The sequence below is a fragment of the Anomaloglossus baeobatrachus genome, chromosome 3 (assembly GCF_048569485.1).
Source record: "Anomaloglossus baeobatrachus isolate aAnoBae1 chromosome 3, aAnoBae1.hap1, whole genome shotgun sequence".
Classification (NCBI taxonomy): Eukaryota; Metazoa; Chordata; class Amphibia; order Anura; family Aromobatidae; genus Anomaloglossus; species Anomaloglossus baeobatrachus.
This window is the reverse complement of record NC_134355.1, coordinates 180,952,535-181,024,292: the sequence shown is the minus strand read 5'-3', so window position 1 is coordinate 181,024,292 and position 71,758 is coordinate 180,952,535. Positions and strand designations below refer to the sequence as shown.

Below are 71,758 nucleotides of genomic sequence, written 5' to 3'. Positions count from 1 at the left end.
GGGGAGGCTGGGAGGAGGGAGGCTGGTGCTGGGGGAGGCTGGGAGGAGGGAGGCTGATACTGGGGGAGGCTGGGAGGGGGGAGGCTGATGCTGGGGGAGGCTAGGAGGGGGGAGGCTGATGCTGGGGGAGGCTGGGAGGCTGATGCTGGGGGAGGCTGGGAGGAGGGAGGCTGATGCTTGGGGAGGCTAGGAGGGGGGAGGCTGATGCTGGGGGAGGCTGGGAGGGGGGAGGCTGATGCTGGAGGAGGCTGATGCTGAGGGAGGCTGATGCTGGGGGAGGCTGGGAGGAGGGAGGCAGATGCTGGGGGAGGCTGGGAGGAGGGAGGCTGATGCTGGGGGAGGCTGGGAGGAGGGAGGCTGATGCTGGGGGAGGCTGGGAGGAGGGAGGCTGATGCTGGGGGAGGCTGGGGGAGGGAGGCTGATGCTGGGGGAGGCTGGGGGGAGGGAGGCTGATGCTGGGGGAGGCTGATGCTGGGGGAGGCTGATGCTGGGGGAGGCTGGGAGGAGGGGAGGCTGGGGGGAGAGAGGCTGATGCTGGGGGAGGCTGGGAGGAGGGAGGCTGATGCTGAGGGAGGCTGGGAGGAGGGAGGCTGATGCTGAGGGAGGCTGATGCTGGGGGAGGCTGGGAGGAGAGAAGCTGATGCTGGGAGAGGCTGGGAGGAGAGAGGCTGATGCTGGGGGAGGCTGGGAGGAAAGAGGCTGATGCTGAGGGAGGCTGATGCTGGGAGAGGCTGATGCTGTGGGAGGCTCGGAGGAGTTAAGCTGATGCTGAGGTAGGCTGATGCTGGGGGAGGCTGGGAGGAGAGAGGCTGATGCTGGGGGGAGAGAGGTTGATGCTGGGGGGGCTGGGGAGAGAGAGGCTGATGCTGGGGGAGAGGCTGCTGGTGAAGGCGGGGGAGAGCGGCTGCTGCTGGGGGAATGGGAGAGAGGGGCCAATCCTAGAGACAGAGGACAAGGGTTGAGGGATAGTGCAATAATAAAATCGATGGGGGGGGAGTGTAAGGACTCAGAATGAGAGGGGGGCAGCATTGGGAGCTCATTATAAAGAAGGGGCAGCATGTGTGGGCTCAGTATGGAGTGGAGCAATGTAGGGGAGTCAATATCAACAGTGGGGTAGTGTGTGTGTGTGTGTGTGGGAGGGGTGTCTCAGCATAAGCGTTAGTGTGGTGGTCTTAGTATGATGAATGGGGCAGCATGGAGGTGTCATTATGGAAAAGAGGAAGGCAGCATTAGGAGCTCATGGAGAGGGGCAGCATGCATGGGACATTGTGAGGAGGGAACAGCATGCATGGGAAACTGTGAGGAGGGAGCAGCATGCATGGGACATTGTGAAGAGGGGCAGCATGCATGGGACATTGTGAGGGGGGACAGCATGCATGGGACATTGTGAGGAGGGAGCAGCATGCATGGGACACTGTGAGGAGGGGGCAGCATGCATGGGACATTGTGAGGAGGGGGCAGCATGCATGGGACATTGCGAGGAGGGAGCAGCATGCATGGGACACTGTGAGGAGGAGGAAGCATGCATGGGACATTGTGAGGAGGGGGAAGCATGCATGGGACATTGTGAGGAGGGGGCAGCATGCATGGGACATTGTGAGGAGGGGGCAGCATGCATGGGACATTGTGAGGAGGGGGCAGCATGCATGGGACATTGTGAGGAGGGGGCAGCATGCATGGGACATTGTGAGGACGGGGAAGCATGCATGGGACATTGTGAGGAGGGGGAAGCATGCATGGGACATTGTGAGGAGGGAGCAGCATGCATGGGACATTGTGAGGAGGGAGCAGCATGCATGGGACATTGTGAGGAGGGGACAGCATGCATAGGACATTGTGAGGAGGGAGCAGCATGCATGGGACACTGTGAGGAGGGGGCAGCATGTATGAGGCATTGTGAGGAGGGAGCAGCATGCATGGGACATTGGGAGGAGGGGGCAGCATGCATGGGACATTGGGAGGAGGGGGCAGAATGCATGGGACATTGTGAGGAGGGGGCAGCATGCATGGGACACTGTGAGGAGGGGGCAGCATGCATGGGACATTGGGAGGAGGGGGCAGAATGCATGGAACATTGTGAGGAGGGGGCAGCATGCATGGGACACTGTGAGGAGGGGGCAGCATGCATGGGACACTGTGAGGAGGGGGCAGCATGCATGAGACACTGTGAGGAGGGGGCAGCATGCATGGGACACTGTGAGGAGGGGCAGCATGCATGAGACATTGGGAGGAGGGGGCAGAATGCATGGGACATTGTGAGGAGGGGGCAGAATGCATGGGACATTGTGAGGAGGGGGCAGCATGCATGGGACACTGTGAGGAGGGGGCAGCATGCATGGGACACTGTGAGGAAGGGGCAGCATGCATGGGACATTGTGAGGAGGGGGCAGCATGCATGGGACATTGTGAGGAGGGGGCAGCATGCATGGGACATTGTGAGGAGGGGGCAGCATGCATGGGACATTGTGAGGAGGGGGCAGCATGATGTGAGGTCAATGTGCAGATCATATTTCATAATTGAGGAAGGTGTGGTGGGTATAATTTATAAGGGAGGGCAGTGTGACAGTCACAGTACATAAGTGGGCACGGTGTGGTGGGAATATTTTATACTCATGCTATGTTTTGATGTGCCTGTGGTGATCCCCATTGGGGGGGTAGTGCCCTTCGTTTCTCATTGATACTTTTTCAAGTGTTTTACAGAGTAGATCTGCCTTAAACAGATGTTGTGTGCGAAAACTCAGTGTTACGGTGTCACTAAGGGGCGCGACCACTTAAAGTGCCTAGGGCAGCACGAAGGCAAAATACAGCCCTGTGCTTACCACACATTGAAGCTGAGCCCCTGCCCTTTCCAGACACAGCAGTTAGATTAATCTTTATGGAAAAAAATGCAGCATATTAGACAGAGATTTTAGCATGGAATGCAATCAATGTCACCCTGTTATCCACATCTGCATTTCAAAGTCTGAACATCCTGAAATCCCATAAAGATGTACGAGTTGCTCCCCTCCCCCTTCATTATGTAGTTATGTCCTCCTTCCTGGGCCACTTCCTTGTAAACATGTCCCCCATCCTGATATACTGTATATTTCCTACATTCTGGTATATTTGTTCCCATCATGGCCCCATCCTGGTAAATGTTCCCCCATCTTGGTAAATGTTCCCCCATCCTGGCATGTTCCTCATCCTGGTAAATGTACCCCATCCTGGCATGCCTCCCCATCCTCGTATGTACCTTATCCTGGCATGTTCCCCCATCCTAGTAAATGTACCTCATCCTGGCATGTCCCCTCATCCTGGTAAATGTACCCCATCCTGGCATGTTCCCTCACCTTGGTAAATGTACCTCATTCTGAAATGTTCCCCCATCCTAGTAAATGTACCCCATTCTGCTATATCCCCCCATCTTGGAATGTACCTCATTCTGGTAAATGTACCCCATCCTGGCATGTACCTCATCCTGGTAAATGTACACCATCCTGGCATGTACCTCATCCTGGTAAATGTACCCCCACCGTGGTAAATGTGCCCCCATCCTGTCATGTTCCTCCATCCTGATATCTTCCCCATCCTGATATCTTCCCCATCCTGATATCTTCCCCATCCTGATATCTAACTCCATCCTGGTAGGTACTTCCTCCTGGCATGTACCTCATTCTGGCATGTACCTCATCCTGGTATTTCCCCAGCTTGGCATATACCTCATCCTGGCAGTTTCCCCATCCTGGTATGTACCTCATCCTGGCAGTATCTCCATCCCGGCATGCACCACATCCTGGCACGTATCTCATCCTGGCATGCACCAAATCCTGGCAGTTTCCCCATTCTGGTATGTTTTCCCCATGCTGGCACTTCCCCCTCCCCGGCATGTTTTCCCCATGCTGGCACTTACCCCCCTGGCATGTTTTCCCCATGCTGGCACTTACCCCCCTGGCATGTTTTCCCCATGCTGGCACTTCCCCCCCCCCCCCCTGGCATGTTTTCCCAATGTGGGCATTCTCTCCCCCCTGGTATGTTTTCCCCATGTGGGCCTTCTCTCCCCCCTGGCATGTTTTCCCCATGCTGGCACTCCCCCCCCCGGCATGTTTTCCCCATGTGGGCATTCTCCCCCCCCCCTGGCATGTTTTCCCCATGCTGGGACTTCCCCCCCTGGCATGTTTTCCCCATGTGGGCATTCTCTCCCCCCTGGCATTCTTTCCCCCCTGGCATGTTATCCCCATGCTGGCACTTCCCCCCCTGGCATGTTTTCCCCATGTGGGCATTCTCTCCCCCTGGCATGTTTTCCCCATGTGGGCATTCTCTCCCCCCTGGCATGTTTTACCAATGCTGGCACTTCCCCCCCTGGCATGTTTTCCCCATGCTGGCACTTCCCTCCCTGGCATGTTTTCCCCATGCTGGCATTTACCCCCATGACATGTTTTCCCCATGCTGGCACTTCACCCCCTGGCATGTTTTCCCCATGCTGGCACTTCCCCCCCCTGGCATGTTTTCCCCATGCTGGCACATCACCCCCCCCGGCATGTTTTCCCCATGTGGGCATTCTCTCCCCCCTGGCATGTTTTCCCCATGCGGGCATTCTCTCCCCCCTGGCATGTTTTCCCCATGCTGGCACTCCCCCTCCCCCCGGCATGTTTTCCCCATGCTGGCACCCCCCCGGCATGTTTTCCCCATGTGGGCATTCTGTCCCCCCTGGCATGTTTTCCCCATGTGGGCATTCTCTCCCCCTTGGCATGTTTTCCCCATACTAGCACTTCCTCCCTGGTATGTTTTCCCCATGTGGGCATTCCCTTCCCCCTGGCATGTTTTCCCCATCCTGGCACTCCCCCCCCCTGGCATGTTTTCCCCATGTACAAAGCAAGAAGGCCTGCGGAGACACCATCACATGTTTCTCAACACTGGCAAGAAACTAGCCAGGTCTTTCACCGGGAAGGAACAACCACGGGAAGGGCAGTCTCCAGTCAAGGAGACCGCCTATGCCAAACATGGTATCCATCCACAGACAGCCGTTTCAGGGTATTTGCCCCTCATCAGTGTGGAGTAGGAATCTGGCTAGTGGGACATTGCCTAGTAAAAGACTAGAAGGGGTATACATAGTACATACAAGTACAATAATCATAAACAAAACAGGGCACAGACTGGTACAGGAGGAAGGAAGTCCTTGCCTGCGAGGGCTCACAGTCTACAAGGGATGGGTGATGCTACAGTAGGTGAGGATGGAGATGGTCGTGCGGCGCTATAGCGGACTTGGGTCAGGGCTGGTTGTAGGCTTGTCGGAAGAGGTGGGTCTTCAGGTTCATTTTGAAGCTTGTCAAGGTAGGCGAAGGGCGAAAATCTGATATGCTGTGGCAGAGCATTCCAGAGTATGGGGGATGCACAGGAGAAATCTTGGATGAAATGGTGGGAAGAGGAAATGAGAGGGGAGTAGAAAAGGAGATCTTGTGAGGATTGAAGGTTACGTGCGGGTAAATATCGGGAGACTAGGTCACAGATGTAACGAGGAGAGAGGTTGTAGATGGCTTTGTAGGTCATGGTTAGGATTGGAACTGGAGGATTGTATATCATACATAGTATGAGCGCCACTTAGCCCCATATATACAGTTTGAGCCCCCACATAGCCCTCCTATATACAGTATGAGTCCTCACATAGCCTACTACATACATTTCTGAACCCCCACATAGCCTCCTAGATACATTTCTGAACACCAACATATCCTATATACATTTCTGAGCTCCCACACAGCCTCCTACATTCATGCAAACTTCCCATACACTTACAAAAAAAATCACCACATACTCCACTCGCTCTCGGAACCCCTTGCTCCAGAATGCGGTGTACTGACACTGCAGAGCACACGCGTTGATGTGATGTCATCATGTCTACTGTGCCTCCCATTAACTGTCAGAAGATGAAGCCAGTGGCACCATCCTACCCTAATGTATAAACCACTATCTGCATCCTGTGGATACAAGGAGCAGTGACATCGGGAAGCTGGTGGCATCTGGCATGGTGCGGCGCGCGGTCCACTATTTTTAGCCCTTTGGCTGTCTTAGTTCGCAGGCCGGATGTGGCCTATGGGCCGCACTTTGCCCAGCGCTGCTGCACATGAAGGTCTGAAGATGCTTCTGTTGGCATGACACACGGACTCATGGTAGCTCTCACGTTTTCTTCTCTGGACAGTTATTCCTCTAAATCTTCTAAGCAGTCTGAAGGAGGTTACACCAGAGAAAATAACTGTCTCTCCGGCTCACGTGAACTTATTCTCAAAATACTAACATTACATATACTATATATTATACATTAAAAATATCACCAGTTTGCTGTGGATTTCACATTTTCTCTTAAAACATATTATATATACTACGATGGGCGGTATATAAAAATCCTTAAAGTAACCATTCACATTATATATGCAGACCGATAAGTGGACAGTGTGGTATAGAGGAGTAGAATCTGAGCAGAATAGCGATATTTGGACAGTGTGGTATAGAGGAGTAGAATCTGAGCAGAATAGCCATATGTGGACAGTGTGGTATAGAGGAGTAGAATCTGAGCAGAATAACGATAAGTGGACAGTGTGGTATAGAGGAGTAGAATCTGAGCAGAATAACGATATGTGGACAGTGTGGTATAGAGGAGTAGAATCTGAGCAGAATAACGATAAGTGGACAGTGTAGTATAGAGGAGTAGAATCTGAGCAGAATAACGATATGTGGACAGTGTGGTACAGAGGAGTAGAATCTGAGCAGAATAACGATATGTGGACAGTGTGGTACAGAGGAGTAGAATCTGAGCAGAATAACGATATGTGGACAGTGTGGTATAGAGGAGTAGAATCTGAGCAGAATAACGATATGTGGACAGTGTGGTATAGAGGAGTAGAATCTGAGCAGAATAACGATATGTGGACAGTGTGGTACAGAGGAGTAGAATCTGAGCAGAATAACGATATGTGGACAGTGTGGTATAGAGGGGTAGAATCTGAGCAGAATAACGATATGTGGACACTGTGGTATAGAGGGGTAGAATCTGAGCAGAATAACGATATGTGGACACTGTGGTATAGAGGGGTAGAATCTGAGCAGAATAACGATATGTGGACAGTGTGGTATAGAGGAGTAGAATCTGAGCAGAATAACATATAGGTTTGTTGGAAAAGATTGCGTATAGCTTGTATTTTAGTCATTGAAATAATTGGTGTTAGTAGGCTAGCATATGCGTCTAGTGGACGGTCCTACTATGTGCATGACGGCTATCTGCACATTCCAGAAGTATACAATAGAAAGGTATGGATGCAGCTGGAGCAGTAATCTTGTTGGAATAACCTTACAAATAAGCGAGGGGGAGGGTTGGTTATAAGTAAATTGTCCCCAAAACTCATCCTACGTGATAATATAAGTGAAGTCGATGAAAATGTAGAGTTCCTATGGTTGGACGTAAGGGGGGAAGAAAGAATAATAAAATACTGGTACTGGTAGGGGTTTGTTATTAAAGAGAACCTGTCACCAAATGTGTCCCCTATAAGCTGCGACCACCACCAGTAAGCCCTTATATACAGCATTCTAGAATGTTGGGGAGTGTTTTGTTAGGAAGTTAGAAGGGTTCAAAGTTTATCAGCAATTTCCCATTTTCCAAACAATATTTCCAAAACCATTTTTTAGGGACCATATCACATTTCAAGTGACTTTGAGGGGCCTAGGTGACAGAAAATACCCAAAAGTGACAACGTTGTAAAAATTGCACTCCTCCCACTGCTCAAAACCACATCCAAGAAGTTTATTAACCCTTTAGGTGCTTCACAGAAACAAAAGCAAAGTGGAAGGAAAACATATAAATTTTCCTTTTTCCCACAAAAATGTTATTTTAGTCCCAAATTTGCATTTTCACAAAGGAAACAAGAGAAAATGCTCCTTATACCGATACCCCACAAGTGGCGGAAATCTACTGTTTGGGTACACAGCAGGGCTCAGAAGGCAAGAAGTGCCATTTGGATTTTAAATCGCATAATTGTCTTGAATATCTAGCGAACGCCATGTCATGTTTGGAGAGCCCCTGATGTGCCTATACAGTGAAACCCTCCACAAGTGACCCTATTGTGGAAACTAGGTCCCTTAAAAACTTTATCCAGGGGTATAGTGAGTACTTTGAGCACACAAGTACGTAACAGAATTTGATTACATTAGGTCATCACATTTAAAATGTTCATTGTTTTTTACAAAAATGTTGTTTAGCATCGAATTTATCACTTTTACAAGAGGTACCACCAAAACGTGGACTCCACATTTTGTTCCCCAGTTTCTTTTTAGCCCGCTGATACCCCACAAGTAGTCTAAAAGTTCTCTTAGGACAAATGGGAGTGTTCGGAAGTGAAAGAATTTTGGAAAGCCAATTTGGCTGAAATAGATTGTGAGCACCATGTTGCATTTGCAGGGCCCGTAAGGTACCTAAACAGCAGAAACCAACCACAAGTGACCCCATTTTGAAAACTAGACCCCTCAAGGATTTTCTACAATAGTATAGTGAGCACTTTGAACCCATAGTTATTCACAGAATTTGATCACATTAGGTCGGCATATTGAAAATTTTAATTTTTATCACAAAAATGTTGCTTTAACATCGAATATTTCTCTTTTACCTGAAGTACCACCAGAAACTGGAACCCACAAGTTGTTACCCACTTTCTTGTGAGAGCAGGGATACCATAGATGTAGTCAAAAAGTTCTGTTTGGACAAACGGGAGGGCTTGGAACGGATGGAACAATATTTGAGTTTTGCATAGCAAATTTGGTGTAATACTATTGTATGAACTGAGGATTTCGATCGCGTTAGGGCAATGACAACAGAGACGGGTTGTTGGTGCAAGAAGGTTTATAATATGCAACCAACAATATGTACACAGAAAAGAACATAAACACAGTATATACCTGCCAGATTCGGAGCAAGGGGAATTCCTGGGACCGCGCACCGGACACCCCCAGGGAGACCACCAGGAGCGAACCCCTATACAGAGGCTGTCTGGCGATCACCCCAGAAGGCCTAGATGCGCAGCAGCCGGGACACGAAAGGGCAACAGGTTATCTTCCAAAAATGTCCGTACGGGATGTGGAACGCGGGTCCTAGGGTGGACATGGACCGGACGGGACTGGGCACAAGCGCCGACCAAAGACAGCAGACGGAGTTCGGGACCAGCGACGGCACAGCTCGATGAGACCAGGTGGAGTCCAGGGCCGGTGTCAGGTGATTCACCAGGATCCAAAAAACAACCAGTAAACGAGAGCAGCGGAGCAGGAGTAGACAGGAAGCAGTATACTCAAGCAACTAGACTAAGCTTAGGGGCGGGCTTTTAAACAGATGAACAGGAAGTAGGGCAACAGAACAGAACACTCCATGGCAACAAAGGGCAAGATCCTTCAGAAGCAACCTGGAAATCCCGGAACACTGACATTTCGCTGAAATAGATTGCAAGCACCATGTTGCATTTGCAGAGTCCTTAAGGTACCTACACAGCAGAAAACCCCCACAAGTGACCCCATTTTGGAAATTAGACCCATCCAGGAATTTATGTAGGGGTGTGTTGAATATTTAGAACCCATAGATACTTCACAGAACTTTTTAAAATGTGGATGTGAAAATTATACATTAGTTATGTTTTTTTAGCCTAAAATTTGTCATTTTGACAATGGGTAATAAGAGAAAATGGACGCCATAATTTGTTATACAATTTCTCCTGAATACAGTCACACCCCCTACATGTTAAAACACTAATGGTTGATCACACGACAGGGCTTGGAAAATGAACAGTGCTATTCGATTTTTAGAACACAGCTTTGGACACATGATCCCCTATGTACTAAGGCAATGATCGGAAATGGGCTTTTCCTACCATAAAGGGTCTTTTAACGTTTTTTCCACATGAAATCCATTAATTCCAATGCCATACGTTTTTTTCCGATATTTATTACACATATTGCAGACAGACGGCACTTAAATACATATGGACCTCATACGGATGACATACGGATGATACATGGACAGCACACAGATGGCACATGGATGACACATACGTACTCACAGATGACCACATGGATTGCCAAAAGGGGATGTGCTTCATGTGCGTTTTTTGTGTGGACATGTGAAAGAGGCCTAACACAGATTTAGACAAATTTGTGAACAATATTTGAGAGAATAAGGCCTTTTGTGTAAAGAGAAAAAGTCTTAGGTCCTTGAGTTCAGCTCATGAAAACTGGGAGCAAAAACAAAAGTGTTGAGTTTATTTTTTTTTGTCAGTGTATATATATATATATATATCATACATTTTTATCTTCCGCTAAAAAAAGTATTTGTTATTAAGCTAAAAAAATAAAGGTGATATTTTATAGGGCTTGCTTTTCTCTGGTTGATGGGGGCCTACAGTATTGCTTTTTGTTTTATGTCACTGGTTTTCTCGTAAACTACATATTGGGCAACACGGTGGCTCAGTGGTTAGCACTGGCATCTGGGGTCCTGAGTACAAATCCCACCAAAGACAACTTCTACAGTTAGGTCCAGAAATATTTGGACAGTGACACAATTTTCGCGAGTTGGGCTCTGCATGCCACCACATTGGATTTGAAATGAAACCTCTACAACAGAATTCAAGTGCAGATTGTAATGTTTAATTTGAAGGTTTGAACAAAAATATCTGATAGAAATTGTAGGAATTGTACACATTTCTTTACAAACACTCCACATTTTAGGAGGTCAAAAGTAATTGGACAAATAAACCAAACCCAAACAAAATATTTTTATTTTCAATATTTTGTTGCGAATCCTTTGGAGGCAATCACTGCCTTAAGTCTGGAACCCATGGACATCACCAAACGCTGGGTTTCCTCCTTCTTAATGCTTTGCCAGGCCTTTACAGCCGCAGCCTTCAGGTCTTGCTTGTTTGTGGGTCTTTCCGTCTTAAGTCTGGATTTGAGCAAGTGAAATGCATGCTCAATTGGGTTAAGATCTGGTGATTGACTTGGCCATTGCAGAATGTTCCACTTTTTTGCACTCATGAACTCCTGGGTAGCTTTGGCTGTATGCTTGGGGTCATTGTCCATCTGTACTATGAAGCGCCGTCCGATCAACTTTGCGGCATTTGGCTGAATCTGGGCTGAAAGTATATCCCGGTACACTTCAGAATTCATCCGGCTACTCTTGTCTGCTGTTATGTCATCAATAAACACAAGTGACCCAGTGCCATTGAAAGCCATGCATGCCCATGCCATCACGTTGCCTCCACCATGTTTTACAGAGGATGTGGTGTGTCTTGGATCATGTGCCGTTCCCTTTCTTCTCCAAACCTTTTTATTCCCATCATTCTGGTACAGGTTGATCTTTGTCTCATCTGTCCATAGAATACTTTTCCAGAACTGAGATGGCTTCATGAGGTGTTTTTCAGCAAATTTAACTCTGGCCTGTCTATTTTTGCAATTGATGAATGGTTTGCATCTAGATGTGAACCCTTTGTATTTACTTTCATGGAGTCTTCTCTTTACTGTTGACTTAGAGACAGATACACCTACTTCACTGAGAGTGTTCTGGACTTCAGTTGATGTTGTGAACGGGTTCTTCTTCACCAAAGAAAGTATGCGGCGATCATCCACCACTGTTGTCATCCGTGGACGCCCAGGACTTTTTGAGTTCCCAAGCTCACCAGTCAATTCCTTTTTTCTCAGAATGTACCCGACTGTTGATTTTGCTACTCCAAGCATGTCTGCTATCTCTCTGATGGATTTTTTCTTTTTTTTCAGCCTCAGGATGTTCTGCTTCACCTCAATTGAGAGTTCCTTAGACCGCATGTTGTCTGGTCACAGCAACAGCTTCCAAATGCAAAACCACACACCTGTAATCAACCCCAGACCTTTTAACTACTTCATTGATTACAGGTTAACGAGGGAGACGCCTTCAGAGTTAATTGCAGCCCTTAGAGTCCCTTGTCCAATTACTTTTGGTCCCTTGAAAAAGAGGAGGCTATGCATTACAGAGCTATGATTCCTAAACCCTTTCTCCGATTTGGATGTGAAAACTCTCATATTGCAGCTGGGAGTGTGCACTTTCAGCCCATATTATATATATAATTGTATTTCTGAACATGTTTTTGTAAACAGCTAAAATAACAAAACTTGTGTCACTGTCCAAATATTTCTGGACCTAACTGTATATGGAGCTTGTGTGTTCTCCCAATGTTTGTGTGGATTTCCTCCAGGTACTCCGGTTTCCTTCCACACCCCAAAGACATATTAATAGTCAACTGTGAGTCCCAATGGGAACAGTGATGATCACGTCTGTAAAGGGGAATTATTGGTGCTGTAGAAAAGAGTGAAATAAATGTCAGCTAGCCATGTAATTAATGTATGACTGATTGGGACCAACTTCTGGTGCCCCCTAAATGTGTGCATGAAGTGAACTTTGCAACCATGGCACTATTCAATGTGGTGATGATGACTGATGAATGATGGGGCCATATATGCTCACGCCAATCCATTTCCAGGGGACTTGCTCCCCCTTATCTCAGCAGCAGTAATGTATTTGTCTTCTATCCTGTGCAAAGACAATGAATATTGTTTATTGGACAAACCCTTTTAGGAGAGTTGTCTCAGAATAAATTATTATATTACTCTGAAATTGTAATAATTTAAACATGATTGTATGATGCCCCATGTGTCCATTCCACTCCAATGATACAAGAGCAATGAGTACCTCCTGACAGCTGCAGATACTACTGTACACAAGTGGGGGTGCTGGTTAGGCGCCGGCGGCGAAGATTGAGGAGGGGGGTGGGGAGGATCTGTCAGCCGATGCCGAGTTTGAGGAGTGGGAGGGAGTGCTGTCGTTGCTGTCGTGCTGCCGGGAGATCCTGTCCACGGTTTACTACATACTACAAACAGTACTGTATGCTGGAGAGAGAGGCAGGGGGTGCAGAACTACAAGGCTCCGCATACTCCATCCACTAGTGTATGCAGGAGAGGCAGGGGGAGCAGAACTACAAGGCTCAGCATACTCCATCCACTAGTGTATGCAGGAGAGCAGACAGCAGCTGCCGAGCTACAAGGCTCAGCATTCTTCAGCCAAGACTATGCAGGAGTTTTTTTGCCCAAAAACGTAAAATGTAAAACAAAAAAATGACGTGGGCTTTGCCATATTTTTGTATGCTAGCCGGGTACAGCAGGCAGGTACGGGCTGCCCCCAACCCCCAGCTGCCTATTTGTACCCGGCTGAGAACCAAAAATATAGGGAAGCCCTTTTATTTAATTATTTCATGAATTTCATGAAATAATTTAAGAAAAAAAAAATGACAAGGGCTTCACACAAATTTTGTGTCCATCCAGGTACAACTAGGCAGCTGGGGATTGGAATCCGCAGCGCAGAGTGCCCAAGCTTTCTGGGCACCCCTGCTGCAAATTGCAGTCCGCAGCCTCCCCAGAAAATGGCACTTTCATAGAAGCGCCATATTCTGGTGCTGTATCCAACTGTTCCAGCTGCCCTGGTGATGGGTGGCTTGCTGGGTAATAAGGGGTTAGGGCCAGCTGTATATTATCAACTGGCCCTAAGCCTGAAATTCATGGTGTCACGCCAATATTAGACATGGCCACCATGAATTTCTTGTAAAGATAAAAAAAAACACAAGACAGAGAAAATATTTTTATTAGAAATAAAACACAACACAATAAGTGACTCCATCTTTATTGAAATAAAGAACCCCACTCTGCAGTAATCCTGGGGCAAGGGTCCCGCGCCGTCCAATCCAGATCCAATATCATCTGATCAGTTTTCTGGAAGGCAAAGCGATCAGATGATGTGTCAGGTTAAAGGACATGAATCACATGACACAGCAGCTGATTGTATAAAAGCCGGTTATACAATCAGCTGATGCATCAGTGCAAAAAAAAAACTACTCACCTGTCTGCAAAATCCCAGGACACGACTGATCGCTCCAGGAGCCGCCAGTAATCAGCTGCTGCAGTCACCTCAGAGCATCACCTGATCGCTTAAACCAGCTGGGCAGTAAAAAGCCGGCCCCACCGCTGGACTTAGACTGTCAGCTAATGCCGTAGCGTGACAGCTGATTACCGGCAGGTCCTGAATCCGATCAGACGTGTCCCGGGAGGCTGCAGACAGGTAAGTGTGAGATTTTTTTTTTTTTCTAGTGTTCCCGCTTAGCAGCTGGGAGCGGACATGGCGCCGGTGGTAGCAGGGGGAAGCGGGGGGGGTTGAGCACTGGGGGTCGGGGGGGGGGGCGAGTACTGGAGGACCCGATCACCGGCGGCAGGAGCAGCACAGTGATTACAGGGCAGGTGGGAGGGAGCGGAGGTCGGTGGGGGTGGGGGGGTTGAATCGGACGACGGGGGGAAAGGGAGGTCGGGGGGGGGGGGTGGAAGACAGCAGAGGGGAGCAAATACCTTACCAGATGGCAGCAGATCGGGGTGACCGGCCATGACATCGATCTTCAGCGTCCATAAACATCTTGAAGAGGGCGGGCACCCACCGCCCCTCCATATCTGATTGGAGGGATAGCCTCACATGGATGCTAGCTCGAATCAGATCGGAGGGGGGGTGAGACACAGAGGTCACCCTGCTACAGCCAATGGCTGATATAGCAAATTTACAAATTAGCCATGTGGACAGAGCCAGAGGTGCTTATCCTGAGCGCTTTTCAGATTTTCCGGTACGCCGTACCGGCGCGTACCACCGCAAAAAAAAAGCACTGGTTATGAACACTCATTGGCCCATGACTATTATATATGTTCAGACTGAATGTGGCTCGTCACCTTCGGTTGTACTTCAGGACGTATAGGTTGTCTTGTGATATTGACTATGGAGCATTTTTAAAAAATATATTCTAATTGATGAACTATATTCACACAATGTAATAGATCACATCACACCATGAGGCTCAAATATGTAAAGGCATTGTCCAATTTTTCTGAAATTGGAACCCGAACACTGTAAAACACTGTAAAATAACAAACACAGCAGGTAATCGCTATCCTTCGGTCTAGTGACAGCTCCTCAATTTTGCTCTGGCCTCAGGCCCGGACACACCATTAGGCCCCCTTCACACGTCCGTGAAAATCATGCACGTTTTTCACGGACGTGTCAAAGCTGCGTATTATCCTCCGTGTGCCGTGTTTATGGCACAACGTGTGTTCTCCGTGTGTTATCCGTGATAACATACGGAGAAGGTGAACTTTCTGCTCACCTGTCCCTGGCGTTGCTGTCCGTGGTGCTGATCTTCGGTCTCCGGTCCTGCCGATTCCCCGCTGCTGCTGCTGCTTCTGGCCAGCAGTGGAGTGAATATTCAATGATCATAATGAGCGGGGGTCGGAAGCAAGTGACAGCAGCGGCAGAGACTGCAGGGCTGGAGAAGGTGAGTATAGAATTTTTTTTTTACAGACACATGTGTTTTTTCCGGTGCGTGTCACATGGATCACATCCGTGCGGTCCGTGTACGGGCCGTGTGACACCTGTGATATCGGAGAAAAAAGTACATTTTTACGTGTGGAGCACACGGGCACACGTATGCTCCACACATACACTCCACACATACACACGGTCCATAGCAAAGGAAGGAGGCCTTAGGCTGGTTCAGACGTCCGTGTTTAATCAGGTACACACGTGTGACATCCGTGTTTGCATACGTGTGACAGGTACCGGAGAAAACACGGGTCTGTGAAAATAAAAAGATTTTCCAGAATTACCTGTTTTCTTCGGCTCTGCTGCCTCCCGCTCCTGACTGCCGCTCATTATATTCATTGATTATTCACCGCACTCAGGACCTGGAAACCCAATCAGCGCTGGGGACAGCGCTGGATACAGCACCGCCGAGGACAGCACCGCAGGGACAGAAAAGCACATTGACATCCAGGAGGTCATTGGAGTTCCCAATGAACTCTGATGACATCTTGATGACCCCTGCGACACCCGCGCTACAGCTTCACGGATTCATCAGAGTTAATTGGGAACTATCATGAGTTCCCGATGCTGTCCCCACAATGATCCGGCTTCCAGGTTCTCACTACACGCACACACACACACACACACAAGTAAATACTGAGCACATATACACACATATGTATAACACACATAGCAGACACACCTAGATACACCGAGCACATATACACACATAGCGCATATATACATACATACATAGTGCATGTATACACTGAACACACACACACACAAGCACGCACACACACTGCTGTATACTCACCCAGCAATGCGGTCCCCGGCACTGAAGTCCACAGCGCTGCTCCAGCTTGCAGCTCCTCATGGCACTGAATATTCAGTGAGTATATTGAGCGGCGATAAAGAACGGGAGGCAACAGAGCCGGAGACAGCATCGCTGGAGACAGGTAAATATAGAAAATCTTTTTAATAAAAAGACCCGTGTTTTCTCCGGTACGTGTCACACTGATGTCACACAGATCACATCAGTGTGCGATCTGTGTGACACCCGTGCTGCCGGGAAAAAACGGACATGGCTACGTGTGTGCGTGCAGGGTCACGAGAGATCACACGGTCCGTGTGAAAACATGGCTGTGTGAGTAACAGCAAATAATAACATGGGTACGTGTGGTATCCGTTTTAAAAACTGATGTCACACGTACCTAAAACATGGACTAGCCTTACTGGTTCTCCAGTTCTCTGGAGTAATTTGCTCCTTTCTAGTGGCTTTACTATTTGCGCCTTATTCTCTATTCGCTTTGTGCCACAATTTAAGTTGTGTTTCTTTTTTTTCTTTTCAATTTTGCACATTTTTGCAACATTTTAAAGGATTTTAGATTTTTGGTGTGCAAAAGTTGCAAAAAAAACAATTGAAGACAAAAATAAAGAGTCGTGCTGTTTTAAAAAATATAGCACAAAAATCGTCAGCTAGTCAAGAAAAGTATCTTCAATAATTCCCTAATGATGATGACCCATGTGGTTTAACTGCAGCAGTGACATTATGTCGACAACATGCATGACCATTGTCCCCAATCATTGACCTCAGCAGCTCAAGCCATCTATCTCAACCCACTGAGCTCCGTGATTATCTACAGCGCTAATGTGCTGATGTCAATGCTGAAACCAATATACTGAGACCAAAGCAGCAGCCGACGGTTATTGAGGGACCATGGGAGGACGAGTTCCTGCTGTATTTGTTATATTAGGAACTTTGCAGCTTTAATAGTCCACTTTCTTGAAAGTGGACAAGACCTTCAAAGGAAACAGCTGATCGGACTTCAAACTATAAGGCCAATATGGGGCCTATGAATCAATTGTGGTGGAGAAAGCCAACGGCTCCCTCCTCTGTCATTCAACCTGTACACCTCAGGCTTGACACAGCAGTTAAATGACTTCAATAAATTGCGCCTGTTGTGCGAAATCTCAGTTCACACACTGCACAGAGAGGCATATCAGAGGAACACGGTGAGGTGAGTAGTTTGTTATTATTATATCAGGTCTTACTTGTGGAGTTTCATAATGTATATGGGGACTGCTGGGCCATCAAATGTGTATAGGGGTTTGTGGGGCTTTCATACTGTGGATAGGGAGCCTATGGGGCCATTATACTGTGTTAGTGGGGCTATGAGGCCATCATTGTGTGTATATGGAAGACTTTGGAGCCATCTTACTGCATTTAGGGGGCTATGGGATCATCATAGGAGGGTTGTGTGGCCATCATACTGTGTACAGGGAGGCTATGAGGCCATCATACTGTGTGTTTGAGGGACTAGGGGGCATTACTTTATGTTTATAGAGGTCTTGGGGGGCCATCATAGTGCACATGAAGGAGTCCATCATACACAACATATAGAGGGCTATAGGGCCATCATGCTACAAATATGGGGGCTGACGGTCCATAGTACTGTGAATAGAGAGGCTATGGATCCATATTACTGTTCTTGGGGGGCTATGGGACCATAATAAAGCTTATAGGTGGAGCTATGGGGTTGTTATACTGCAAATAAGGGGCTATGGGACCATGAGACTGTGTATATGGGGACTGTGGGGACATCATACTGCATATAGGTAGATGTGGAGCCATCATATTGCGCATAAGGATGTGAGAGGACTGTATGTGTGTGGAGGATGACTGGGAACATCATACAGGGGGCCTCACTCTGGGGACATCATGCTGTATTGGGGTTTAATTTGCTGGGGTAACTGTGGGGTTATCGTACTGTATTTGTGGGGGATTATGGGGGGAAATTGTGAGGGTAGAATTTGCTGTGGGGGTACCATACTGTATGCGGGAGGATCATTTCTGCTGGAGTAATAATTTATGGAGACTTTGGCAGGGCATGGCAGTGGGTGAGAACACGTAGGGGACAGTATTACTACATGTACCTCTCCTGGATCTGTAAAGGGTAGGAGATATTAGGATTAGCGTTAGGGCTTTTGCTACTTATCCCATCCCATGATTTCTATGTACGCACCTGTCAGCGGGGGTGACGGACCACACCAGGAGGATATTGATGACCTATTCTAAGGGCGGCTTTGCACACTACGACTTCGCAGGTGCGATGTCGGTGGGGTCAGATCGAAAGTGACGCACATCTGGCGTCACTTGTGATGTTGTAGTGTGTAAATCCTAGATGATACGATGAACGAGCGCAAAAGCGTCGTTATCGTATCATCGGTGCAGGCTCCGACATTTCCATAATGCCGATGCCGTGACAGGTACGATGTAGTTCCTCGTTCCTGCGACAGCACACATCGCTGTGTGTGAAGCCGCAGGAGCGAGGAACATCTCCTACCTGCCGCCAGCGGCTATACGGAAGGAGGTGGGCGGGATGTTTACATCCTGCTCATCTCCGCCCCTATTGGCCGCCTGCCGTGTGACGTCGCTATGACGCCGCACGACCCTCCCCCTTAGGAAGGAGGCGGGTCGCCGGCCAGAGCGACGGTCGCAGGGCAGGTGAGTGCATGTGAAGCTGGCGTAGCGATAATTTTCGCTACGCCAGCTATCACAAGATATCATACCTGCGACGGGGGCGGGGACTATTGCGTGGAACATCGCAGCATCGGCTTGCGATGTCGCAACGTGCAAAGCACGCCTTAGGCTAGGGTATCAATATTGGAGTAGTGGAGAACCCCTTAAAACCATCGATCACAGTTGTCCATGGAAAACTCATTTAGAATTTTTTAGAGGGTTGGCAAACAATTTTTAATAACCTTTTGTTTCATTACAAAAGTTAGAGCTAATAACCAGTGGCCGAGGCCTGGGATACAGGTGCCACATGCCAGACTGCAGGAACCACTGGTAGAGCTCATGGTGCCCGTCCTCTCGCCAGGTATGCCCACTTCCATGTATTGGACAGGCCATACTCACATTCAGGGGATGGTAATGGGCATAGTGGGCAATGCTGCACCGCACAGCCACCTCCACTGCCGTTTTGTGGCCTACACACGTTTATATTGGAAAATAACATACCTTCAGACCTATGCCTTGTACGGGTGGCGGCCCGTCTATAGTAATAGCGCCACAATAGGCGCAGCTGCGACTGGGAGACCGGCATTGGGTAGTGAGACTATGGAGTAACATGCACAGAGTACAGTCTGCCTACAGAGGGCGCTCCCGAGCAACGCAGCAAGCCACGGACACGCTGACATGCGCACTGGCTGCAGGCTGCTCCCGGTCATGTGACCTGTGTCTTCGCTCTGCTCTGAGGACGGAGCTTGTTGGCGGGAGTTGTGGCAGTGAGCGCTGCAGACATGGCGGGAAGGCGCACCTTCTCAGTCACTGACTTTCAGCGCCAAGAAGAAAGTCAGACATTGTATGTCTGTAAGCAGTGCCGCGTGCCGATAGGAGACTCCTCCGACTGGGACGATACTTATATGAGGGGTAACGACGTCATGCTGAAAGGTACAAACCAAAGCTCGCCCCTCTATCTGCCCATATCATGCACACACGGGGTATTGGGGCGTCGTTACCTCGGGATTTATAAGGCAGAACCAGGAGCGGGTGAAGTTGTGCCACTTTTCCTCTGATTGTCCCACTCCTGCTTTTGTCTACAAATACTGAGGTAAAACTCACCATATACCGTGTGGGCGTGGGCTTACTATAGGTTACTTTCACACCTCAGTCTCTTTCCATCAGTCACAATCCGTTGCCTTGAGAAAATACGGTATCCTGCAAAATAATTTGCAGGATTCTGTTTTTCCCATAGACTTGTATTAACGACGGATTGCAACTGATGGCAGCGTTGCATCCGTCCCGCTACAGATCAGTCGTGGAATAATGGACCGTCGGGCGGAAGCAACGCATAATGCAATGTTTTGGTTTTTGTTTTTCCTCCCTCGCTCTTCTCTCTCTTCTCCGTCACATCAGTTCTGACACAAACTACCAGAATCTCATCAGTCACAAAACAGATTGCGCCTGATGGAACAAGACGGAAGTGTGAAAGTAGCCTAAGGAGGATGCGGTGCGCTCTTCTGTGGATGGCACCGCCTCTGCGGGCACGTTCTGTCCTTTAGAGCAGGACGGTATGACCTGTGACCACACCAAAAAGCTTCAGTGGAAGGCTCTGTTCACACATGTTTTTTTTTTGTTTTTTTTTATTGCAGACTAAGGCTAGGTTCACATTTCCATTGTTTTGCATCAGTCACATGCGTTGCTTGACCCATGTGACTGATGCGTTGTACAACAGATGACAAAGAACAGAATTCATTGTCGGACTGTTGTGTGCGGGGGGCGGAGCCGAGTGGGGCCGTGGCTCTGAGGATGTCAGTGCCGTGGGGACTGCAGGGCTGGGGACAAGCGAGTGTGTACACATGCGGAGTGCGGGAGGGGGCGGAGCCGAGCGGGGAAGTGTCGGCCTCCTAGCACACGTATCCAGGGTAGATATCGGGTAACTAAAAGCAAAGCACTTTTTGCTTGGTTACCCGATGTGTATCCTGGTTACGGGTGCAGGGAGCCAGAGAGAGCATGCGCAGCAAAATCCTACGGATTGCACTGCTCAAAAAACGTTACAGGCTGCGTTGCTCCCGCCCGGCGGTCAGTTAAAAAATGACTGACCGCGACGCAGCGGATGCAACGCAGCATCAGTCGCAATCCGTCACTAATAGAAGTCTATGGGGAAAAACTGGATTCCTGCAAAATATTTTGAAGGATACCGTAATTCCTCAAGACGACAGATTGTGACTGATGCAAAACAACGGAAGTGTGAACCTAGCCTTAACCTGCACGCGGCAATTTTTGTATTGCGTTTTTTGAGGGCTGCACGTTTGGTTTGTGATTTGTCTACAGTACATGTTTAATAAAGATATATTTGCCACCAAAGCACCAAAAACACACTGCTTGAGTTTCGCACTCTCCTGTTGCTTTCAATGGTAGCAAAAACACTGCAAGAATTGACATACTGCTTCTAAGGCTACTTTTACACTGCGTTTTTACGTATGTTAAGTGGTCCTGTCTGGGCATCTGTCCGAATCTACCCTACCCCACAAAATGTGTTTTGGACGCATGCGCCGAAAGGGCCATTGACTAGAATGGAGCAGGCTCCATTAGCGTGTGCTCTGTCTTGCACCATTTTTGCACATATACGTTTTCTGCAGACGGACACCCATATGCAGTCGACTACGTTCCTGTACTTTTGAACAACAGCATTAAATTCTGCCACATATTGTACTGGAAAATTGGAAAAAAATCGTAGAACCTTGAAGGTATCTTCAAGTGCAGTCATGAAACGCTTCAGTTGTTAAAGGGAACCTGTCAGGTGCGATATATACCCAGAACCACGAGCAGTTATGGGTGCATATTAGTAATCCCTTCCTAACCATCCCTGTATACACTAGCATAAGTAAACAGATCTTTAGAAAAGTATTTCTAAAGATTGTTTATCATATGCTAATGAGGCCAGGGACTAGTCACAAGGACGTTACGTCCCTTGGCTAATTGGCCCACATAGCATGTTAGCATGCCCCTGTGGTTTGAGGTGGTACAATTGTCTTCTGATGGCATGGAAGGTTCTGCACGCTTTTCTTTTCATAGCTTCTGAGGCTATGTGCGCACGTTGCGTATTTGCATGCAGTTACGCTGCAATCTGCACCGAAGCGTAACTGCATACGTCCTGCATCCCCAGCATAATCTATGAAGATTATGCAGGAGACGTGCGCACGTGGCGTATTAGAGCGCAGCGCTTCGGCTGCTGCCCGAAGCGCGCGTTCTAAGAAGTGACATGTCACTTGTTCCGTGCGCTCTGCATGCATCCCCTGCTCTGTCTATGGGAGGGGCTGCACTCAGAGCGCATGAAATCGGCTTTTTTTTTCATTATGGACTCTTTCTGCAGCGATTTGAAGCGCACGTGTGCTGTTCAAATCGCTGCAGAAATTTCTGCAGGGACAGAACGCTACGTGCGCACATAGCCTGATTCTGTTTGAGGCTCTCGGCATTCCTTAGCTCCAGACTGAGGTAGGTATAGTTACTGGTCTTCTCCAGCATGAAGCCATTTAATGTGAGGGAGTGGGCATTTTTTCTTGTTCTTCTGAAACACCGTGACTTTGGTCCTCTTTTGGTTGATAGGAAGCGCCCATGTGGTGCTAAATGTTTCCAGCACTGCCAGGCTATCTTGGAGGCCTCTCATTTGGGGAGAGTAGCAGGAGGTTATCTGCGTTGAGTAGGAACTTCACCTCTCGGTCATGCAGACTGAGGCATGGAGCGGGGGAGGACTTTAGAGCTGTTGCCAGTCCATTTATATAGATGTTGAATAGAGTTGGACTCAGACGGCAGCCCTGTTTGACCCCTACGGCCCTGCCAGAAGAAAGCCGTCCTCTTCCCGTTCACCTTCACAGTACAACAGTTCTCAGTGTATGAACTCATGATGACGTCATAGGTTCTGTCGCCTATTCTGCTCTCCACGAGGAGGAGGCCGGGGTGCCACACTTTGTCAAAGGCCTTCTTGAAGGTTCTGCTTTTAACTTTATCTAAGAGGCCGCATGGCACATGAAATACAGAATATAGAGTAGGACCCCCCTATTGAGATTTGCCGTGACGTTGGCAGGGGTGGCTCAAAGAATTGATCAATTATTTGCTAAAAATCTCATTTATATTACAGTACAGTTGGAATAAATCTGTGAATTTGCACTTTTTATATGATGCATGCCATTTTCAGATCGTGCTGGCTCCCCTCTCTCTCAAGTCCACAACCATGTAAATATTTTTTTTTTTTTTTTTTTTGCTGTGGACGTGGACCTTGATGAGGCTGTGCAGGGTGTAGATGTGATCGGTGGTGCAGTTGTTTGCCATGAACCCAGCTTGGCTTCTTCTGTCTATCTCTCGCTTTAGCTCGATCTCTCTCCCCCATTCTATCCCGTTGCGTCCTTTTTCGCGCGTGCTCTCACGTGGTCCATTTACACTTTTTTTTTTTTTAATCATGTTATTGATTTCCAATATATATATATATAATATATATATAGCTAGCCATGGAATAAATGGCGCAATAATAATAACTAATAAAATATATATATATATATATACACACACAGAATATAAAGAGGCTCTGTAAGTATGAAGTGCTTTCTTCATTCTTATTTTATTTTTTTTAATTTCTCAAGTGCCGGATTCTGGGCCCAACACCTGGGTACCTTTGAAACCGTACGGCTCCGGACTGTTCCGGGTCCGCCCATCACTAATAATGACCCCTTCCTGATTTGATTTCTGGCACTGGAGAAATCACACCTGCAGACTTTAAATCCTCATACATTGTGAAAGATGGGTGAAGTTTATCCTTATTGCTTTTTGGACAGATTCCAAGACCCACCGAATTTCTGAAGAAATTTGCTGCGACTGGAAAGAAATTTTGAGATACGCTCCCTCTCACTGCTTTGGCATCATTATGCATCTGGTCTCTGATTCTAACCAAGTAGGATGTTTCTTCCTCGTCCCCATTTAGGTGAACTCCGGCGACTTGACTTCCCCTTCTCTCTTTATTGAGAGGTCTGGTTCTGAGGGGGACAAAAGGATCTTCTCAAATTCTTTGGTTCGAGAAAGTATTTTTCTTATCCAATGACTTATCCTACAAATCATCCAAAGCTTGACCAACGGCATCCTCTAGGAAACTCTTTGCCATCTGGAGAAGAGAAAGGGATGCTAAAAGAACTCCTCTGGAAGTGACCATGGAAAGATGGTTCTCCAGTTAATTCAGCCACAGGAGCATGGATTTTGCCACACACAAATGGAAACCGCATTTGTCTTCAGTTGTCATGGGCGGACCCGGACTGTAAAAGTCCAGATCCGCTCGGTTTCAAAGGTACCTGGTTGCCGGACCCGGTCCTGGGATTCCAGATATTGATCTCAATCTTGCACTGGAGGAATTAAAAACAAAAAAAAAAATGAAGCAAGCCCTTCATACTTACGAAGGTTCCGGCGCGGCTGTACACTGCTCCGGCGGCCTTTCCTTCATTTCCTGGGTCGCTCATCATTTCTCATAGATATGCACTGCTTTCCCCGCCTACCAGTCGTCTTGGTGTCTGTGTGACAGCGTCTGACTGCAACCAATCACAGGTGCTGTCTGCAGGTTAGTATCGCTGTGCAAAAATAAATATTTGTGTAGGGCCCCCCGTATTATGATACCCAGCACAGATAAAGCATCCGGCTACAGGCTGCAGCTTTGAGCCCTGCACTTATCTTGGCTGTGTATTAAAATAAGAGGAATCTCATATTTAAATCATTTTAAAAATGATGCAGTCCCCTCCAAGTTTGATACACAACCATGATAAAGCCCAACAGCTGGGGGCTGGTATTCTCAGACTGGGGAGTTCTATGGTGAATGGGACCCCCAGGCTAAGAATAGTAACACCTGTATCCGCCTGGGATTGTCGCATCCATTAGAAGTGACAAGCCTAGCGCTTTACCCGGCTCTTCTGATTGCCCTGGTGTGGTTACAATCGGAGTAATAGGGGGTAATGACAGTGCACAACTGTCAACAAGTCCAGAATTAGTGACCCTCATCACTAATCCTATAAGTAAAAAGAAATAAACATAAATGCAGAGAAAAATCCTTTATTTGAAATAAAATACACTTTCCCTTCTTTATTAACCTCAAAAAGACCCTTGAAGTTCCACCCTGATCCACATGATGTCCCACGACGGTCCTGGCTCTGCTACATCTGAGCTTGGAGGGACTGAAAACATGTCCAATCTTTCCAGGCTGTGGGAGACACTGAGAAGAGGGACCCGGGTGGCAGCAGTGACGACACTCAGTTCACCTGAGGTCATATCCGAGTTCCCACGGTATGACCTCTGGTGACCTGAAGCACTCTGGCTTAAAGTGCACGACCATGTCCCACACTTTTCCAGCCCTCTAACACTGACAGTGCTGACCATGGGGGGGGGGGGGGGGGGAGTGCGGTCACAGATGGAGGACTCCAGCGCAACTAACCTGAGGGATGTCACTGCTGATCACGCAGCTCATTCATTCTCCGGAGATCACAGCGGGCAGTCATGTTCCATGATCATGCGCTGTGAGGTTCAGATGTAGCAGAGCTGAATCATCGTGGGACATCGTGTGGATTACGTTGGACCTGAAGGGTGTTTTGGGGGTTAATAATACTTAACATGGTTAATAAAGCGGTTAGAGAGGGGTTTTTTTTTCTCTTTTATTCCAAATAAAGGGTTTTATCAGTGTGTTTATTTCCTTCACTTACAGATTAATGAAGGTGGGTGTCCTAAACGCCTGCCATTACTAATCTAGAGCTTAGTGACAGCTGTGGGCTTTTATTAACCTTTTTATATTACCCTGATTTCCACCGCACCAGGGCAATCAGGAAAACCCAGGTAAAGTGCTGTGCTGTTTGTTGTTTTTTAAAAAAAGCCGCATTCAGCTAATCTTATTTTGATACACAGCCAAAAAAAAGCGCAGGGCTGGGGGCTTTATCTGTGCTGGGTATCGTAATACGGGGGACCCTATGCCAATTGTTTTATTTATTTTTATACCACGATACTGACCCGCAGACAGTAGCATTGCTTTCCCCGCCCACCGCCGTACTGACGTCTGTGATTGGTTGCAGTCAGCTGACACTCCGGTGGGGGCGTGTCTGACTGCAGTCAATCACAGGCGCCGTGAGCGGGGAAAGCAGTGCATATGAAATGAGCCTACTGCACGGCCTGAGAGCACCGTACAGCAGTGCCAGTGTCTCGGTAAGTACAGTTTGCTTGCTCCCATCCCCTATCCTTTTTACCAGCATTTCTACTCACCGGATTCTAGTCTCCATAGACTTATATGGGGATCAGAATCTGGCGCGAAACTGGATGGGCCAGTCCCGGTTATCTGCGAGTCCACTCATCACTAGTTATCAGTAATGATGCCAAACACTTCCATTATTTCCTCAGCAGGATTTTCTTATTCCTTTTCATGGGGATCCCTAAGCGGAGACAAATCTTCATATGGCAATGTTATCGTCTTTGCTACTCTGGACACCTAGATGTGGTACAATGATGTGGTCCGAGTAGTTTTCTCCTACCTCCATAGCATTTCTTACAGCTGTAATGAGTTCCTCCATGTCTTCGGACGAAAAGTAATATTTATCGTCTCTCAGAGTTAGGTCTTCCTCCAATAATTCCTCGGAGACGGAAACCCATCCTTCAAAGACGACCTCCCTTTTCTTGGCCACCAATGGAGTCAGAGACAGATTGGGAAAACGAGTCTAGGGAAGATTAAATTTCCTGGAGTACCATCCCCTTAATCTCCTTCAGTAAAGAAGGTTTCTCCTCTTTGATAATCTTTTTATACAGATTTGGCATGGTAAAAGGTATAAGTATAAAATAACCTGCTCCAAAAGGAAAACACCTATCTATGCAAGGTATGCTTACTAGAACCGGGATAGTGCTGGGCTCTACAGATGCTGAGCGGGAAAAAGCTACACCCTCTATAATCAAGATAGGTCCTACCTTAGGATGACAGTTAGGGTCACTTATATCCAATTGACCGGGAATCAGCACTGTATCCTCCCATGTATGATACCTCCCCCTAGCTTTTTTTTGTGCCCCTGAAGCACTAAGAGTCCTGTAGCAGATGCTGCTTCTTTCCAGCATGTGGATTCTCCGGACGCTGAAATCCGGAAGTGACGTCCTGCATTTAGCAACATTGTTTCTGATGTTGCTTCTGGAGTAAGTAAGGCCAGGGAGCTATGGGAGACGCCTAGCCTGGCAACCAGTCCGCTTTACCAACGGGGCGCAGGAGGAATGGGATAGTCCTAAATCCCGAAGGAGACGAACAGCATAAAAAGGGGGAAGGCAAGGTGATGGCCCTTAGCTGTGACAAGTAATTGGGAGAGGTATCTGTTGCAGGTCACAGTGCACCACAGGATGCTCCATAGTGACAGGAAAACACTGTAGATAGACGTGGGAAGGGGCTATATGACCATTTTGTTTCCTGTCTCATTAGTACAAGAGGTTACAACCCCTTCCCTATCATGGAGGGTGACTAGAGAAACAAGATTTTAGTGATAAAAATGTAATTATTCTTTCCTCACCACCCATTGGTGTCAACATGCTCACTGCTCTAGATGAATTCATTGAGGAGTGTAGTTTGTAAAGTGAGGTCATTTATGGGGGTTCTGCTTTTTCAGGCATGTCAGGGGCTCTGTCAATATGACATGTCACCTCAAACTATTCCAGCAAAATTTGCTCTCCAATATGGTGCTCCTTCCCTTTTGAGTTTTGCACTATGTCTCAAAAGTAGTATTTCAGCCATATGAGGTATTGGCGTACTCTAGAAATTGTGAAACAAATTGTAATTTTGTTTTCTCCTATTTCCATTTTTGAAAATTAAAAACTTGGAGTCAAAGAAACATTTTATTGTAAAAAAATGGGAATTTTTCATTTACGCAGCCAAATGTCATACAGTCCTGTGAATTGCGTATGGGGTACAAATGCCGACTATACGCATAGATGAATTCCTCGAAAAATGTAGTTTCCATTATGGGGTAATTTATGGGGATTTCTACTTTTTTTTTTTTTTTGCATATCTGGGGCTCTTAAATTGTGACATGGTGTCTGCCAATCCATTCCAGACAAAATTGTGCTTCAAAATTCAACTAGCGCTCCTTATCTTTCAAACTCTGTAGTGCACCCCAAAAGGTAGTTTTCCACCACATATGGGGGTATTGGCATTCTCAGAAGAAATAGCACAACAAATTGTATGGTCTATTTCCTCCTGTTACCCTTGTGAAAATGAAAAATTTGGGGCTAAAGAATATTCATTTTTTGTGATTTTGTATTTTCACAGCTCGGCTTCATAAAATTCTGTGAAGCACCTGGGTTCAAGGTGCTCACCGCTCCTCTAGATAAATTCCTTCAGGGGTCTAGTTTCCAAAATGAAGTCAGTTGTGGGGGAGCTCCACTGTTTAGGCACATCAGGGGCTCTGTAAGGCTAAGTTCACATTTCCGCTAAAATCTATCAGTCACAATCCGCTGCTCTTGTAAACAGCGGAATCCGTTTAGCGGATTCCGCTGCTCCCATAGACTTGTATGAGCAGCGGATTGTGACTGTTGATGCTGCGTTGCACCCTCCGCCCGACTGATCAGTCGTGGAACGACTGACCGCCGGGCGGGAGGAACGCAGCATGTAACGTTTTTTGAGCAGCGAGATCCGTCGGATTTCGCTGCGCATGCTCTCTGGCTCCCTGCACACGTCACCAGCTTTGGTTGGTTACCCGATATTTACCCTGGTTACGGTGCAAGGAGCCAGCGCTAAGCGGTGTAGGCCCGTAACCAAGGTAAATATCGGGTAACCAAGGTAAACATCGGGTGCTTTGCTGTTATCCGATATTTAGGCTGGTTACGTGTGCAGGGAGGCCGACACTTCCCCGCTCGGCCCCGCCCCCTCCCGCACTCCGCACATGTATGTACACACACACACACACACCTGTCCCCAGCCATGCAGACAAGCACTGACACCCTCGTCTGGCCCCGCCCCCTGCTCGGCTCCGCCCCCTCCCGCACTCCGCACATGTATGTACACACACACACACACACACACCTGTCCCCAGCCATGCAGACAAGCACTGACACCCTCGTCTGGCCCCGCCCCCTGCTCGGCTCCGCCCCCTCCCGCACTTTGCATGTGCACACACACATACATACATACATACATACATACACATACACACACTCACTCACACATACACTCACCTGTCCCCAGCCATGCAGACTGCAGCACTTCTACTGACATCCTCAGCGCCTGGCCCCGCCCCCCGCTCGGCTCTTCCCCCGAACTCCGCCCCCCGCACACAACGGAATCCGACAAAGAATTCTGTTCTTTGTCATCCGTTGTACAGCGTTGAACAGCGTATCAGTCACATGCGTCAAGCGACGCATGTGACTGATACAAATCAACGGAAATGTGAACTTAGCCTAACACAACAAGATGACCGCTAACGGGGGCGGGGCGATGTAGCCGACCAGAGAGGATGCATGGGAAGAGAGCTCCTATAATCCTGATCTTATCCTGGCCATTTACACCTGGTTACCTGATCCATTTACTCACTGACCTGCTGCTGTGACAGGAGACACCATCTGGAGGCTGCAGATTCCCACTGGAGCTATTCTCTGACTCTTGCACGGCGTTGCTGGATCTCCTGAGGCTGGAGAGTGTGGAGCAGCAGCCATCTTCCCACAGCATGCATTTCCACAGTGAGCAGCAGAGCATGACTCCGGAGAGCAGTGAGGAGTGACAGATTTATGGCCAGAGGTGAAGACCCAGGAGTGGTGAGCACAGGGAAGTTCATTCTCCCTTAGCTGTGTAACTGGCAGTCAGTGTGCAGCACATTAGGGGGCCGGCTGCAGTGTGGAAGACTTTAACCCATAGAGTGCTGGAGGGTCTGGAGTGTGTGCCTTGAAAAACGGGCCCTGCAGATTTTTCCTGACACATGAAAAAAAATAAGTGACACATATTGAAGTCCCCACGCTGCGCAGGCCTGCATCATCCTGATAAATACACCCTGAGTGCTGTGCTGCCCTGGGACTCCCTTCATTCTTATTATCCACCATATAAGTGGCTGCTCACGTGGTGAGGAAGTGGAGACAGACATATTACTAAATATACATTATAAAGGCACAGATTCAGACGCACGGGGGCACGATAAGAGAGGGGTGCAGAATCAGCAAATCCCCAGTGTATCAATATGAGTCCCCCTAAACAAAGTGGAGCTATTGACAAACTTAAGGAGTTCGCAAGGGGTGGTCAGGCAGATGCCCCTAAAGCCAAGAGAAATGCCACCCCAAAAGGTCAGGCACTATTGGATGACGGGTCAGAGGATAAAGATGATTTAACCCTGAGGCAGGTGTATGAACAGCTTCTACAAGCAATTTCTACAAGCAACAGCTCCCTCACAGGGAAAATTGAGCAGGTACATTCAGAGGTGGGCCTCCTGCGTCAGGACATGCAATCCTTGAGGGCCCGAACAGCTGAAGTCGAGACGCGAGTGTCTGAACTTGAGGATCAAACTGTAACACTCAAAACAAAAATGACCACAATGGCCGGATTGGCAAATGCATGGCGCCAGAAAGCAGACGATCTGGAGAACCGCATGCGACGAAACAATATACGAATCATAGGACTGCCAGAGCGCTCGGAAGGTCAGCATCCGAAACAATTCCTGGATGAGTGGCTGAAATGTAATCTCGGAGATGAGTTCTCCTCGACATTTGCGGTGGAGAGGGCGCACAGAGTTCCAACAAGGCCTCCTATTCCAGGCGCGCCACCACGTCCCTTTTTAGCAAAGATGCTCAACTACAGAGATAGAGACACAGCACTCAGTCTGGCCTGACAGAAGAGCCCACTCAAGTTCAATAATGCTGCCCTCTCGATCTTTCCGGACTTTTCGGTGGACCTCCAGAAACAGAGGGCCCACTTCATGGAGGTGAAGAAGAAATTAAGGGAGCGGAACATCATCTACTCTATGCTGTACCCTGCCCGGCTCCGCATAGTGCATGAAGGGTCGTCTTTGTTTTTTACTACACCTGCTGAGGCTGAGGACTGGCTACAGGTACACCCGAAACCTAAGGGGCAGAAGCCATGAGATTACTTTCCTAAGTGACATTTTCTGTGCCCCCTGGCGACCCTCTTCTTCCATGGTTGCTTGAAGCCCCCTTTGGAGACAGATGGGACTTCCCCGTGCCTCGAGCGATGGAGGAATTGGCCAGGAATTGGTTCTTGTGAAATGGGAGCCCTATCTTGTGCACCCTTATACCACCTATACCAGGACACTGTATTCAGTGGTGGTATCCCCATTGATGTTTGAAATGTTTTACAGGACTTATCGGAAAGGTCCTGAAGTTCGATATTGGTTCTATATGTTTACAGCTGCAATTGCATTAACTTTATTTATTTGCAGGGACAGGCTTATTACTGTTGGAGGGTTAACCACACTTAATTGCAGGGCAGAAAGCGTCTTATACCTGGGATCCTGGTTCTATAAAAAGATCTAATGTGATATGGGGTCAGAGCTAATATTTATGACCTGGAATGTCAGAGGCCTTAAATCGCCCAAAAAACGTATTAAGGTATTCTCCCAAATTAAGCAAGTCAAGGCCCAACTGGTGGTACTGGTAGAGACTCACCTCACACGGGACACAGCCAGACTAGTAAACAAACCGTGGGTACAATGGTCGGCACATGCGTTCCACACCAGCTACTCCAGGGGTGTCTTTCTATTGGTCCATAGACATATCCGTTGGGAAGTGAAGGTGGTGAGGCGTGACCCGGAGGGGCGATTTGTGTTTATATATGCGTCTATAAACTCTAGAGATTGTGCTGTTATGTATTTACAACCCTCCGCCAGCTCGCATCTCCATTCTTAAACAAGCAATGAGCTTTGCCCTCAATTATCCAGATGCGTATGTGTTATGTATGGGGGATTTTAATCTTGTGATGAATGAGGAGCAGGACAGGTTATGGATGGAGGGGGACAACATTCGGCCACACACTTGACTGATTTGCAGCAATGCGCGGAGGGAGGTGGGTGGATTGACCTTTGGCGACTCCGGCATCCTAACACCCGAGAATATACATGTCATTCTTCTACTAGACGCACGCTGTCCCGACTAGATTATATTTTTGGGTCGAGCAATATCGCAACCTGGGTGGATGACGTGGTACATGGGGTCAGGGGCATATCAGATCACAGCCCAGTGATTCTTACTATGAAGACTAACCAAGGTGTTGGTAAACCCTTTTGGAGGTTAAACCCCTTTTGGATGAAACTAATAAATCAAAGTGATAGAACTCTGTCCCAAATAGAGGATTTCCTGGAAGCACACCCTAAACCCTGGGATATTAACTTGGTGTGGGACACTCTTAAAGCCTACCTTAGAGGGTGTTTGTCTTCAACCATAACATATCTTAAAAGAGTGACTAAAACTGAGGATGATTTAGTAGAGGGGAGACTTAGGGACTTAGAGGCAATATATATATCGGCCCCAACCGATGGAAATAGAGCGGCCTGGATGCAATCATATAGGTTGTATGTGCAGCACTCTGAGACCAAGTCCAAACGCAAATTGTTCTTTACCCGACAATCATATTTTGAGCTTGGAAATCAATCCAGTAAATTATTGGCATATATGGTTAAGCAACACAACACTTCAAATACAATATTGGGTATACGGAGGATGGATGGCTCAATAGCTACATCCCCTGAGGATATTTTAGAGTGCTTTTGTGAATACTATAAAACCCTATACACATCTAGAAATCCTCATGGAGTTCAAAGTTGTGTGACATATTTGTCGGATTTGGAGTTTCCCACTTTGAGTGAATCACAACGGGAGTCTCTGAAGGCGGACATCACACTGGATGAAGTGATTACTGCCATCTCGGATATGGCTAGGGGGAAATCTCCGGGTCCAGATGGCCTTCCCATAGAATTCTATAGTAAATATTGTGACGTATTGGCCCCGATTCTTTTAGAGGTTTTCTCACAATTTTCAGCCAGCGACTCTCTACCTGCCTCCTTATACGAAGCACATATAGTTGTGCTGAGGAAGGAGGGTAAAGACCCACTAGACTGTGGTTCATACCGTCCTATATCCATAGTTAACGTGGATTACAAGATCTTTACCAAAATACTGGCGTCCAGGCTTAATTCAGTCATATTGAGTATCGTTCACCCAGATCAAACCGGATTTATGCCTGGGAAAAACACCTCTATAAATATAAGACGGGTCCAGTCCATAGTGCAATATAGCACACTGGTCCAAGAGAACGAGTGGGCCTTGGCCTCGCTGGACGCGGCCAAGGCATTTGACTCGGTAGAATGGCCATTTTTATTTGCCTGCCTCCAGAGATTCGCTTTTGGGCCTAAATTCAGTAATTGGATTCATATGTTGTATAGGTCCCCGACAGCCAGGATACTAGGCAATGGTGCTATGTCTACACCCTTCGCATTGAATCAGGCACAAGACAGGGATGCCCTGTCTCCAGCATTGTTTGCACTAGTTATTGAAGCTTTGGCAATTAGAATCCGCTCTCATCCACAGATCACTGGAATCACTATAGCCGACCGAACAGATCAAATAGGATTGTATGCGGATGACATGGTTGTCTTCTTAGATCGAGTGCAAGAGACTCTACTGGTGGTTATAGATACTATAGATACATTTGGGGAGTTTTCGGGACTACGCATCAACTGGGATAAGTCGGCTTTGATGCCATTAATGCATGGGTCTGGAATTTCAATGGAGGGTAGGTCACCTTTGCAAGTGGTAACTAGCTTTAAATACCTGGGAATACACATAAAGAAAGACCATACACTAGACCTGCAGACGAGTATAACACCACTTCTGGAGCACGTTAAACTTAAATATAACTTGTGGAGCAAGCTACCCCTGTCAGTGGTTGGCAGAATAAATTTAATCAAAATGATATTACTTCCAAAGCTTAGTTATACACTACAACATAGTGCAGTATCAGTACCCAAATCCTTCTTCTCAATGTTGAACTCTCTTACTACTTTTTTCATATGGGGGAAATCCAGACCCAAACTTCGGTTATCCATTTTACAGAGATCCAAAAGACTGGGAGGGATGGCTTTACCGGAGTTCTTCCTCTACTACCTCGCGGGACAGCTTAGGGCACTAGAGACTTGGATGCCTGGATGTCAGCTGCCAAACTCTGAGAGTCACTTGGCACACGCGGCTGGGACTGATTGTTTAGTGGGTTTTCTCGAATCAGAAGGACTGAGAACACCACGGCAATTACCCCTCCTCAGGTTGGCAAGATTAGTCTGGCGACAAGCCAAGAGGGTGGTACACTTCGAAGGGGTGGTGGTGGAACTCCCATTATGGGGGAATAGCTACTTCCATACTCTGAGAGATCACCCCTCGGCGCAATTCTGGGCCACTCACAGCGTCAGTGCATTAGGTGATCTTTTTGTCCCGGGAACCACAACCTTCAAGTCCTTTGAACAAGTCCAGATTGAATATAATGTTCCAAGATCACAGTTTTTTAGATACCTGCAGATTCGCACAGCGGTTGAATCCCACATACAGAAAATTGGAGTGAGGAAATTGATATCATCACTTCCTATGATAGGTATTCTAAAATCACAAGGACCTCGAGGCCTCATCTCAGCTATATATACTTACCTGTTGTCGGTGGGGGTGGAGTCGGACCCCTTGCCAGCCCAGGATATATGGAAATCTCTAATTCCCTCTCTACAGGGAGAGGAATGGGAAGAGATATTGGAATCTCCGACTGCGGTATCCCCTTCGGTTAATAATAAGTTGATTCAATGCTACATTGTCCACCAGGCATACCTTACTCCAACTCGATTATTTAGTATGGGCCGTTCTCGTACATCGGAGTGCCTGAGGTGTCATGTCTCAGGGGCAAATTTCATACATATGATCTGGAGCTGTCCCAATATATCTTCGTACTGGCGGGGAGTGACATCTCTGCTGACATCGATTGTGTCGATTCCTGTTTTGTGTGACCCTTTGATATGCCTGTTTGGGGTGGTGGAGGAAGAGTCCTGGGATCATTACATGACAATATTCCTCAGAGAGGCATTGTTTCTGGCTAGGAAATTAATAGCTCTGAGGTGGATGGGAGATTCGAATCCAACTGTGCGGTCCTGGGTTAAACTAGTCAATGCAACCATAGTCTATGAGAGGGTGGTATATTATAATAGGGGGTGCCCGGGAAAATTTAACAAAATCTGGGGTTTGTGGAATTCTTCTCCAGACACACTTGCGGAGGTTTGAGGGAGATTATGCGGATAATGGTGGTTCCCGCTAGATGTTGGGATATTAAACACTGTCCAATGGTATATTGAGGTATAATAATACAATGTGGCTGTTGTTGTTCTTTCTTTCTTCCTTTTTCTATTCCTCTTTCTATCTTTTTTTCAAAATATGGTCATGCTGATGGATAGAGCTGTTCTTATGCTCAATATAAAAGTAGATATATATGCAAATGATAAGTATGGATAATAACATTGTTCTATCTTAACTGCTAAAGATATTATGGACTTTATATGACTGTTTATTGTTATATTTAAATATTACTATCTATATACTGAGCTATCTTTATATGGCAAATGTCAGTTGTACTATGTTTGAAATTGTTAATAAAACTAAGTTAAAAAAAAAAGATGACCGCTAACGATTCCAGCCAATTTTGGCGCTCCTTCACTTCCGAGCCCTGTTGTGTCCAAACAGTAGTTTTCCCCCCACATATGGCGTATCTCTGTAGTCAGAAGAGAATGCACAAAAAAATGTACAGTCCACGTTTTCCTGTTAACCTTGTGAAAATGAAAAAATTGGGGGTTACAGCAATGTTTTTGTCAGGAAAAAGTAAAATTGACTTTTTTTTTCCCTTCCACTTTGCTTTAATTCCTGTGGTGCACCTAAGGGTTAATCAACTTACCGTATTGACTGTGGTTTTGAGCACTATGAGGGATGCCGTTTTTAAACTGGTATCTTTTGGGGGTATTTTCTGTCACCTGGGCCTCTTAAAATCACTTTAAATGTGATGTGGTACCTGAAAAAAAAAATCAAATTTTTTGTTTTGAAAAAGGAGAAATTGCTGATAATCTTTTAACCCTCTTTTAACCCTTTTCATTTCCTAACAAACAAAAAAAATTGCACTGATGTAAAGTAGATATGTAGAAAATGTTATTAACAAATGATTTTGTGTGATATAACTATCTGGTGTAAGGCCATGATGGCCAGCGATGTCTGAACAGAGCTTCTGTATTTCGCCTGTGTTGTATAAAGAGGTTATGGACTAATATGATTTCAGGGACATGCAAACAGTCATTATTGATCTGAAAATCTCAAAAACGTGAGCGCCAGGAATATTGGCCGTCCTACCAGTGCGGACATCACACATCGATGGCAAATCTTTGCAATCAGTATAGTCACCTGTGAAATATATGGAAATGAAAAAATGGCTGCAGATTCCCTTGTTATTTTAGATGACTTCAATAGTTTTTACTGGGGATTTGTTGGTAATGACCCTCGTTCAGCTCCTAGGTTTTCATATCTTGTTTCTCTACAGCTGTAACACCGTTTGTTGAAAGACGAACCCAGAAGATATCCAATAGTCGCTGTGAAGCGGGCAGGTATGTCAGTCTGCTTTTACAATTTTATTGCAGAAGGAATCTTAGAAGCCTCTTTTGAAATGATTGATCTTATATATTCTGCCTTGTATAATTTCTCTGCGGAGCTGAATTTACAGTTCAGCTCAATACCATACACAGTTAAGTTTGCTATCAAGTTTCCCTTTGCTTGCTTTTTGGGGAAAGCTACCGTAGTTCTCAATTTTTTCAGCTTCTGCTCCATTTACTGTTGTTAATACTGTTTAACATTACCAGTTTAATAGGAACTGTATAAATACTTACAGAAGCTGAAATTGGGCAAAAAACTACTGATTTTATATTTTTTTTCACAAATATCATGACTATATTATAAGGTTTTTCTTGCGTGCATTTATAGTTTTTTGGGGGGTTCTTGTATAACAAATGTGTTCCAAAATGATAAAATTAAGCTGTGTGTATGCCATGTCAGTGAAGAACACCAATAGATTATAGCTCTGCATGACAGTGAATGCATCTTTTTGCAACCTAGTACAACACAACATTTTCTCTGCTCTAGTGCTGCAGGAATGTAGAACACTTAATGCTAGATTTCTCCAGGGATCACAAATGGTCAATGGGGAGAGATCAGTATTCAGAAGTCTGTATTCAGACATCTCAGTACCGGCTGTGATGTCCAGACCGTGCATGGTTCTCCTGACTTGAACTCATCAGCAAAAAGGACATTAATTCAGAAAAAAAAAAAACTCACCCGAAAAAAAGCTACCAGCCAACACAGGTCAAAATGACAAATGCACTCACAGGATACAGCTGGCCCCCTCTGATAAAGGTGGAGGTAATACAGATGCAAAATACCAACGAGACAATCACTCACAGCCTACCAACTCATGGAGGGGGTGGTTGCTGGTATTAAACATGCACACTCATGAGGTTTTACATAGGGTGCCAGTCACACAGGTACGTGCAATGCACAGTGTCCGGCTTGCATCCTATTGAACTCATCAGCCTTATAGGCACATATGAAGCTGTTGTTTGGTTCAGGAGACCCATATTTTGATTGTGTTTCACAGATGTCTGATTTTGGCCTAGCAACAGTAATTCTTTAACTCTGCAGCGCCATTATTTTCTCTTCCCCGGCAATGGTAGCTTCTTTTAATTATTTTGTGAACTACCCAGAGTTGAAGTTTAAATCATGATATTAGAGATGAGTTGTTTTTTTTCTTTCGATTGCAGCCGGTATGAGACTCTGTCTTGCTCCAATTGCAAGACTGTCCTTGGCAGGTTCTATCTTTCGACACCAGAATGTAAGAAGTACAAACGAAATCTGTTCAGTATTAACAACTGTCAAATTACAGAGTAAGTAATAAATAGCACTGAAATATTGTAGGAGTGTTGGGTTTATTAAAGGGGTACTCTGGGGAGAAAAAAAAATATTCTAATGGCTATGACATTATAAAGTATAAAGATCCCTACTGCGGTTTCCCATCCTCAGAGTATCTACAACTTAGTGTAACACTGGAGCTGCTTCTTGGTGATCATCTATCTTCTGGGACATTACATCCCACATCAGGGGGTGTGGCGTGCACCCTGCCAGTAGATGTCAACTCTTAATGAGACCTTCCTCCCTGCAGTCCTCGATCAGTGAGCAGGCCACGCTCATTGATCTCAGACTAGATAGAAAGAGATATTATTGGGGGCTGGCGGCTTCTAACAGGGAGCAAGCCATGCCCCCTAATGTGTGATCTAACATTCCAGAATGGAGGGGGAGCACCAAAGAGCATCTCCAGCTTCACACAATTACAGATTCTGTGAGGGTGAGGAACAGTACTGTGGATCTTTTTTCTAGTTTACGAGGGCATTGTCATTAGAATATTTTTTTTATCTCCAAGGAATACTTTAAGCCTTAGAGATCACTTGTTTTATGTTGAAAGATGAAATTTATTCTAGATACACTTTTGGAGAGCATCTTCAGCACTTTGTTCCTGAATCTGAAGCCCCAATCACTGTGGAAATGTGTCAAGTTTATAAAGAAGAAATTGAAAAGGTAATTTGAAGTGTACGTATGTGTTATACTTCCACGAATGCCTGTACACTAATCACCTGATTTTATCAGGTTACCGCTCTATTGGAGAATATGGAGACAATGGGGACAGAATTTTATAAGCAATTCCATAAGCTGATCATCTTGGCTTGTTGCCTTTTCAGTCAGTTTTGGACAGGGAACTTTTCAAGTAAAGGGCTATTTACACGCTGCGACATCGTTAACGATATATCGTCGGGGGTCACGTCGTTAGTGACGCATATCCGGCGCCGTTAGCGACATCGCAGCGTGCGACACTAAGGTCGACGATCAACGATCGCAAAAACATCAAAAATCGTTTATCATTGAAACGTCGCTCCTTTACCAAATATGTTTGGTGGGGCTTACCGCAGGTTGTTCCTCGTTTCTGCGGCATTACACATCGCTGTGTGGGACACCGCAGGAGCGACGAACATCTCCTTACCTGTGTCCACCGTCAATGAGGAAGGAGGGATGTGGGCGGCATGTTCCGACCGCTTATCTCCGCCCCTCCTCTGCTATTGGACGGCTGCCGTGTGACGTCGCTGTGACGCCGCACGAACCGCCCCCTTAGAAAGGAGGCGGTTGGCCAGCCAGAGTGACGTCGCAGGGAAGGTAAGTCCGTGTGACGGGTGTAAGCGATGTTGGGCGTCATGGGCAGCGATTTGCCCGTGACGCACAACCGACGGGCGCGGGTACGCTCGCTAGCGATATTGATACCGATATTGCAGTATGTAAAGTACCCTTAACTCTTGGTTCATCGGTTTGGTTAGACGAACTGAAAATAGCTTAAAGGGATCCTGTTCGGCTGTGTGCCCCCACTGCGTTTTTTCCATGCGTTTTTTCTTGAAGATTTTAACCCCTTAACGACCGCGGGCAGTAAAATTACGTCCTAGCGGTCATAACGTTACTGCCCGCGGTCTGCCAGCAGCAGCATGCCACGATCGGCGCACATCTCAGCTGATTTTCACAGCTGAGATGTGTGCCTGCTAGGCACAAGCAGAATCGTTATCTGCTTGTGCCGTTTAACCCCTGAAATGGCGCTTTCAATATGTGACAGTGCCATTATAAACGCGATCGTGGTAAAGTTTTACTTACCGCCCGATACTGGAAGTCACGTGACATGATCACGTGACTTCCGGTGGTTGTCATGGTAGCACAGGGTCATGTGATGACTCCTGTGCTAGACATTAATAACTTTTGCTTTGTACGGAGGCCAGGGAATCGGGAAGTGCACGTATCTGCTGTTTACAGCTGTGTAGCTGTGATCAGCAGATAGTGCAGAGCGATCGGATTGCTGATCGCTATAGCCCCCTAGGGGGACTAGTAAAATAAAAAAAAAAAAATTAAAAAATTAAAAAAAAACCTAAAAGTTCAAATCACCCCCCCTTTCGCCCCATTCAAAATTAAAGGGTTCAAAAAATAAAAAATATACACACATTTGGTATCGCCACGTTCAGAAACGCCCGATCTATCAATATATAAAATCAATTAATCTGATCAGTAAACGGCGTAGCGGCGAAAAAATTCCAAACGCCAAAATGACGTTTTTTTTTGTCGCCACAACTTTTGCGCAAAATGCAATAACAGGCGATCAAAATGTAGCATCTGCGCAAAAATGGTACCGTTAAAAACGCCAGCTCGAGAAGCAAAAAATAAGCCATCACTGAGCCATAGATCCCGAAAAATGAGAACGCTACGGGTCACTGAATATGGCGTAAAACGTGCGCCACTTTTTTCATACAAACTTCCGAATTTTTTTTAACCCCTTATATAAAAGTAAACCTGTACATGTTTGGTGTCTACGAACTCGCACCGACCTCAGGCATCATACCCATACATCGGTTTTACCATACAGTGAACAACACAGTGAATAAAATATCTCAAAAACAATAGTGCTATCACACTTTTTTTGCTTTTTCTGCATTTGGAATTTTTTTGCCGTTTTCCAGTACACTATATGGTAAAACTTATGGTCTCATTTAAAAGTACAGCTCGTTCCGCAAAAAAATGAGCCCTCACATGACCATATTGACTGAAAAATAAAAAAAGTTACGTCTCTCAGAAAAAGAATGGCGAAAAAAAAACGGAATGCGAAAAATCGGCCGGTCGTGAAGGGGTTAATCAATACTGCAAGGAAAAACGCATCCCAGCAAGGTATATGAGAATCCTGACTTTTGACTGACACTTTTCTTTGTAATTGTGCAGCCAGGCTTGTACACAGACCATCACTTGCTAGTCTTCATAGGAGCTTTCAGCAGACCCCTTTTTGCCCTGCATTTAGAATATTAACGTCTTTACAACCTAGGACATAACTGTATGTACTAGGTCGAGTCTGTCCCTTTAACGCGGGCTCTTGCAGCGAGTCTGCATTTTTCTCTGCACATGTCTGACATGGACAGCTGACAGGCAAGGAAAGTCAGGTTTGGGAAAATCAAAACACCAGAATTATGGGGGGGGGGGGGGTTGGGGGGTTGCCAGAGCCTGAAAAGCAAGAACGTTACGTGTCATGGAAAATGGTGACACTTTTTTTTCTTTGCCGCCTTTTTTTTTTTTTTTTTTTTTTTTTTTTACCATTTAGATGAAAGTAAAACTATACATGTTTAGCATTTACAGACTCAAACTGACCTGGTGAATCATAAAGCTAGGTCAGTTTTACCATACAGTGAACATGGTAAATTAAATTAAAAAAAAACTAAAAAACAATTTTGCAATTACACTTTTTTTTTGCAACTTTCCAGTACAAAATGGGGGCAGAATGAATGGTGTCATTCAAACGTACAACTCGTCCCACAAAAAACAAGTCCTCATATGGCTATATGGACTAAAAAAATAAAAAGTTATAGCTCTTAAAAGAAGAAAAGGAAAAAACGAAAATGGAATATCATTTGGGGGGTGAAGGGGTTAAGCATCCACCTCACCATAGTGGGCATGTGAGTGGTTGTTTTATCAGTATTGCACCTCCTGCCCTTGTCATTGGAGCTTAGTGCATGCTGCAGTGCATTTAGTATTGTGATCTATTATTGAGATGTATGATTGATTTTTTTTTTCCTTCATGATATGTCATTATTGACAGTGGCATATGAGAAATTCAACTTCTAGGAATAGAGAGAATCCGGATCTAGCAGTTGTAGAAGGAGCTCCTGCAGCTGAGTGCATCAGTACAGAATCTGTATAAGCTGCACTATATGAACTGCATAACGTACATAGGCGTCATGGCGCACTAACTGACAGGCGCTCATGATGGATTTATACGTCAAATATTGCTAAGGGGTTAAGTATGAGATTTTTCTTTTAAAATTTTAAAAGGGTGGTCCATTTTTCATCTATATGGGCTCAGCATGATCCTGAGTTTCCTCCATTCCTAAGTTACCACTGCAGGTAACTACCTCGTCAATCTCCTGTTTGCATCTTTCGGCGCATATGACTTGACTGCTACAGCTCATTAAGGACTACAGCAATGACCAATGATTGGCTGTGGTCACATGGTAGTACGACCAATTCAGAATTCATAAAACCCATCAATGGAGTATCCTAATGTCTCTAATTTGCCTAGTTGGTGCACACAGTTCTGATTTATTTTTCTTCTGTTTTAATTTAGCAAAAGTTTCTTTTAGAGATGCTTCAGGAGAGACTCTCAAGACTGGAGAACAAACTGCCTTGTGAAGAGGAACTACAGCTCTCAGATTAATATGTGACACATCCCAGAAATCAGGCTCTCCGCTTCTACATTATGCTGCTCTGCTTCAATAGCAGAAGCCAGCTGACAGATTCCCTTTAAAGGAAAGTACAGGCAGTGCCATACTGGCGCTAGAATAGTGATTCAAATCATCTCTTCAGTTTAGAGATTGCATGTTTGATTGCAGAAAAAGTAGTTATCACAGGTCCAGAAATTAGTGCATTGGTCAGTGGCATGTGCATCAGGGCGGGACTATGTGGGTCTGGTTTTGTGTTAATATTCCTCCCCTGCGTGCTTTGCTGGGCAGGGTAGAAATATTAAAGCAAGAACCGATCCCACATAGTCCTACCCCAATGCACATGCCACTTAACCAATGCACTAGTTTCTAGACATTTGATGTTTATTTCTGCAATCAAACATCCAATCTCTAAACTGAAGGTAGGATTTTATTCTTCATCCTAGAGACAGCATGGCACTGCCCTTACTTTATATGTGAAAATCCTGCTGGTTAGGTCCCTTTAAAGCGATCTTCAAGAAACACCGTCAGCTGATATAGGGTTTATCTACAAGTAGGTGGTGTTTAAAAACTTTGTAGATTGCTTACCGGAAGAGTGGTGACAGGGAGAAAATGAAATTAAATTCTTCCTGCCACCGCTCGCTCTTAGTTATGCTCTGATACTATACTGTGATTGTGGCTATAAGCACTCCCCGACACTTTGGTTAAACAGCCTAATCTGTACACATACACTGCAGAGCATATTGTCAAAGTGCAGGGGAGTGATTACAGCATGCTGACAATATATTGTACAATGACTGTAATCGCTCCCTACACCGCTCCTGTGACAGCATGGAAAATAGAACTTAATTTTCTCCCTGTCACTACTCTTCCAGTAAACCAGCTACACAAGGTTTCGATGCTCTTTATCTGCAGATTTACCTTATATCTGCAGTTAAATCGTTCTCAAGTTAACCGGCTCCCTTTACATTTCTAAATGCTGATTGTTGATGGTTTTGTAGCTTGCGCAGCATGTACTTGTATGTTATATTTATGTCTCAATGATTGTTCCTAAATGTGCTGTTTCGTTAGTATTTGTTAAAATCCTTAAAACTTGGTTTCAAATAAAGTTTAATATTTACCTGCAATAAGAGTATAACATTGTTTTATAGGAAAGGCCAAGCACCTTGGATTTCTAACATACATGTGGAAGACCATACTAGGTGTGTGAGCAGCGGCCACAAAACTTCCAATAACTTCTGTCAAATTAAAGGAGTTGTAATTGTGTGCGCACCTGTATAGTCTATTTCAGATTTCGTATTTTCACAGTATGTTGCTGGTGTTAGTGGCCCTGCACTGCCTTTACTTTAACATCTCCATTCCTATAACAATTGAAATACAGAATTACTAGCGCAGATGTGCACTCTACTGGTCTGGTGAAACCATGTAATGTGAAAAAAGAAAGACCTACAAAATCTTGGCTATACAGTTAAACAAGAAGTTTACATACTGTACACTCTCTAAGAACAATAATAATAATAATCACTTATATAGCACCATTAATTCTACAGCGTTTTACATACATTAGCAACACTGTCCCCATTGGGGCTCACAATCTAAATTCTCTATCAGGTATGTCTTTAAAGTGTGGGATGAAACCCACGCAAACACAGAGAGAACATACAAACTCCTTGCAGATGTTGTCCTTGCTGGGATTTGAACCCAGGACCCCAGCGCTGCAAGACTGCAGTGCTAACCACTGAGCCACTGTTCCACCCCAAGAAGACACATCTGCATTTTTTTCTCACTATCTGACATGAAATCAGAATAATCCTTTCCCGTTTTAGGTCAATTAGGATTACCAAAATAATTTATATTTGCCAAATGCCAGAATAAGAGAGAGAGAAGGTTTTAAGGCATGTTTATTACTTTCTGCAAAGTCAAAAGTTTACATACACTATAAGAGTACCATACCTTTAAACAATATTGGACAGCCCATATGATGATGTCATGTCTTTGGAAGCTTCTGATAGATTTATTATACAACTGTGGATATATTTTAACACACACCTGACATAAACTGCTTCTTTGTGTAGCATCATGAGAAAGTCTAAAGAAATCAGCTAAGGTCTCAGGAAGAGAATTGTGGACTTGGCTAAGTCTGGTTCATCCTTGGGTGCAATTTCCAAATAACTGAAGGTGCCTTGTTCATCATTTTAATGCAATGTTGCGGCAACCAAAAAACTGTAATGTTGGTGTTTTAACCCCTTAACGACCACGGGCAGTAAAATTACGTCCTAGCGGTCATAATATTACTGCCCGCGGTCTGCTGGCAGCAGCATGCTGCGATCGGCACACATCTCAGCTGATTTTCACAGCTGAGATGTGTGCCTACTAGGCATGAGCAGAATCGTTATCTGCTCGTGCTCAATATGTGACAGCGCCATTATAAGCACGATCGCGGTAAACTTTTACTTACCGCCCAATACCGGAAGTGACGCGATCACGTGACTTCCGATAGTTGTCTTGGTAGCACAGGGTCATGTGATGACTCCTGTACTACACATGACTTGCTTTCATTTTCGCTATGCCCGCTGCACAGTGAAAAAGAAAGTGAGCGTATCTGCTGTTTACAGCTAGGTAGCTGTGATCAGCAGATAGTGCAGAGCGATCGGACTGCTGATCGCAATAGCCCCCTAGGGGGACTAGTAAAATAAAAAAAAAAGTTAAAAAAAAAAGTTTTAAATTTAAAAAAAAAAACCTAAAAGTTCAAATCACCCCCCCATTCGGCCCATTGAAAATTAAAGGGTTAAAAAAATAAAAAATATACACACTTGGTATCGCCGCGTTCAGAAACGCCCGATCAAAATATAAAATCAATTAATCTGATCAGTATACGGCGTAGCGGCAAAAAAATTCCAAACGCCAAAATGACGTTTTTTTGTCGCCACAACTTTTGCGCAAAATGCAATAAGAGGCGATCAAAACGTAGCATCTGCGCAACAATTGTACCGTTAAAAACGTCAGCTCGAGACGCAAAAAATAAGCCGTCACTGAGCCATAGATCCCGAAAAATGAGAACGCTATGGGTCACGGAATATGGCGTAAAACGTGCGCCACTTTTTTCTGACAAACTTCCGATTTTATTTTTAAACCCCTTATATAAAAGTAAACCTATACATGTTTGGTGTCTACAAACTCGCACTGACCTGAGGCATCACACCCACACATCTGTTTCACCATATAGTGAACACAGTGAATAAAATATCTCAAAAACCATAGTTCTATCGCACTTTTTTTGCAATTTTTCTGCATTTGGAATTTTTTTGCAGTTTTCCAGTACACTATATGGTAAAACTGATGGTTTCATTTAACACTAGAACTACTGAGGTAGTCATTTTAACTACTTTGCACTATGTATTTCTATATAGGTGTCACGAGTCCAGTAGTTCTAGTGTTAAAAGTACAGCTCGTTCCGCAAAAAATGAGCCCTCACATGACCATATTGACTGAAAAATAAAAAAGTTACGTCTCTCAGAAAAAGAATGGCGGAAAAAAAAAACGGAAAGCGAAAAATCGGCCGGTCGTGAAGGGGTTAAATTTTTTCTTACTACTCCCTTTACTGATCAGATGAATTGATTTTATATTTTGATAGATCTGAACGCAACAATACCAAATATGTGGCCTTTTTTTGGTTTTTATTATTCTCAACGGGGCAAAAGAGAAGGCGATTTGAACTTTTTTTTATTTTACTAGTCCCTTTAGGGACGTTATACCTGCAGTGTCCGATTGCTTGTACCGATCAGAGTGATGCTTCAGCTAATTTCCTATAAGGGTTGGCGCTCTGCCAGCTTACACAGAAAGTGAGTCTTGACAGCAACAGGGGTCATCAGTTAGCCGCGCACTCATGGCAACCCATTGGTGTCCCGTGATTGCGTCATGGGGCTGCTGATGGCGTGGAACGGCGTGCCCCTGACGAAGCACGTTAGATTTCCGATCCACCTGCACCTTTTAGCCACGCATGTCTGCTGATCAGATCAGTATAAATGGTAACAGGAGGGAGGTGACCTGGGACGTATATATACAGTGGGTACGGAAAGTATTCAGACCCCTTTTAAATTTTTCACTCTGTTTCATTGCAGCCATTTGGTAAATTCATTTTTTTCCTCATTCATGTACACTCTGCATCCCATCTTGACAGAAAAAAAAACAAATGTAGAAATTTTTGCAAATTTTTTAAACAAGAAAATGTGAAATATCACATGGTAATAAGTATTCAGACCCTTTGCTCAAACACTCATATTTAAGTCACATGCTGTCCATTTCCTTGTGATCCTCCTTGAGATGGTTCTACTCCTTCATTGGAGTCCAGCTGTGTTTAAACGGATAGGACTTGAATTGAAAAGGCACACACCTGTCTATATAAGGCCCGTTTCACACATCAGTGAAAAACAGTGACGTTTTTCACTGGCGTGTAAAACACGCACATGTCCCTGCGTGTTCCGTGAATCACGGCACACGTGGGTTGTCTAAGTGCAATCCGGGCTCCGTTATCTGTGGCCCGTGATTGCACTTAGAAATCAACTCGCCTGCGCCCGCTCCCGCTGTCCATGGTGCTGATCGCTCCCGCGACGCAGTAATCAGCCGGCTTAGAAGCAGCAGGGAGGACGGGCTGCAGAGGACATCGCTGGACGCCGGGTGAGTTAAAATGTTTATTATTTTAAATGCACGTTTTTTTCTGGCACGTGTTTCACGGACCACACCACTGCGTGATCCGTGGAACATCAGTGATGCCAGAAAAAAATGGACATGTCTCCGTGCAGCAATCACGCACACGCGGGTACGCTGCACGGAGACACGTGCAGTGAAAAATCACTGACGTGTGAGCAGACCCATTGATTATAATGGGTCTGCGTATGTCAGTGATTCTGGTACGTTTGTGCTTTTTTTTTAAACGTACCAGAATCACTGACGTGTGAAAGGGGCCTAAGACCTCACAGATCACAGTGCATGTTAGACCAAATGAGACTCATGAGGTCAAAGGAACTGTCCAAGGAGCTCAGAGACAGAATTGTGACAAGGCACAGATTTGGCCAAGGTTACAAAAGAAATTCTGCATTACTCAAGGTTCATAAGAGCACAGTTGCCTCCATAATCCTTAAATGGAAGACGTTTGGGACCACCAGAACTCTTCCTAGAACTGGCTGTCCAGCCAAACTGAGGAATCGTGGGAGAAAAGCCTTGTGAGAGAGATAAAGAAGAATCAACAAGGTCACTGTGGCTGAGCTCCAGACATGCAATAGGGAGATGCGAAAAAGTTGCACAAAGTCAACTATCACTGCAGCACTCCACCAGTCGGGTCTTTATGGTAGAGTGGCCTGACGAAAGCCTCTCCTCAGTGCAAGACATATGAAAGCCCGCATAATGTTTGCAAAAACACACATGAAGGACTCCCAGACTATGAGAAATAAGATTCTCTAGTCTGATGAGATGAAGGTACAACTTTTTGGTGGTAATTCTAAGCGGTAGGTGTGGAGAAAACCAGGCACTGCTCATCACCTGCCCAATATAATCCCAACAGTGAAACGTGGTGGCAGCATCATGCTATGGGGGTGTTTTTCAGCTGCAGGGACAGGACAACTGGTTGCAAATGAAGGAAAGATGAATGCAGCCAAGTACAGAAAACCTCTTCCAGAGTGTTCTGGACCTCTGACTTGGCTGAAGGTTCACCTTCCAACAAGACAATGACCCTAAGCACACAGCTAAAATAGCAAAGGAGTGGCTTCAGAACAACTCTATGACCATTATTGACTGACCCAGCCAGAGCCCTGACCTAAACCCAATTGAGCATCTCTGGAGAGACTTGAAAATGGCTGTCCACCAATGTTCATCATCCAACCTGACAGAACTGTAGAGGATCTGCAAGGAAGAATCGCAGAGGATCCTCAAATCCAGGTGTGAAAAACTTGTTGCATCATTCCCAAGAAGACTCATGGCTGTACTAGCTGAAAAAGATGCTTCTACTCAATACTGAGCAAAGGGTCTGAATACTTATGACCATGTGATATTTTAGGTTTTCTTGTTTAAAAAATTTGCAAAAATTTCTACATTTCTGTTTTTTTCTCTGTCAAGATGGAGTACAGAAAGTGTACATTAACCCCTTCACGACCCTTGACGGATCTATCCGTCATGGAGCGTGTGACGTTAGGCCCGCCCCCTGCCGCGGGCAGGTTGCTGCGATCCGTGCACATATCAGCTGTTTTCAACAGCTGACGTGTGACTGCATGTTACGAGTGGAATCGCTTCCACTCGCAACATTTAACCCCTTACATCTCGCTGCCAAAGTCTGTCAGTGAGATGTATATGCGCGCAGCCATGATTTTCACTTACCGCAGCCGCCACCGGAAGTCACGTGCGTGATCGGTGGTTGCCATGGTAGCACAGGGTCATGTGATGACTCTTGTGCTAGACATGAATAACTTTTGCTTTGTACGGAGGCCAGGGAAGCGGGAAGTGCACGTATCTGCTGTTTACAGCTGTGTAGCTGTGATCAGCATGTGATGACGCCTGTAGCTATGACGAGTCACTTTCGGTCTCACTTGGCCCGGAGTCGAATGAATCAGGAAGTGATCATATTTGCTGTTTACATGTATAGCTGTGATCAGCAGATAGGGCAGAGCGATCGGATTGCTGATCGCTATAGCCCCCTAGGGGAAATAGTAAAATAAAAAAAAAAGTGAAAAAAGAGTTTTAAAAAAAAAAAAAACAAACAAAGTTCAAATCAACCCCCTTTCACCCCCTTGAAAATTAAAGGGTTAAAAAAAATAAATATACACATATTTGGTATCGCCGTGTTCAGAAATGCTCGATCAATCAAAATATAAAATCAATTAATCTGATTGGTACACGGCGTAGTGGCAAAAAAAATTCCAAACAAGTTTTACGCAAAATACAATAACAGGCGATCAAAACGCAGCATCTGCGCAAAAATGGTACAATAGATCTCAAAAAATGAGAACGCTACGGGTTTCGGAAAATGGCGCAAACCGTACGACACTTATTGGACAAGCTCGTGAATTTTTTTTAACCCATTACATACAAGTAAACCTATACATGTTTGGTGTCTACAAACTCGCACCGACCTCAGGCATCACACCCACACATTAGTTTTACCATATAGTGAACATGGTGAGTAGGTATCTTTTCTAATACACTGACTCAGGCAACTAAATGGTTTTACATAAGTAAGTGGGCTATGCATCTTTGGTTGTTTATCATTCTAAATGCCGCGATTGATAACGATCATGGCACTTAGGGATTTGGAGAGGGTTCGTGCTCCCTCTCCCCTCCGATCGAGATTCCCGTTATGCTCTCTCCCCATCCCTTCACATTCCTTCCCTCCCTATCCATTCCCTTCCTTCCTCTCCCAATGACTCCTTATCCCTTCCCTCCCTTTTCCTTCCCTCGTGTACCTTTTCTCCCTATGCCTCCCATTCCCTATCCCTTCCCACCCCTCCCTATCCCTTTCCTCCCCTTCAATCCCTATCCTTTCCTTCCCATTCCCTCCCCTTCCCTCTTTATCCCTGCCCTCTCTATCCTTTTCCTCCCCTGCCCTCTCACTCCCTTCCCTCCCCATCTCTCTCTCTCCGTTCCTTACCTTCCCCTACCTCATCCCTCCCGCCACCCTCCCCTTTTCTCCTCCCACCCCCTCCCCTTAGCCCCCCACCCACCCACTGACCAACTCCTGCATGGAGCTGGCTTTATAGACAGAGGCAGTATTGTGAGGTCACCGGGCATTGTGGCACGACAGAATAGCATGTCTGTATTGTGACATGCCAAGATTCCATTAAAGTGCGTGGCTGTGCATTGTGATAAGCAACATTCCATTGAAGGGCGTATCCCTCAGCTCCCCTTCGCTCTCTATCCCTTCCCTCCCTATCCCATCCCTTCTCCCTCTCCTCTTCTTACCTCTTCCCTCCCTATCCTTTCCCTCCCATTACCTCCCCTCCTCTCACCTTTCCTCCTCTTACCTCTTTATCCCTTCCCTCCCTATTCCTTCCCTCCCAATCCCACTTTCTCCATCCCTTTCCCTTCCCCTCCCACATCCCTTCCAACACCCCTAGCCACTCACTCCTTTTCTCCCCCCACCCTCCTTCCCTTATCCCACCCTACCACTCACTGACCAACTTCTGCCGTGCAGCTGGCTTTTTTGGCAGATGCCCTATTGTGAGGTCAGCGGGCACTGTGGCATGACAGAGCGTGGCTGCCAACATTCCATTGAAGGGCGTGGCTGCCATTGTGCCACGCCAACAGTCTAATGAAGTTCTGGCTGGATTGTTACATGCTAGTGTTCCGTCTCTTGCTACTAACTGGCCAAAGGAAAAAAAGCAAAAAAACCAAAATCTAAACTTTTTTAACAAAACCTGAAGGGAAGTTTTGTGGTTTTTTTTTTTTGTTTTTTCTTCTTTTTTTGTTGCTTGACTCCCCTTCCCTCTCTATCCCTTCCCTACTCTTCCCTCCCTGTCCCTTCCCTCCCTATCTTCTTTTTCTCCCCAGCTATTTTTTTTCCCCTTCCTCCCCTCCCATTCCCTCCCCTCTCCTTACCTTACCATCTCTTTCTCTCTCCCAATCCTTTCATTCTTTCCCTCCCTATCCCTTCCCTCCCTATCCCTTCCCTCCCTATCCCTCCCTATCCCGCCCCTCCCTATCCCTCCCCTCTGTCTCTTCCCTCCGTTTCCCTCCCTATCCCTTCCCATTCCCTCTCCTTCCTCCTTCCCTTTTTATCCCTTTCCTCCCCCTCCATCCCTTCCCTTCTTTCATCCCTCCACCCCCCACCCATCCCTCCACCCCCCTACCGTCACTTAGCCCACCCTCTCACCCACTGACCAACTTCTGCGTGCAGTTGGCTTTATAGTCAGAGGCCCTAATGAGGTCAGCGGGTATTGTGGCAGGACAGAAGAGCGTGGCTGCATTGTGACATGCCAACATTCCATTGAAGGGCATGGCTGTGCATTGTGACATGCCAACTTTCCATTGAAGGGCATGGCTGTGCATTGTGACACACAAACATTCTACTGAAGTTCTGGCTGCATCGTGACACGCTAGTGTTCCATCTCTTGCTACTAACTGGAAAGAAAAAAAAACTAAAACACTAAACACATGACGTTCTGCCGTACTGTGTACGTCATGGATCGTGTGAGGTTAATCCCCATGGGCTGCTGTGGGCGATCCGCGCACATCTCCGCTAATTTCAACAGCTGAGATGTGTGCCTGCTAGGCACAAGTGGAATGGCTTTCCACCCGCGCCTATTAACCCCTTACATCTCGCTGCCAAAATCTGACAGCGAGATGTAAATGCGTGCCGCCATAAGGATAACTTACCCACCCCTATCGGAAGTCATGTGATGACTCCTGTAGCTATCATGAGTCACTTTCTCTCACTGCCGACAGAGGGTAGTGTGTGGGAGTAAAGCCACTTTTCTCCAAATCTCAGCTGTGTAGCTGTGATCTGGAGAAATAGAAGTGCGATCAGACTGCTGATCGATATAGTCCCCTAGGCCAGAGGTTCCCAACTCCAGTCCTCAAGGCACACCAACAGTGCATGTTTTCAGGATTTCCTTAGTATTGCACAGGTGATAATTTAATCACCTGCAAAGGTGCTGAATCCAACACCCATGCAATGCTAAAGAAATCCTGAAAACATGCACTGTTGGTGTGCCTTGAGGACTGGAGTTGGGAACCTCTGCCCTAGGCGACCTAGTAAAATAAAAAATTTTTTTAAAAAAATAAATAAAAAACCTGAGTTCAAATCACCCCCCATTAAAAAAATAAACAATATACACTTATTTGGTATCACCACGTTCAGAAACCCCCGATCTATCAAAATATAAAATCAATTAATCTGATCGGTAAACGGCGTAGCGGCAAAAAAAAATCTAAACTCCAAAGTTACGTTTTTTTGGTCGCTGGAAATTTTGTGCAAAATGCAATAACAGGCGATCAAAAAGTAGCATCTGCGCAAAACTAGTACCATTAAAAATATCAGCTCGAGACGCAAAAAATAAGCTGTCATTAAGCCAAAGATCCCAAAAAATGAAAACGCTACGGGTTTTGGAAAACGGCGCTAAAAGTGCGCCACTTTTTTGGACAAACTTGTGAATTTTTTTTACCCCTTAGATAAAAGTAAACCTATACATGTTTGGTGTCTACAAACGCGTACAGATCGGAGACATCACACCAACACATCAGTTTTATAATATAGTGAACATGGTGAATAAAATATCCCAAAAACTATTGTGCGATCACACTTATTTTTTTGCAGTTTTTCCACACTTGAAATTTTTTTTGTTGTTTTCCAGTACACTATATGGTAAAACTCATGGTTTCATTTAACACTAGAAGTCCCAGAGAGGGGTCATTTAACATTTCTACCTTTGGAACCCCGAAACGGGTCGAATGACCTGAAGGATTTGCAGTCTCTGTCGGCTCACTCGCCAACCAAGCTCTCTTTTTTGGTAGAGGAGTCTCCTCATCTGCAAGATAAAAAATTTCAAATTAACATTTTGTTTTGGTTCTAAATAAAAAAGATAGTCTAAGGGTCATTTGACCCTCTTTTGAGACTTCTGGAGGAGCTCGAAATTTCTGGGACTTCTAGTGTTAAAAGTACAGCTCATCCCGCAAAAAACAAGCCCTTATATGGCAAGATTGATGGAAAAATAAAAAAGTTATGGCTCTCGGAGAAAAGGGAGCAAAAAAACCACACAAAAATTGCCCGGGGGTGAAGGGGTTAACAAAGCTTAAAGCAAAGTTTTGGTTTTTGTTGCTTTTTAAAGTTTTGATTTTCAAAATTATCATTTTAAGTATTATTAATAATAGTAATAATTAATATCCTTTCCCTTGCCTCCCTATCTCTTCCCCCCCTTCTCTCTCTATACCTTCCCTCCATATGCCTTCTCTCCCCATCCATTCACTCCCCTTCCATCCCCATCCCTCCCTATCTCCTAGCGCCCCTTCCCTCCCTATCCCTACTTATCCCTCTCTATCCCTTCCCTCCCTATCTCTTCCCTCCCCATCCCTTCTGTCCCCTTCCTCCCCTCTATCCCTTCCATCCCTATCCCTTCGCTCCCCTTCCCTCCCGTCCTCTCTCCCCTTCACTCCCTTCCTCTCCCCATCTCTTCCCTCCTCCTTCCCTCGTTATCCTTTCCCTCCTCTTCACTCCCTATCCATTCCTATCCCTCCCCTTCTCTCCCTATACATACCCTCTTCTCTCACTATCTGTAGAGTTGGCTCCCCTAGTATGCGGGCGCATCTCTGCGACCTTGCACAGTGCCGTCAGTCTCCCTCCTTTCGCCACCCACCTGTGGTGCAGTCCACGGCTCATTCCCCCCCCCCCCCCGGATGCCCACGGTAGTAGCACCCCCTAATCCCCTAATACGCTGATGCCTTTCTGAGACCTTGCGCGCACTGTACCTGCTGCCCTCTTCTTAACGTTCATGTGTAAGTGCAGTCCCCAACTGAACACCCCCCCCCCCTGTGGATGCCTATGTGATTGTCTGCTCTGCTCCCACCTAGGCTGCAGGCTCTGCACGTGTTGTGTGGGGTGTCCTGATATCCAGCCTAGTGGGCGTGACCGCTGGGAGGCACCAGCTATTTAAGGCTCCTACCCCTGTTAGGAGGTGCCAGAACATTGCGTTGCATAGCATTTCTAATGGTTGAGCTGTGAGTTTGTATTGTGCTGTCGCTGCTGTAGGGCTGGAGTCTGCTGCTGTTGTATCCCGGTGTACTGTCTGAATCCAGTCACCTGTCTGAGCCTGCTTATCTGTCTGTAGTCTGGTTAACAGTGGATATAGCGTATTCAGGTACCAGCGTATTCAAGGACTGACATTTTATTAGTCTCCAGCCTAGTCTGTGTGTATAGTATTTGTGTTTCCTATTATCCTGCCGTGTTATGTACCTTTTGGACCTGCTGTATCTCGTGAATAAAGTCGTCTTTGTTCAACATGAAGTCTTGAAGTACCTGCTGTGCCGACATCATCCTGCTGAGGTCCACGCCTGGTGGCCAACACCACCCTGCTGCGGGCCAAGTCTGTTGAGCCTGGGCCACCCTGCTGTGGCTCGTGCCTGTGATCCTGATCCTTGGGACCTATACCTGATGTCCAGTGCAACTTGTTGATCTGTACCAGCTGACGACCCGTGCCGGATGTCCCATGTCTGATGTCCAGTGCCACCTGATGACCCGTGCCAGATGTCCTGTACCTGATAGCTTTTGCCACCTGATGACCGGTGCTAGGGGACCAGTGTCTGATGTCCATTGTCTCCTGGTATCTGTTTTGCCCGTTCCTCTTCAGGACTATGCCCTAGTGCTACTGTAATTTGCTGTTCCTCCAGTCCCGCTGGCGCCCTGTCCCGCTCAGCTGCCACAGTCCCATTTGCTGCCCTGGGAGTGGCGCCTAGGAAAGCCCGAGTTCCCCCTGTGGTGCAGAGAGTCCACTTCTACACACTTAAGGCCCCGTTACACGTAACGACGTATCTAACGATATATCGCCGGGGTCACTGATTCCGTGACGCACATCCGGCATAGTTAGCGACGTCGTTGCGTGTGACACCAACGAACGGCCGTTAACTATGGAAAATACCACAAGGAATAAATGAAGTATGGTAAACACAATGCATTTATATACTAAAGAAGAGTATTCGCTGCAAAAATTACATGACTTAATTATTTTTATAATTTGATGGTATGCCAGGTATGGGAATCATACAAGAAATTGGTAATATTAAGGTTTGTTATTAAGGACATGTCATATACATATAAGGCCTTATTTTTATTCCAACTTTTATCTTTTATTTTTATTCCGATTTTCATTTTTCCTTTTTATTCCTATTTATTTTGATTATTTTTATTCAATATTTTAATTTTTAATAAAAAATTTAATTCTACAATTTTTATTATTTCCTTCTAATTTTTAATATCTCAATTGAGAAAACACTTCAATATTTAGTTAAGTAATATCGAATATAAGAATATTACTTTATTAAATATGAATCACATTAAAAGGAAAAGTTCCAATTTTTGGAAGAAAAGAACACTTCATTTATCAATATATTCATTCATTTACTTTCTAGTAATACATTATTCTTACATTAGTATTTTAACACAATAAGGATGAAATATTGGTTATAGTTAGTTTCTTATATAGTAGGTTATTCAATAAATAACAGACAAATCAAATAAATTAAACTAGAGTAATAAAAATGGAAAGACCAAGGTACATTTGATTCTACCTTCCTACATTAAATATATTTTTAATCAATTATAATCATTTTAAAATGAATAATATTGTGTTTTAATGAATCATTCCGTCTTAAAGGTTGTTTTATTGATTGTCAATTAGCGCTTTGGTTTAGCATTTTACAAATGATCTAACTAAATAAGCCACACTGTTGCCTTTCATATTTATAATATGGTACATATTATATTATTTTATATTTAGTATTACATTTTGGTTACATTCAAACACATTGCCACCTATGGGTTAGAAAAGTAATTACACCAATGACGAAAAAAGTTATTACATGAAAATACTATCGTATATACCATTATTCAGTATTATTTCATCATTCTAAATATCAATTATATTAATACTTTTACGATAATAATGATATGGTATTATAATATCAGATTTATGATATGCCGTTACATTTATTAGTGGTAGTATTATTACCATATTTTGATATTGAGATAGGGAATGAAGTCTTCAATCAAGTTTACAGAAAGATAAAAGACTTTTACTAATTTTTTTAAAGTCAAAAGTGATTCTACAAAAAGTTGCAAAAGCTGATATCCAAAAGTTAACGTCTCAAATAAGACTATGTCAATTACAATACACTGACCGCTTCTGGACTGCAGCAGGATGGTGATCTTATGACACCAGGATGGACAATGTTATAAAAAGTATCTGTTTTACTATCATTTCCAAACCTTCAAAATGCGGTATTGTCAGGAAGCTGCAACCCTGACAGATGTTCCGTGCATTAAGACTTCACCACAATTACCAAGGAGAAAAAGAAAGTGTTAACCCCTGTCATGCTGACCAAAAACGTCTCAACACCTGTTCCAGGAATTACAACAGGCAGCGCAGAGGATAAAGGTGACTAATGTAAATTTCACTGCACAGATATCAAAGGCCTATGCTATTCTTCTACACTTATGAACTGTGTTTTACCAACATTAAATTATGGACTTTGAATAAATATATGGACTTTGCAATAAAGAATAGAGTTTATGGATCTAACAATGATAAATGCAATATTGAACTGTATCAAAATCGATAACATTCATCTTTTATCGAAGGATCTATTTCAAAAGTCTGTGTTTATGCCAGATTACATCGGATATAAGAAGACATCATCCCAGAGGACATCAGATGATGATCGGATCTGTTTTGCATCTTTTTAGGTTTAGGGAAGTAGAATTATGTATTTTATATGATTATCAGTCACGGCCTACCATAACATGAATCCACATTATTATATTGTTGAACATACAACATGAATAATGCAAATTGATTATTATTTTCATCATTATTATTGAAATTAATCCACTATCGCCAAGGAAGGAAAGAAGATCTGTTATCTTTATGATGTATTAATTTATTTGGAGGGTTTCATGTAGATTTTCCCTCCACAGGGGGAATTGTAAAAAGTTCACATTTATTAATTTATAATATAATACATCCAGCTAATAGATCTATAGATGTCAGAATTAATAGATAACAGTACTTACCTTTAATATTAATTTATCTGTATTGAATATAGATAAATGCTGACATAGTACTGTGTATATATATATATATATATATATATATATATATATATATACACATATATACACTCTATCTGAAAACATCTAGTGATTACATCATGCGTATAGTAGGATCTCCTTAACCCCTTTACGACCGCCGATACGCCTTTTAACGGCGACATATTAGGGTACTTTTTCCGATCCGCCGCTTTTTAACGGCGGTCGGAAAAAAGGGTCTAGCGCCCCCCAGAGTCGGAAAATTTCCGGGGTCTCAGCTGCCGGGGGTAGCTGAGACCCTGGAGATTACGGTTCAGGCAGGTGATCGCCGTTATTAACCGAATAACGGCAAGCATGTACCAGCAAAATGAAATGCCGGTTTTTAATGGTTTCTCCCACATTTGACGTGATCTAACAGTCAAATGTGAGAGAACGGTCCTTGTCCGGTCCCCCCCCCGGTACCTGGGTCTCGTTACCGAGTTCCCACGGCATTCCCCCGGCCCCCCTCCTTCTCGTGTCCGTGTAAAATGGCGGGCGCATGCGCAGTTCGACCGCCAAAGTCTGCCTCCTTCCACCTAGCAACGTCAGAAATTAATTTCATTGGTTCCTGACATTTGATCACTGTGTTAGACCCTATCACAGTGATCAAATACCCCAAATATTTTGGAAATGGCAGCATTTGGGTCTGCCTCCCTCTTCTCTCCCTTGTAGTTGATCTGGGAGAGAAGAGAGAGAGAGACTACATTTGCTGCCGTTTCTGTCAGAAAAAAAAAACACCAATTTTTATTATAAATCACTCATCCTCATCCCCAATATCCTCACCCAAAATATCCCCCCCCAAATATCCTCATCACCTCCGTCAGAATCCCCCCTTAGTTAGAATTTTTATTTTAGATTTTTTTTTTCTTATATCAGGGTTAGATCAGGGTTAGATCAGGGTTAGGATCAAGGTTAGGATCAGGGTTAGGGTTAAAAAAATAAAAAAAAAACATTTTCAAAAAATTTAAAAAAAATTTGTAGTATTTTTTTTCTTTTTTTTGCTAGGCAGTGAAAAATACCGTAATGGCGCGGAGAACATTTACCGCCGAGCAGGCATACATGCTTCTTGCCTCCGGCAGTTCAGGCTCGGATACGGAGTCTGCCTCTGAAATAGAGCGATTTTCGGATAGTGACGACTCGGCTTCCCGCTCGGGATCCGACAGCCCGATGGTAGCGGAGTCGGTCTACACTGCTGAAACGTCAGAGGCAGGTCCAAGTAGTGCCCTTCCCTGGCCACTATGGTATCCTGACCTGTCCTTCTCCCCTCAAATTCCTCCATTTGTAGCAACCCCCGGTATAAATGTAAATGTCACAAATTTTACCCCATTAGATTTTTTCCAAATTTATGTTACCCCAGAAGTCCTCCAATTATTTGTCCACCAAACCAATTTATATGCCCGTCAACATATATCCCAACATCCTACCTCCATCCATTCCCGCTCCTGGATCCCCACAAATGTCCCCAAACTTAAAAAATTTTTGGGCATTACTTTTAACATGGGGTTAGTGAAAAATTCTACACTCCGCTCGTACTGGGCAACAAAAACAGTGCACAGCACCCCTGTGTTTGCAGCCATCATGACCCGATCCCGATATGAGACCCTTTTGCGATTCCTGCACTTTAACGATAATTCCCAAGCCCTCCAAAGAAATGACCCAAACTATGACCGACTTTATAAATTGAGACCCCTAATATCCCTTCTAAAAACTACCTTCCTAAATTCGTATACCCCTGACAAAAATGTTTCTATAGACGAGTCCCTTATGAGCTATAAGGGCCGTCTCTCTTTCCGCCAATTTATCCCCTCCAAGCGTGCCAAATATGGTATAAAATTATACAAAATGTGCGAAAGCACAACCGGTTACACGTGTACCTTTCTCATTTACGAAGGAAGGGATCGCCAAATCAACCCCCCAAACTGCCCCCAGGCAATTGGCATCCCTGGCAAAATTGTTTGGGAGCTAATGACCCCCTTCCTTGAGAAAGGCTATCACGTGTATACCGATAATTACTATACCAGTGTCCCCCTTTCTAAATCCGTCCACGCTGCAAACACAGGGGCCTGTGGAACAATCAGAAAAAACAGAGTTGGTCTACCGTCACAGTTGGTGTCTAAACGTGTGGAGAAGGGTGCGTCCTCCTCAATGGCAAGTGACCATCTTCTTGCCATAAAATGGAGAGACCGCAAGGACGTTTTCATGCTCACCACATTGCATGCGGACACCACTGTGACGGTCAGGGACAGGGGCGCCACCAGGGACAAACAGAAGCCGCTCTGTGTCGCAGACTACAATAAGTTCATGGGAGGTGTAGATTTGTCTGACCAGGTGCTTCAGCCTTAGCTAGTGAAGCGGAAAACCAGGACCTGGTATAAAAAGGTAGCAATCTATCTCCTACAGGTTGCTACCTATAATAGCTTCATCCTCTATAAAAAAATCTCAAGGACTGCTCTCTTTCCTCCAATACCAGGAGAAAATTATTGAGAGCCTCCTCTTTGATTCGGAGGCACAGGAGGAAGCCTTCGAGTCAGAGGATATCCGGAGACTTTCCGAGCGTCATTTCATTCGCCCCATCCCTTCCACTCCCACCCAAAGGTATCCCCAAAAAAGATGCCGTGTTTGTAGAAAGCACGGCACAAGGAGTGATTCCCAGTACTACTGCCCCATGTGCCCCTCCCAACCAGGCCTTTGCATCTCCCCCTGTTTTGAAACCTACCACACATCCCTCAATTATTAATTGGCATAAATAAATTACACCAAACTGTGTGGTAGCAGCTTTTTTTTAATTTTGCAAATACTTTACTTTTATATTTCTGTTCAGTAATTTTTTTTTCTTGGACTAGTAATAAAGAGAAAATTTTCAGCAGTAAAACACATTTTACCCCATTTCACAATTAATTCCAGGACTTTATCATCACATACCAAACAATTATTAAGACAAAACCCAGTCCACATGCCCACGTCTTTAGACTCCAGAGTGTGGACTCCACTAATGTTCTTGAAAAGTCTCATCATTTGACAACTTTCCAGGACTTCATTACTCAAACATTTTTTTTTACCAATTATTTTAGTTTGACTCATATTACCACTAGCTCTTACTACACAAAACTTTTCTTTGCATTTATCTTGGTATTATGGGCATGATCATTTTATTGGAGGATCCCCTAACAATGATGCTGTGCCATATTCAAACACTATGGGCTTTACTGCAGGGTTCTTGCCGAACCACCTGCATCGAACAATACTTTCAGAATTCTGTAACGAATTGGTCATTTTGTGCACATAGCGGTTCCTACCTTGGCGGGCAGGAGCCTGTTATGATGTATCATGTCGCTTGGCACATTTGTCCCTCATATAGGGATTGATGGAGCTAAGAAGACATTGTACGACCAGTTATTTGGAAGATAAAGCTGTCCTTCCGGCCCTGCTGGTGTTCTGTCATCTTTGGCACACTCAGGTTTGCCTCATAGTGGCTGCCAACTCCTCCACATTTGAACATTTTGCCCTTCCATCCAATAAAGTTTATTCTTCCTTCTACAACTGTTTTGTTAGCAAGACCAAGTTCAGTAAATGTGTTTTTAGGGGCATGCCGCCCTTTGTGAGTAATAATTCCTTAAGGGGTCTAGTTTCCAAAATGGAGTCACTTGAGGGGGGTTTCTGCTGTTTAGGTACCTTAGGGGACCTGTAAATGCAACATGGTGCCCGCAATCTGTTTCTGCCAAATTTGCTTTCAAAAATTCAAATATTGCTCCTTTCGTTCCAAGCTCTACCATTTGCCCGTACAGAGGTTTCTCGCCACATGTGGGGTATCGGCGCGCTCATGAGAAAGTGGGTAACAAAGTGTGAGCTCCAATTTTTGGAGCTACCTCTTGCAAAAGTGAGAAAATTGATGCTAAAGCAACATTTTTGGGTAAAATGTTATTTTTTTTTTTTTTTCATTCCACATTACTTTAGTTCATGTGAGGCACCTGAAGGGTTAATAAACTTCTTTGATGTGGTTTTGAGTACCTTGAGGGGTGCAGATTTTAGAATGGGGTCACTTTTGGGTATTTTCTGTCACCTAGGACTCTCAAAGTCACTTCAAATGTGATGTGGTCCCTAAAAAAATGGTTTTGTAAATTTTCTTGAAAAAATGGGAAATTGCTGATGAACTTTGACCCCTTATAACTTCCTAACCCCAAAAAATGTTGTTTCAAAAATTGTGATGATGTAAAGTAGACATGTGGGAAATGTTGTTTATTAACTATTTTGTGTGACATAACTCTCTGGTTTATGGGCATAAAAATTAAAAGTTTGAAAATTTTAAAATTTTAATTTTTTTTGTCAAATTTCATATTTTTTCACAAAAAAAAAAAAAATATCATCCTAAATTTACCTCTAACATGAAGCCCAATATGTCACGAAAAAACAATCTCAGAATCACCGGGATCCATTGAAGCGTTCCAGAGTTATAGCCTTATAAAGGGACACTGGTCAAAATTGCAAAAAATGGCCTGGGCATTAAGTACAAAACTGGCTTCGTCCTTAAGGGGTTAAATAGCCCTTATGAGCAGCTGCATTGGACATATATACCATGACACTTCTCGGGGGGGGGGGGGGGGGGGGGGGGGGGTAGAGACCAGAGGCAGAGTGGGATTGTCCCTGCCGAAGGACACATGTTGAGGCAGCAGAGTCCTAACACCCATCCATGATGAAGCAACATATGCTGGCCAGGTCTCCAGCATGACCCCTATTCAGGATCCTGGGAGAGATGAATGAAGACTTCTATTGATTTAGTAAGAATTGGACTATTATTGAACTCTTCACGTAAGCGAACAAAGAATACTATTTTTTTCCCTTCTGTAACTGAACTGTAACCTTCTTTTTTGGCAACCATTTTACTCGATATAAAATACATCTATTTATTTTTACATTTTTGAAGTTTGTCTTTCATGCGCCTTATCACGTATTTGATGAAAAATATATTTAAGGGATGTATTTTTAACATGGACCCTACAGACAAAAGGGCGCTAATAGGAAATATACTATATCCATGGGCACAGACGTCACTCTTGTGCGAATGCTGTGCTGAGGCATGCAGAGTGCAGGACGGGAGGATGCTGATCGGAGCAGCAGGGAAACGAGGAAAGAGGTACTCACCTTCCTGCTTGTTTTTTTTATTTATTTATAAAAATCAGTGAGTACACGGTGGCCAGAGACCTGTGGGCTGCATTATACATGGAGGCCTGGGGGTACTGCATTATACATGAAGGCCTGGTGAGTTGGCTGCATTCTACATGGAGGCCTGGGGGTGCTGCATTATAAATAGAGGCTGGGGGGGCTGTATTATACATGGAGGCCTGGAGGGGCTGCATTATACATAGAGGCCTAGGGGGCTGGCTGCATTATACATGGAAGCCTGGGGGGCTGGCTGCATTATACATGGAAGTCTGAAGGTGCGGAATTATACATGGAGGCCTGGAGGTGCTGCATTATACATGGAAGCCTGAAGGTGCGGCATTATACATAGAGGCCTGCGGGTGCGGCATTATACATTGAGGCCTGGGGGGGCTCCATTATACATGGAGGACTGGGGGGGGCATTATACATGGAGGTCTAGAGGGCTGCATTATACATTGGAGACAAAACAATCACTGATCTCAGGGAGACCAGCCAAGAAAACACTGCCAGCAGCCAACAAGGGCGCTCAAGACAGTGAAATCCTAGGTGCATTGCCCCCTGGGAAATATGCAAATCAAAAAAGTCTGTGGAGCCTCTGTTAGGAGTCTCAACACAGAAACTAGCCAGATATCCATCTGGGAAGGACCTAGCCAAGGAGTGGCTCTTTTTAGGAAACCACCATAACCACCATATTAAGTGGCCCTTTTTAGTCAATATCCAACTTTTTGACCAGTTAAAGATATGACAAGGGAATTACCAAAGCCAGGTATCCATCCACAGATTTGCATATTTCCCAGGGGGCAATGCACCTAGGATTTCACTGTCTTGAGCGCCCTTGTTGGCTGCTGGCAGTGTTTTCTCTGGCTGGTCTCCCCGAGATCAGTGATTGTTTTGTCTTGTTGGTCTACTAGGCATTGCTCCCACCTGGCCAGAATCCTACTCCACACTGATGCGGGGCAATACCCCGAAACAGCTGTCTGTGGATGGATACCTGGCCTTGGTATTTCCCTTGTCATATCTTTAAACTTGTCAAAGAGTTAGATATTGACTAAAGGGGCCACTTAATATGGTGGTTTCCTAAAAAGAGCCACTCCTTGGCTAGGTCCTTCCCGGAGGAATATCTGGCTAGTTTCTGTGTTGAGACTCCTAACAGAGGCTCCACAGACTTTTTTGATTTGCATATTTCCCAGGGGGCAATGCACCAAGGATTTCACTGTCTTGAGCGCCCTTGTTTGCTGCCGGCAGTGTTTTCTCTGGCTGGTCTCCCCGAGATCAGTGATTGTTTTGTCTTGTTGGTCTACTAGGCATTGCTCCCACGTGGCCAGAATCCTACTCCACACTGATGAGGGGCAATACCCTGAAACAGCTGTCTCTGGATGGATACCTGGCCTTGGTAATTCCCTTGTCATATCTTTAAACTTGTCAAAGAGTTGGATATTGACTAAAAGGGCCACTTAATATGGTGGTTATGGTGTTTCCTAAAAAGAGCCACTCCTTGGCTAGGTCCTTCCCGGAGTGATATCTGGCTAGTTTCTGTGTTGAGACTCGTAACAGAGGCTCCACAGACTTTTTTTGATTTGCATATTTCCCAGGGGGGCAATGCACCTAGGAGTTCACTGTCTTGAGCGCCCTTGTTTGCTGCCGGCAGTGTTTTCTCTGGCTGGTCTCCCCGAGATCAATGATTGTTTTGTCTTGTTGGTCTACTAGGCATTGCTCCCACCTGGCCAAAATCCTACTCCACACTGATGAGGGGCAATACCCCGAAACAGCTGTCTGTGGATGGATACCTGGCCTTGGTAATTCCCTTGTCATATCTTTAAACTTGTCAAAGAGTTGGATATTTACTAAAAGGGCCACTTAATATGGTGGTTATGGTGGTTTCCTAAAAAGAGCCACTCCTTGGCTAGGTCCTTCTCAGAGGGATAGCTGGCTAGTTTCTGTGTTGAGACTCCTAACAGAGGCTCCACAGACTTTTTTGATTTGCAATTATACATTGGAGGCATAGGGGGGGGGGGCTGCATTATACATGGAAGCCTGGGGGGCTGTATTATACATGGAGATCTATGGGGCTACATAATAAACATGAAGGACACCTTGTACATGGACTATAGGGGTGCATTATACATGGAGGTCTATAGGGCTACTGTTACGGGGGGATCGGCAGATTAGGACCAGGGGTATATATCCCAATCGCCAGACCGTGCTCCAGATGGTAATGGAGCTACTGGCACCCTGTGGGTTAGGCGGAGACTATAGAGCTGGATGGCTCTGAGATAACTCAAGAAACCGGTCACGTGTGTAGGGACACGTCAGACCGGACGACAACCCAGTTAGCGTTTCGGTTGAGCGGACGCTACTCCGACCACGTGTGTAACAACACGTCAGGCCGGATGGTAATATTAAAAATACCATAGAAATAGTGATCCCACCACCATTAAAAACCAGAAAGAATGTTGAGGCCAATTGATTAATGTATTCATGGCGTCAACATATTTCAAAGTACAGGGGTACGAAACAAGCGTCACCCCTTACCAACAACACGGGAGAAAATCCTCGTGTGTGACCGTTAGTTGTACCACCAGCAAGCTACGTTTAATTGATAAACAGTATATAGCCTGCCGAACATGTATGTAATTATCACAAGGATAGTGTATCACTTAGACTCTGACGGTACCGACGCCAAAGGCGTGAAAGAGTGCTGTTATGTGCTCAGCTAATTGCGCTGATGTGACACATCATCCAGGTGAATTGGGAGTCACCTGGTTTTGTTCACCAAGGGTCAGCCACAACAGGGCCAGCTGTGGACTGCCCTTGTAAGGGCGGGAGTCATTGTGCACAACTAAAGGGTCAGTTCAATTCCCAAACAGGGCTGGTGACCAAGCCATGACTCCCTCCGTGCCGGTATGTGGACCAGATAACACGGGAGAACCTTGATCCATCCACGGGACGACTGAATTGGGTGAGACTGTTCCACTTTAAGTGGCCTTGTTTTTGTGCCGTTCTTTCTGCTGGTTGGTGTCTAGCATATGATGATATCCATTCGGGAGTCAATATCCTTTGGATATCATTATTAACGATACATTACTCGGCTTCATTCGTCCTTTTTTGTGTTTTTTTGTACATGTATAATCAGCTAGGTGGAAGACTGTATTTCACCCTTATCTTTCGGCATTAATACCGATTGGGATAGGGGCTGATTTATGTTTGGATTTTCCCTGGATGATGTGTCACATCAGCGCAATTAGCTGAGCACATAACAGCACTCTTTCACGCCTTTGGCGTCGGTACCGTCAGAGTCTAAGTGATACACTATCCTTGTGATAATTACATACATGTTCGGCAGGCTATATACTGTTTATCAATTAAACGTAGCTTGCTGGTGGTACAACTAACAGTTGGTCACACACGGGGATTTTCTCCCGTGTTGTTGGTAAGGGGTGACGCTTGTTCGTACCCCTGTACTTTGAAATATGTTGACGCCATGAATACATTAATCAATTGGCCTCAACATTCTTTCTGGTTTTTAATGGTGGTGGGATCACTATTTCTATGGTATTTTTAATATACCCAATTAAAGGTTAAGTTTTATTATCACATGTTGCTATATCTGTCTTAACTGTACATGTTGGAATTAATTCTCTGATACCTACTGGTTTAGAATTTGCTATTTTTGGTTCAGGCCGGATGGTAACCAGTTAGCGTTGACCGAGAAGACCGCTGCGACAGCGCCCTGTCAGCCACATGTGTAAGACACGTCAGGCCGAGCGGTCCTCCGATTAGCGTTTCTGGCCACCACTCGACTGGCCACGTGTGTAAAGGACACTTCAGACCAGGTAGTCACACCAGTAGCATTTGACTGGGAAGCCGAGGAGGATAATAGGGTTCACACACCCAATCCAGGAACACCCTGTTAACTTCACAGGGGTTCTGGGGTGCGCTGTCCGTGCGCGTAGAGGGCACAACCGGACAGGTGGCGCAGCAGGTACACTGTCCGTGTGCGTAGAGGGCACTCTCGGACAGGTGACGGAACAGGTATTCTGTCCGTGTGTGTAGGAGGCACAACTGAACAGGTGACGCAGCAGACGCAGCCCAGTTAACGCCACTGTACTGCTCTAGCACAACAGGAATGGTAGCAAGGAAGCACGGCGCCTGACCCTCATGTGCTGAGCCACAAATCTTGGCGTGACAGGCACCGTTCGCCTAGCCCTACCTACCGCTTCCAACAAGGCTTATGCCACCAAGAACTCTAAATGAAGACTGCGCACCTCCATGTTGTCTCCAGCCCCTTTTATAACCTGGGTCCACCCCAAACCCAGGGTGGAACCACCAAGGTCCAATAGCAGAGTGCCATGTCATCAGTGACGTCACATGCGACCTATCCGAAACCGCCACATCATTGATGACCTCATGGCAGCCACGCCCCAAACACTTCCCCAGTCATCGTCTGACGACCAATGGTGAGGTGCCAGATCATAGGGGCGGGCCTCTGCGAGCCAGTCCAGAGTTGCCACGTCATCAGGACATCTGACACCCTCTGCCCCATCAGGGCCTGCCACCTCACGGACATTCTCAGTGAGGCCCTTACCGGACCTAGCCTCTGATGCACTAAGTGCCTGAGCATGCTCAGTAGCCTGAGCAACAGGCTCAGAAAGCAGACTATCAGTTTGAGCATGCTCAGTAGGCACATCCCAGAACTTAGACACAGCACGAAGTCCAAGTACCTGTGCAAAGAGGCTGTTAGGGTTAATTGTGGAAGCATGCTCAGTAGCCTGAACTGAGGACTTATTCTCAGACATAACACAATCAAGCTGAGCATGGTCACTAGGCAAAACACCGGGCTTAGACTCTGGCTGGGGTAAATCGGCGCACGCATGCGCACTAGCCGCCTCTCCACACTTAGACGTGGTGGAAGGAGCAGCCAACTGGATGACCCGAGGCATGGCCAAGAACGGCAGCCGGCGCCTGGGCGCACCAGGAACCGCAGCAGGCTGCTTGCGGCTATGGCGGCGCCGGTTCATAACAGTACCCCCCCCTCTAGCGGCCCTCCCACTCGAATGGTCTATAGTTGCCACAGATACCACTGAGCGACGGGCGGAAGATGGAGATATGCAGTGGAAGCTACAAGACTCGCTCCACCGCGTAATCACCCCAGACGACCAGTCAATATGTGGGGAATGCCGCTTCAACCAAGGAATACCCAGCAGAATATCATCTGCACCCTTAGGGAGAACCAGAAATGAAATAGTCTCCCTATGCCCAGATGACATGGAAAGGGTAATGGGCACTGTCCGCTGGTGAATTACCTTGGGCAACAAGGACCCATCCACCACACGGACTCTCACTGGCCTTGGCATTTGCACCAGCGGGATGGCATGCCACCGGGCAAAAGAGGAGGAGATGAAACTATCCCAAGCACCTGTGTCCACACTTGCCCTTGTGGACCATGTTGACCCCTTAAAGGAAATGGACGCGGGAAATGTCACCCTAATGGATGGTGCAGAGTCCAGTCTACCTCCAGCTATGGTCACCAATCGCGGTCGCTTACTCTGACGCTTTGGGCAACGGTTGGCATAATGACCATACTGCCCACAAGCGAAACAGGAAATGCCCTTGCGACTCGAAGACCTAGCAACACCAACCCTAGCGATGTCCATAGGGACAGAGATGTCCTCTAAGGGAGGTGCAGTAGGGGAGACCACTACAGTGGCTGAACGACCCCTCTGACCTGCGCTCCAGCTGACGTTCGGAGGTCCGCAGGTCAATGCGGGTAGCCATAGTCATGAGGCCCTCAAGGGTAGTTGGTACCTCACGCGACGCTAATGCGTCCTTCATGTGCGAGGCTAATCCCCTCCAGAAAAGTGGAATGAGAGTCCTCTCTGACCACCCCAGTTCTGCAGCAAGTGTCCTGAAACTCACAGCATATTGACTTGAGGAGGTACGCCCCTGCTCCAAAGTCAGTAGCTGTAGAGCCGAGTCGTGAGTGACCTGAGGCCCCAGGAACACTTGTCGCAAGGACTCCAAAAACTCCTTAGAGTCCTGTACTATGGGGTCATTCCTCTCACACAATGGTGTAGCCCACTCCAGTGCTCTATCAGAGAGCAAGGAGATGATAAACCCCACCTTCGACCTCTCTGTAGGAAACCGTGCAGCCAACAGCTCTAGATGGACTGAGCACTGGTTCACGAATCCCCTACATGCCTTGCTGTTCCCCGTAAACTTGTTGGGCAGCGAGAGGTGAGGGAAAGTTGGAGTAGGCTTGGTGACAGAGACCATTGCAGCCGCTTGAGCCACCACATCATCCATATCAGCAGCAAGAGCAGACTTCTCCAGAGACCTCACTCTGGCATCAAGCTGCAGTATGAACTGACGTAGCTGCTCCATCTCCGCCATGCCAGCCAGACCCTGGCGCAGTCTTACTGTTACGGGGGGACCGGCAGATTAGGACCAGGGGTATATATCCCAATCGCCAGTCGGGCCCACTGTGCTCCAGATGGTAATGGAGCTGCTGGCACCTTGTGGGTTAGGCGGAGACTATAGAGCTGGTTGCCTCTGAGATAACTCAAGGAATCGGTCACGTGTGTAGGGACACGTCAGACCGGACGACAACCCAGTTAGCGTTTCGGTGGAGCGGACGCTACTCTGACCACGTGTGTAACAACACGTCAGGCCGGATGGTAACCAGTTAGCGTTGACCGAGAAGACCGCTGCGACAGCGCCCTGTCGGCCACGTGTGTAAGACACGTCAGGCCGAGCGGTCCTCCGATTAGCGTTTCTGGCCACCACTCAACTTGCCACGTTTGTAAAGGACACTTCAGACCAGGTAGTCACACCAGTAGCATTTGACTGGAAAGCCGAGGAGGATAATAGGGTTTCACACACCCAATCCAGGAACACCCTGTTAACTTCACAGGGGTTCTGGGGTGCGCTGTCCGTGCGCGTAGAGGGCACAACCGGACAGGTGGCGCAGCAGGTACACTGTCCGTGTGCGTAGAGGGCACTCTCGGACAGGTGACGCAACAGGTATTCTGTCCGTGTGCGTAGGAGGCACAACTGAACAGGTGACGCAGCAGCCGCAGCCCAGTTAACGCCACTGGACTGCTCTAGCACAACAGGAACGGTAGCAAGGAAGCACGGCGCCTGACCCTCATGTGCTGAGCCACGAATCTTGGCGTGACAGGCACCGTTTGCCTAGCCCTACCTACCGCTTCCAACAAGGCTTAAGCCACCAAGAACTCTAAATGAAGACTGCGCACTTCCATGTTGTCTCCAGCCCCTTTTATAACCTGGGTCCGCCCCCAAACCCAGGGTTGAACCACCAAGGTCCAATAGCAGAGTGCCATGTCATCAGTGACGTCACATGTGACCTATCTGGAACCGCCACGTCATTGATGACCTCATGGCAGCCACGCCCCAAACACTTCACCAGTCATCGTCTGACGACCAATGGTGAGGTGCCAGATCATAGGGGCGGGCCTCTGCGAGCCAGTCCGGAGTTGCCACGTCATCAGGACATCTGACACCCTCTGCCCCATCAGGGCCTTCACCTCACGGACATTGTCAGTGAGGTCCTTACCGGACCTAGCCTCTGATGCACTAAGTGCCTGAGCATGCTCAGTAGCCTGAGCAACAGGCTCAGAAAGCAGACTATCAGTTTGAGCATGCTCAGTAGGCACATCCCAGAACTTCGACACAGCACGAAGTCCAAGTACCTGTGCAAAGAGGCTGTTAGGGTTAATTGTGGGAGCATGCTCAGTAGCCTGATCTGAGGACTTAGTCTCAGACATAACACAATGAGGCTGAGCATACTCACTAGGCAAAACACCGGGCTTAGACTCTGGCTGGGGTAAATCGGCGCACGCATGCGCACTAGCCGCCTCTCCACACTTAGACGTGGTGGAAGGAGCAGCCAACTGGATGACCCGAGGCACGGCCAAGAACGACAGCCGGCGTCTGGGCGCAACAGGAACCGCAGCAGGCTGCTTGCGGCTATGGCGGCGCCGGTTCGTAACAGCTACATTATAGATGGAGGTCTATGGGGCTGCATTATAAATGGAGGTCTATGGGGATGCATTATACAACATGAAAAAAACTTATACAAGGACTATAGGGGTGCATTATACATGGAGGAGTATGAGGCTGCATAATACAATATGAAGGACACCTTATACATGGAATAAATATAGGGGTGCATTATACATGGAGGAGTAGGGGGCTGCATAATACAATATGAAGGTTTATGGGGCTGCATTATAATACATATAGGACTATGGGCGCTACATTATATTATATGGAGGACTATGGAGGCTACCTTATACATGGTGCATTATAAAACATGGAGGACTATGTGGTGCAGTATAATATATGGAGAACTATGGGGTGAATTATAATACATGGTGAACTATGGGAAATGCATTATAATAAATGGAGGACTATGGAGGTGCATTCTAATATATGAAGGGTTATGTGGGACCCGCTATACTATATGGAAGGCTATGTGGGGGCCATTATAGTATTTGGAGAACTACAGTTAGGTCCAGAAATATTTGGACAGTGACACAATTTTCGCGAGTTGGGCTCTGCATGCCACCACATTGGATTTGAAATGAAACCTCTACAACAGAATTCAAGTGCAGATTATAACGTTTAATTTGAAGGTTTGAACAAAAATATCTGATAGAAATTGTAGGAATTGTACACATTTCGTTACAAACACTCCACATTTTAGGAGGTCAAAAGTAATTGGACAAATAAACCAAACCCAAACAAAATATTTTTATTTTCAATATTTTGTTGCGAATCCTTTGGAGGCAATCACTGCCTTAAGTCTGGAACCCATGGACATCACCAAACGCTGGGTTTCCTCCTTCTTAATGCTTTGCCAGGCCTTTACAGCCACAGCCTTCAGGTCTTGCTTGTTTGTGGGTCTTTCCGTCTTAAGTCTGGATTTGAGCAAGTGAAATGCATGCTCAATTGGGTTAAGATCTGGTGATTGACTTGGCCATTGCAGAATGTTCCACTTTTTTGCACTCATGAACTCCTGGGTAGCTTTGGCTGTATGCTTGGGGTCATTGTCCATCTGTACTATGAAGCGCTGTCCGATCAACTTTGCGGCATTTGGCTGAATCTGGGCTGAAAGTATATCCCGGTACACTTCAGAATTCATCCGGCTACTCTTGTCTGCTGTTATGTCATCAATAAACACAAATGACCCAGTGCCATTGAAAGCCATGCATGCCCATGCCATCACGTTGCCTCCACCATGTTTTACAGAGGATGTGGTGTGCGTTGGATCATGTGCCGTTCCCTTTCTTCTCCAAACTTTTTTCTTCCCATCATTCTGGTACAGGTTGATCTTTGTCTCATCTGTCCATAGAATACTTTTCCAGAACTGAGCTGGCTTCATGAGGTGTTTTTCAGCAAATGTAACTCTGGCCTGTCTATTTTTGGAATTGATGAATGGTTTGCATCTAGATGTGAAC

General features: G+C 45.8%; 1 protein-coding gene across 1 annotated transcript; it reads left to right on the top strand.

Moving 5' to 3' along the window:
• The first annotated feature begins 19,661 nt into the window (after nucleotides 1–19,661).
• MIS18A (MIS18 kinetochore protein A) lies at nucleotides 19,662–43,431 on the top strand. Its single transcript, XM_075338180.1, has 5 exons — nucleotides 19,662–19,874; nucleotides 36,511–36,574; nucleotides 37,781–37,903; nucleotides 38,495–38,591; nucleotides 42,208–43,431. Exons 1-5 carry the CDS (start codon nucleotides 19,724–19,726, stop codon nucleotides 42,295–42,297), a joined length of 525 nt encoding a protein of 174 aa, XP_075194295.1. The 5' UTR covers nucleotides 19,662–19,723; the 3' UTR covers nucleotides 42,298–43,431.
• Nucleotides 43,432–71,758: the final 28,327 nt, after the last annotated feature.

Bases quoted from the DNA above. Each gene is read 5' to 3' on its own strand.
- MIS18A (XM_075338180.1), top strand. From the start codon at position 19,724: ATGGCGGGAAGGCGCACCTTCTCAGTCACTGACTTTCAGCGCCAAGAA. The intron at 36,575-37,780 runs GTATGTCAGTCT...TTTCGATTGCAG, and splicing joins AGTCGCTGTGAAGCGGGCAG to CCGGTATGAGACTCTGTCTT. The intron at 37,904-38,494 runs GTAAGTAATAAA...AATTTATTCTAG, and splicing joins AACAACTGTCAAATTACAGA to ATACACTTTTGGAGAGCATC.